Here is a 72,089-nt window from a genome sequence, read left to right on the forward strand (position 1 = left end):
GTAGAGGTTAGGTATAGTTTTATAATTATGGCCCTTTTCAGGTTAGTAATACTAAAATTTTAATATGAATATATGTTGGATTGTATCAAATGTTTTTTCTGCATCTATGGAGATGATCACGAAGTTTTTCTTCTGTTAGTTAGTGCATTAATTAGTTTTCAAACATTAAACAAACCTTACATTCTGAGATAAATACAACTGATTGCTTATTTTCATTGTAATATAGTGTGGAAATTGAATTGTGAAAACAGTGAGGTAAAAATATCTACGTCTGTATTTAGGAGGGATGTCTTCTATCATTTTTGGTGTCACTTTTGTCTTTTGTGTCCTAGTAATGCTTACCTTCTAAAATGAGTTAGAAAATATCAACTTTTGTTCTATGGTAAGATATATATATATATATATATATACATATATATATATTCATTTTTTTAACAAAGGATATATGATATTACGTAAACTTAGTTGTTAAAGCAGTGACAGGGTTTGAGAGGAGGATTGACTCCAATTTTGAAAGTAGTTTTGTGGCAAAATGATATCAAACATCTCATGCTACAGAGAAACATAGCATTTCTTCGTTGTTGTCTTAATTTAAGAACCAGTTACTCCAACCTTCAGCAAGAGTCACTCTGATCAGTTAGCAGCCATCAACACTGAGGCAAGACCCTCCACTAGAATAAATAGACTCTGATTCTAGTTTTTACCATGTCTCTAATTTCTGATGTAAGAGAGTCTTTAAGTATTTCCAGGATTAGACCTAATAATGCCTGAGAAAGAGAGAAAAAAGAGAGAGATCATTTCATGATCCTTTTCTTTTTCCATTTCTTTAAACTAAAGCTCAAAATTTAGTTTGGTGCAATTTTTATAACAGATTTTTGTCTTTCCCTTGGGCATTTGGTGATCTGCGATCTTTAGAGTTTGGAAGAAGTTAGAAAGTTTGAATCCTTTTCTGAGGGCTGGACCTGATTTTCTTCTTAGTTAAATCTGGAAACAAATTCTTTATTAAAATACTTATTTGGGAAGAACACATTATTGTTAGATAATAACATAACCTTTGGGATGCAAAGAGCTATTTGGTAAGAGATAGTTTAATACACTTTTATTATTATAATGGCTTCAGGATAGTCAATGATGTCTCCTCCTTTATAAATGTACTGGAAAATTGAGTCTCCTCTTCTTTTTCTTGGCAATTTGGCTAGATATCTATACATTTTGTTTATATTTTCAAATAATAACGTTTTGGTTCCATTGATTTTTTCTATTGTTTTTCAGTTTTCAATCTAATTTATATTTACCATTTCATCTCATTATTTTGAATTTAATTTTGATGTAATCTTCTGTTAATTTCTGTTTTCTTAAGGGGGGTCTTAAGTGATTGATGTAATATGTTTCATAATCCTTGCTATCATGCATTTCCATTTAAGCATAGGTTTAACTGCATCACATAAATTTTGATGGATTGATTTTAATTTTAATGCACTCCTAAGCATTTGTTAATTAAGGGGTTAATTTTTTATCTTTGGAATATTTGAAGCTTTTTGTTTAACTTCTAACTAGAGAGGGCTTTACAATCATCTTAAAGTTATCTAAAGTTCTGTTTCACTCTGGACAGACAATAAACTTTATATGATTTTAATTCCCTTAGAATTGAAATATTTTTTGTCCTAGATTATGGACTATTTTGATGTATATTGCATATGCATTTGAAAATCATTTGTACTCTCCTCTTGTCTGATGGACTCTACCAAAGCAATCATTTAATTTGAGGCAGTTGATTTTAGTCAGGTCTTCTAGGTAGTTAAAAGATGATCTGTTCCTCATTCTAATCTTGCTGCTATTATTACTACATTAAAATCTCCATGTAAGGTCATAGATATCTCTAATTTCCCTTTGTTTCATCAGTTTTTGCTGCATCAGTTTTGTACTTTCATTGCTAATTTCGTAAGTGGGGCACTTTTCACCTTTCTACATTCTAGATGGTAGTAGAAATTCCACGAAAAAAATTTAAGCATATATATCTTATAAAGCAATGGTAAATTCTCAACTACTCAAGTCTGGCATTGTAGCACAAAATCAGCCACAACCACTATATAAATGAATGGGGTGACTGTTTTCCAAATTAATTTGCTGACCCGTTCATGGACCATACCAAATCTCTCATTTGAGTAAGGCTAGATTTCTATAAAGTGCTTCTCTGATAGAATACAGATACTTTGTACTCTGATAAAAGAAAATGGTATCCAGAAGAATAAAAGGTAAGCAATGGTTGCGTGAATTAGTTCTGGATAATATGGAATAGTTTCTCTGGTATGATTAGATTTAAGATTTGAATGTCAATACATCCAGGGGTAAAAGGGACACTGCAGTCTATACATGCTGTTTTTTTTTTTTTTCCTTTGTTTTAAAAACAAAATTATCACCTGTAAATTCTCATGATCAAGTTCCTTTATGTGACAAGTAAGATTTTGGGAACCAAGTGTTTGTTACCATATGAGAAAAATGACAGAGCTAGATATTTCTAAGTTCACAGAAAAACGGAAAAAGACAAGCTCAGGATTGTAACTTATCCTAAGTCTGCACAATGGCTCTGAAATTCCGAGTCTTATTTAGAAACTCTTTTCTCTATACTTGCAAGACCAAGATTTCTACAATTTAACCTTAAAGTGTCATCCTGGAAGTAAGTGGATTTACAGTGTAAGTTAAGTTTGCAACATCACAGCCATATTAAGTTAAAGTTAGAACATTGATATGAAAGAGTGGGGAGCAGGAATCTGGAATAGGTAAATTTGGGCAAATTTCAATGAAGCAGAAAACTTTGAAGTTCCAAATTTCTGAAGCATCTCTGCCTGCAGAGCTTATAGCCTAGACTGACCTGTAAAAGAGTAATGTCTTCCCATCAAGTACTTGTCTTGGAGGAGATGGCTAATCCTCCTAATAACTTTTTACCAGTATACCTCTTTGCTCTAACATCCATAAAAAGACACAATTCCCAACCAGCCCCAGAGAATTAAGCATAAAAATTGACCTATGAAGATGTGCAATATACTCCAAAATTATGACATGATTTTTTCCAATTCATATTAAAATACTCCTGGAGAATATGTTGGAACTAGGATGCCAAAGGTGTTAAATCAGGGTAGAAGAAATGTAAAATTGGATAAAGTCAAAATTATTGATATGATAGAGAGGTGGTGAAATATAGCTCCAAAGATGGTTTATATTAAATACAGTTTAAAATGCTATACTAAAGAAAATAAATCCAAAGTCTTAGAAAGATTAAGATACTAAATCGGATTTAACATTTAAGACCTGATTTTGCACCACCTTTATTTATATTGTGGGACAGTCCAGAGGACCTTCCCTTGTCAACATTTTGAGAAATTTATTTGTGAGGTAGTCCTGTGACTGTTATTATCTGTAGTTCGGGAATTCATTTAGAACTTGTTCTAGTTTGCTAGCTGCCGGAATGCAGCACACCAGAGATGGATTGGCTTTTAATGAAAGGGGATTTATTTCATTAGTTCTTCGGAGGAAAGGCAGCTAACTTTCATCTGAGGTTCTTTCTTACATGGGAAGGCACAGAGCAATCTCTGCCAGCCTTCTCTCCAGGCCTCTGGGTTCCAACAACTTTCCCTGGGGTGATTTCTTTCTGCATCTCCAAAGGCCTGGACTGAGCCGCGAGTGCTGAGATGAGGTATGCTGAACTGCTTGGGCTGTGCTACATTGCGCTCTCTCATTTAAGCACCAGCCAATTAAGTCAAACATCATTCATTGCAGCAGGCACACCTCCTAGCAGACTGCAGATGTAATCAGCAACAGATGAGGTTCATGTACCATTGGCTCATGGCCACAGCAACAGAACTAGGTGCCTTCACCTGGCCAAGTTGACAACTGAATCTAACTACCACAGAACTCATGTCATTAAACTGGACTTCTTTAATTAAACGGGGTCTATGGGGTAATTGGGAGGCAAAAAATGGTAACTCTCAATTGCTGAAGATAAGTAGACTTGGTTACTTCAGTGGCCAGCAGAGAAACAGCAGTAAATATTTGAAATCGGCTGGTTGATTATGGTGTCCTGAGAAACAATAAATATAGTCAAACTTCTAAATTCCCACTTGATTATTTTCAAGCCATAAAGCTATAAGTCTTGTAAGTGGAGCCTAATTTAAATCAGTACAATACAGGCATTTGGCTCTTCAGATGATTGCTAGATTTGAGTTGGTTCATAAGTTTAGCACCATTAATAAAAGGGAGACCAGGTGTCATTAAGGAGAAACATTATTGCACTGCTAGCATTTTGGTATAAATCTTCCTCCTGGCTTGTGCTAAAGACAACTGCAGCTATTTACAAGGTTAGCTGTAAACAGAGAATGTGGAAATAAAAACTATCTGTTATGCATGCACACCTTTCATAAAACTGATCTTTTATTCTTTTTCAAATAACTTATTTTTGATAAAATATACCATTCTATTGACAGCAACTAAACGATCTTTTAGATGCTAGGTAATGTAGTGAGAGGGAATTGTCTGATTTAATGAAATTCAAGTGTAATGAAATGTAGATTTTTTTTTTTTTTTTTTTTTTTTTGCATGGACAGGCACCAGGAATCGAATCTGGGTCTCCAGCATGGCAGGCAAGAATTCTGCCTGCTGAGTCACTGTTGCACTACTGAAATGTAGGTTTTAATCTAAACTTTCACAGTGAACAATCATGAATCTGGATTCACTGCACTTCACACAAGTTTTCTAATTTAAACAAGATTAACTTAAAGGAAAAAAGATTTCCAACTTCAGAAAAAACTTAATTTTAAAATTTGTAAAATTTTTACAGTTTTGGAAAACACTTGGTTCCATATTAAGTTGGTTCATTTAAAACTTTTAAATTGGGCCACGGTGGCTCAGCAGGCAGGAATGCTTGCCTGAGATGCCAGAGGACCCGGGTTCGTTTTCCATGTGCCTGCCCATGTAAAAAAAAAAAAAAAATTAAACTTGTTTCTTCATTCTTTTACATATAAAATTATCATATAAGGGAAAAGGGATGCCTAAAGACTGTTTATAGTAAAAATTGATATTTTGCATAACCTCTTAGATTGCTTTCTTTTTCCTTGTACTTTATTAAAGTGTTACACTCAATGTCAAGTTTCCTATCTCAGGTTTCTTTGTAATATGCATTGAATTTCTCTTTTATGTATTAATTATACAAGTAATACATGTTGATGGTACATGTATAGTTTGCTTTTAACTTTATTTACACTCTCCTCTCCAAAGGTAATCTCTTTAAAATTTTAGCACTCTTCTTCTCTAAAAAGTTATATGCACTTTTCATAAAAATCTGTTATGAGATTTGTAAATGATTTTTTGTCATTCATTGTATTTTCATGCCAGAACGTAGTTTACAATTGCTCAAAAACATGTCGATGTACTAGACTTTGTCTCGTTTATTGTCTTGTAAATAGATAAAATTTTTCAAATATATAGTCAATTCCCCAAATTGTGTGCCATTCTTCAAAAACACCAAACTTCTCAAGACAAAGAATATTGCATTTTGTGCCAAACAAAGCAAACATGCATTTGATTATATGATGAAAAGCTGCATTATATTGGGTAAAAGCCTGATTTTACTAATATCTTTACTTGGAAATCCAACATGGTTAAAAGAAATTGTATGGAGGTCCAATTGACAATAATTGGAATGTGGTGAATTTATAGTGTGCCAACTTAGCAAAGCTGAAACTATTTTTTCCTGTTTTCCCTTCCCTGTATATTTCAAACTCATGTAGCTACAAGGGACATTCTTGTGAGATTTGGAAGGTAGAAGTGAAATAGCAGCCATTATCTTTTTACGCTTGGCATTTGATGCAAAGCACAAGATGCTGTTTTAGTTGACACTTGTTGCTATTTATCTGTGGGTCATCTTTTTTTGGCATGGAAGTCAGGCAGATTTGAAGGAACTCTAGCTCCTGAAGAATCTTCTCTACTTCGTTTACTGAGGGCCACATTGAGGGCCACATTGGACATCAGATCCACACTGAAAGTTGCCAGCTTCTCCTGAAGATCATGCCCACAATGGTGAATACTTTCAAGTAGGAAAAATAGACTCTGCCCCCCATCTGTCTTCATGGGTCCCCAACATGCTCATAGGGCCCAGCTGGCCCTCACTTCCTTTACTTCAATTTTGTCTTCATTTCCCAAATGCCTGTCTTCTTGGTGACTTTGCAGTCTGATTAATCCCAACTGGTACAACTTATGTACAGAAAATGTATATATTCATAATTCACAGTATTTGGTGTCCCAAAGATTTCAATGTAAAAGAAAATGCCAACATTTATGAGCTATTTAGTAAAGTTGCTTAAAATTATTACTACTTCAGATTTCTTTCTCAAAAAATGAGACTAATAGTCTCTAACTCAAAGAATTGTTTTGACAAATAAATTAGACAAAATATGCAAAATACTTAATATTATGCAAACTGTTCAGCAAACTGTCAGACAATGTCAAATACACTCTATGCTAAAAACAATTAATAAACTTCATTGGAATTCATTTTGGATTTGAAGTAAAATGAAAAGTCTAGTAATGTGTTTCATAGACAGTTTCCTATATGCACATGGTTCAAATATTTTTGTTCTCAGGACCACCTGAAAAAGAAATGGTACTGTCTTTCTTTGTAAGAAAATAAATTCCCGGGTATTATTTCAAAAACCATATTTGACTTGAGAAATAAATGAGAAATATAAGCATTATTCAACGCAAGTAAATGCTTATGCTTAAAAATGCAGAAATGGTCTATTTTAAATTCATTAAATACATTAAAATATAAATATATTCTCATTAGGAAGAAAAGTGTTGTCAGGAAGTCCTAGAAATTTCACGTGAAAACATCAGTCTTTGATAATGAAATTATATCGACACCTGTGTGGCATATTAAATAGTGTCTACACTCGGGGACAATGAGACAAATGTACTGAATGCTATATGTACTGTACATTACACATATATAAACTGATGTCACCCATTTACTTATTGTTTGTAAGTTGCCGAATACTTACGGCCTAGTGTTTTATTTTTCTAATTTTAACATTACTGTGAGAAAGATACTAATATTCCCATGGTGAAATTATAGAAATTTAGACTTGGGGAAAATTGTTCAGTAGTTTTAAACATTCTACCATGTGTTAGTGTTGAAACTAGCACTTATATCCCCAAGTTCATTACAACACAAATGTGTCTCAACACCTCTGTAGTTAGCATGGCATGCATCACTATGGAAATTAAAAATTCTTAAACAACAATTTAATTTCAAAGTTTACATGTACAATGAGTATGGAATATGCACTTTATATCTCACACCTCTGGGACAGTGTCATTTAATTTGGAATATTTTCACAGAAGTGTATACACACAGAGGAGGAAATTGAAATGAATACACACTTTAAAAAGGATATCAAAACTATGTGCTACAAAGGAAGGGGTTCTCTGATTCTCTTTTCCACTGATAAATATTTTAGAGATTAGGTAAGTTTGTGTTAATAGCTCAAAAAGATTTTGTACCAATATGTTTCTGAAATATTAGACGTCACTCAGGTGTGTGAAAAATCACTCTATCTTGCACCTACAATGTTTCTCCTAGAAATCAAATTCCACCCTTCTCAATGAGCTTAAAATCTACTACAACTTACAGTGACTCTACCTCTTCTTTTTTACCATCTCACTTTTACTAAACAGCAACAAAAAGTTAATAAGAAAGTGTCAATCACAATAGTAAGCTAAGAAGATTACATCAGGTTTAAAATTTGGGATTTAATGCCATAATATAATTTCAGAGTTTGCAGAAACTAAGGCAAAGAAGATATTGCAATATTGTAATAGAAATAATGAGTAGCGAAAGTGAGAAAGAGGGAATAAGTAATAAAAGGAAGGACTGATTAGTGGGAATGAGCCAAGAATAACATGAATGATCTAAGAATATGGTGCAGGATACATATATGATTTGAGAACTGCTTTTTGGATTTTTGAAAATAAGCAGTTTAAAAAGGGAGTTGTGTTATTGTACAATCTTTTGTTTGTAAGTGAATATCTCTATTTCACTTTAAAGATAGACACATTAATAACTGCAGTCAGATTTTACTATGCTTCCCTTTTCTCTACAAAAATCAGAAGAAATCCCTCCAATTATTCTACAGAGTATGCTAAAATAAGTCTGAGGCAGAACTTTTTATCACAGCTTTCTGAGATAATTAGGCAATCAAACAGCAACAAGAATCATATACATTTTTATCATATTTGCACTTGATCTATAAAATATCATTGCACTCTGTTCTCTGGTATAATTTGACAGCATTAGAAAATGTTATATTTTATTGTTTTACTTGATACTGCAAAAATAGAAAATTTTGACAAATGATAGAATTGCTGAAATGTAGCTCAAAATATGTAGCCATCTTATGCACATGACATCACAGCTAAAGAATGGCTTAACTCAGGTATACATTATATAAAAATATAGAATATATTGATCAACAAAAAATTAAAGCTATATCTTTTGCCTTTTTTCCTGTTGTTGAATTTACCTCTTTTCCTCCCTAGGGAGTATACAGATACCATTTAAAAGGGTGACTTGGGGAAAATGAAGCTGAACTGGGCGTGTGTTGTGTGCACGTGCACATGTACACACATCTATGTGTGTTAATGATACTTCACTATGTAACAATCTATAGCTCAATCTATAGCAACTTTCTATTCACTTTATATCTACTTCCTGGCCATCTGGTTAGAGCTATAGACAGTGTGTTATGCACCAGGAAGCTGAGGATCAGAGAAGCTTCTTCAACTTTTCCAGATTAAAGCCAAATTTTTATAACACCAAATCTACCTGAAATTTTCCTAGTAAACTACGGTCTGCGCCCTACAGGATATATGACTATTTGGGAAAGAAAAAAATTGAAATAGACCACCTGAAAATATGTTCTAAAGCAAAATACATTTTCCAAGCACCAATGTTTTTCAGTGTTGCTTGCATTATTCGAACATTTTCTTTATCTTCATTATATAGCTCCTATGTTCAATTGCAATAAATGGTGTCAATACATTATATATTTTTTAAAAGTAAATTAAATGTTTGAGGTTGGAATTAACTTAATAAGAGTTTTGACTGCTGTCCAGTAGTTTGCATGGATTTAATCAAAATTACTTTAAAAATACAATGAACATTTAATTTACACTGCTCAATCCCTAAAACAGTAGTGTTTCTGCCATTCTCCAGCTTCAAAAACCATAAAAAAATTTTCAATCCAACGCATCCTATAAATCCTTCAAGTGCCTCTGATCAGGTTATTATCTATTTTTTTTCTTTGCCTTAATGCAAAATGTTTTGAACTACAACCTCTACTAATTTTGTGCAAATATTAAGATATTTTACAAAGTCTTATCTCAGGGGAAAAATAAGCAAAATTCTGGTCCCTCTTTTATTGTTAGACAAAATGTTAGCCAAACTATTTCAGTACTTCTGTCATTTGTTATAGAGAATGGTTGAATTAAGATATTAATATATTAGTATTTATACATATCTATATACAAATGTGATTGGAATAGTCAAATGTAATGGTGCAATTATTTCAAAGAAGAAACAATGCCATGAAATAAATAAACGTTAGATAAATGACAAATCTCCAGACCTCTATAGCCTTCTTATGCTTTGAAAGAATATTAATATTCATCTATTTCTACTTCAAGGAGGGGGGAGACCCCAAATAGTGTTAAAAAGTGCTTATATTTTAAAGTGGAGCTATTGTTAAATGCTAATAAAAAGTTGAAGCATATTTATGTAGTCCCTTTGCTTTTTAGAGCATCTTAGTTTTTTTTTCTCCCCCTTAGGTAAATATAAGTGCCAAGTTTGTCATTAGAGTTGGAGATACTAATATTTCAAATAATAAAGTAGAACATTTTGATAGATTGGTGCTAGCTAGATATAGAAAGAAAAGGACCTTCAGAATAAAAAGAGGTTCTGGCAGCAAACTAGGCTGTTACCTGGAAACAAAACTAATAATAAATTTCCAGTGACAGAGAAAGACCAATTGATTCTTATAAGAGAACTGTTTATTATTTCAGTTCCTTATATCAAAGTGCACTTTAATATGCCTTAATTATACCAGCATTCTTGTAAAGATACGTTACACTCAATGGACTCATCTTTGTAATACTTTTAGTAAAAGAAGGTAATGCAATATTGTCTAGGGCATGGCAGATTGAAGACAATTGAAAAATGTCAAATTTAGAGGAACAATTATTTCACAGAAGCAATGCAATGGGAAGATTCTTAACCTAATGTAACCATAAATATGGAAATTATTTTAATTCCAATTATCACACTGACAAAAGTAATTTCTATTACTTCTAGTTTTGGAGTGAGCATAGGAAAACATTCTCAGAAATTGTTTCAGTGGGAGCAATTTGTTAAGAAATCTTTAGAAGTTCAGGAATATATATCAAAATTTAGAAATGTGAATAATTTGTCCTAATAATTTACCTTCTTATAATATATCTATCAAATATACTGGTATGTGTGGGCCAATATGCAACTACAAAATTGCTCATTGGTGCATTATTTGTGATAACAAAAGTATTGGAAATAACTAGGGTCCATTGATGCAGAAATTGTTGAATTCCGATACATTTATGCTATGATTGGAGGAAAATCACTTTTACTTAGAATGGTCGGAAAGAAAAATTAATGAAGACATTATGTGAATTTTTTTCTTTTGCCTAATGAAAGCATATATATATACTTGTGTCCTTTTAATGTAACTCTAACAAAAAAATCTAAAAATGATGTAAGTGACTCAGAGATTAAAGGCTTTATTCAGCTAATATGCGTGGAAAACACCTGACTACCAGGTAACTATCTGATTGTATCAGGGTTTTGTTTTTATAGGATAGGGAAGAGTTGAATACTCATCTTTATGGTTTTGTCTTAGCCAGTTCTTTACAATTTTGACCAATTTATAAGCGAGTGCTGTTCCTGTTTACATGTCCCTTGTTGTGATAATGATAAACAATAGGATCACATATTATAAGAACTCTTGCTGCAAGCCTAGAGGTTTACAGCTAGTAAAAGTTCACTTGAGTAGAGGAGATAGCAAAAGAGAAAGAAAATAGGGCAAAGGTAGAAAACCAAGGTGGTTGGATGGAGGCTGTTTTGACTGGAGCAGAGCTCGGATGCCAGGAACCCCAGGTAATGTCTGCAACTCTCTGAGACCTTGACCTTGGCGTCAGGTAATGGGTCCTCCATGTCAATGTAAGCCACAACCTCAAGGAGTCACACAAAATAAGTAACTGGCACTGCCCAATAGGCAAAGATGCATGAGCCAAGGCCCAAGCAGCTACAATGCTCTGATTTGTGTTTATAAAAGTACTGTGAAAGGGATGGCAGTTAAAATGGCAGAGCAATGGCTTTCTGACATTTTTTCCACAAAAACCAGTGAGAAAACTGGCAAAAAAATTAAAAATAAAATGTTAGAAACAACTTTTCCAGAATTCTAGAAAGTAACCAAAAGCTTGCAACAACCTCTTTAGCAAAACATCTGAATCTCAGTAAGAACAGTGATATTTGTGGCATTCCAACTAGAACCATCTCCCATTCTTCAACTTCATGGTAACCTTGAAAAATAACAGCCTATCTTAGTGTTCAAAACCAGTAACCTCACAGCTAGTAGAGGGAGCACAATAGGACTCTAGATCATCCCTGAAAGATCTGTAATTATGCTACCTGTATGTTGGTACCTCAGAAGATCCCAAGTACATGGCTGGTTGGCTTTGAATGATTTGGATCTTGCCCACTTCTAAACGTTTTTTCAGGGGTGGTGGTGGTAAATGGGAATGAGAGTATGAGGGAGGCTTCTGAGAAGAATTGCATGCAATCAATTAACTTTCACTAATGTGATGGAAAGAAGTCGGGACATATTAGATAAACCGAAAAAAATAAAAGGAAAAACTTGGAATGAGATGATTTCAAGGGCTTTGAAAAGCTCCTATAAATTTGTGGGAAACTAGAAAATCATAACCTGTGTAAGTGCTTGCATACCCCAGCATATGCTCATATGCTCAGGGAAGATTTGAAAAGGCCCTAACTTCTCAACTTTCACTCACCTTGAGGCTCTGGGCAAGCAGGATGCAAAGGTTAAGGTGGATTTTTCAAACTTGTGACTGAGTATTGATGGTGATTGTCAGCATGTACACAAAGGCCTCAGAAAAGACCAGGAGACTTTTTGGTACTAGTTATTTAAGAAAATCCTGTACAACTATTAACTCACCACTAAACAGACCAAGCAGTTATTTTAGGGGCCACATTCAACCAAGAATGCATCTTTGTGGAGGAATTTGTTTTCTAGAGTTGTCACATTACGTTATTTAAAATGTTAGGTTTCTTCAGTGGCAGATACTTGCTTGTCACTTGAGAGACCCCGTTCGATTCCTGGCCCACGTACTCTACGAAGTAAGAATATGTTAGGTTTCCATGAAGCAAATGAGGCATTTTATGCAAGAAAAGAATAAAATGTGGCCCATACACAGGAACAAAAAGCAATCAATAGGAACTGTCTATGAAGAGGACCAAATCTTAGATTTCCTAGACAAAGAATTAAAGTCTTTTAGTTTAAATATGTTCAGTAACCAAAAGAAACCATGTGTAAAGATCTGAAGGAAAATATGAGAATGATATATCAATAAATAAATAATATCACTAAAGAGATAGAAATTATAAAAGAAACCAAATAGAAATTCCCGAAGTGAAAAATTCAATAGCTGAAATTAAAAATTCACTAGAGGAGCACAACAGCAGATTTCAGCAGGCAGAAAAATAAGCAGCCAACTTGAAAGAAGGTCAATTCAGATTAGCTGGTCTAAGGGTCAGAAAAAAAAAAGAATGAAAAAAAAAACTGAGCAGCACTCACAAAGACTTGTGGGACATCATCAAGCATATCAGCATATACATAAAGGCATCCTCAGAAGAAAAGGCTAGAAGGAAAGAGGTGAAAAAAGAATGTTTGAAAATGATGGAAGAAATCTTCCTAAATTGAGGGAAAAACTGAAATGTGAATATCTAAGATGTTCAACAAACTCAAAGATAAACTTGAATAAGACTAACCTGCCTGGTTATGGTATATATTCTTTTTATGCATTGTTAGAGTTGATACACCAAGATCACATTGATGAATTTTTCATCTATGCTCATGATAGAGGTTGTTGTATAGCTTTCCTTTATTATTACATCTTTTAACTGGTGTCGGTGTTATGATATTCCTGGACTTGCCCAGTCAATTGATATGCTCATTAACGGCATTCTTTATTTTTGTTACAGTGTTTTTGAAGTCTACAATTTCCTCTTGATTCCTTCCTACAGTTTCCATCTCTATGCTTCCTTTACCAATCTCCTTTTGTGCACTCTCTACATTTTAAATTAGAGTCCTTTATTTATTATTCATAGATATTTTAAACTATGCCTGCTAATTCTCAAATCTGTGACATATCAGAGCCTGATTCCGATGTTTGCTTAGTCTCATCAGAAATTCCCCTCCCCCATACATTCAGCATGATTTGTAATGTTTTGAGAATGCTAAGCATGATGCATTTGGTATTAGGGACTAGGTAAATGGGTCTGCAGAGTGATGTTTGTGTTAATATGTTTAGGAGTTAGCTTTGTTTAATGTTTGATGCAAGTGTAGTTAACAGAAGTTGCAAATTCCTCTAGTGCCCTTTGTTTTCTGTTTCATTTAATATATTTGTGCTTCCCTAAGAACCCCTCCTTAGATAGAGTGTGCATCTTGCAGCTCTTTCAGCTGCAATCCACTGTTATTATATTACAGCCCTGCTGGTGTGATTTTAAGAGCTGACACAGGTTATTTGTTTGGGCTATAATTAAACATCAGAAATTTTTTGGGCCTATGTCTCTCTCTGGGTTTCAACCTTCACTGCTATCTCTTCTTGTCACCAGCCCCATCAGTTGAGACAAGAATTCTAGAGGATCTGGAGGAGGGGACTTGGCTTTTGCCAGGTGGAATACATATTACGTAATGTATTTTTCCCTGGAGGATAGATTTTGTTATGGTGAATGCTCTGAGGTTATTTCAGAATGTTTATTTTCCTTTTCTACTTGCCAGAGCCAAGGAGGGTATGTTTCTTGGTTCTTCACTACAAAAAGTCGGTGGGTTCTTGGATGTAAATCTTATAAAAATGTGGGAGACCCATTAATAATGCGACACACACTCACATGCTCATCCACAGAATTACCTTCTTTTTTTTTCGCATGGGCAGGTGCTGGGAATCGAACCCAGGTCTCCGGTATGGCAGGTGAGAATTCTGTGATTGAGCCACCATTGCACTGCCCCACATAATTACCTTTTAAGTGATCCTACAAAATTCTGGCTCCAGCGGTTTTTGCTTCCCATAAGCATAAGTTAGCTGTGGCTCTCTGGATTCATCTGTCTCTTCAGATGACTGCAGTAGAAAATAATCTTTTATGCCCAATATTGTGCATGCAATCAAAATATTCGTTAAACAAACAAACAAAAACCAAGGGGGAAAAAAAAGAAAGACTCTGTGCTAAAGATGTCCCATGATCCCCATTCACTACTGCACATTCCCCTATAATTTACTCCTCTTGAGTGGAAGCATTTTTTTGTGAATAGTGGAATTTCTAATGATTAGGTTATGTTCCGTGGCATAGATGAAGGGATTTTTCAAATGTAAATAAGTTTCCTAAACACTTACTTTTGAGTTAATCAAAAGGAAGATCTCCTGAAGGGGCTTGATGTGAGAATTTTCCTGCTGACTTTGGAGAATGCCACTGCGGTTTGAGGGGACCGAATGTCTGAGACCTGAAGGCAGCCCCCACATGCTGAGGGCCACACACAGACAGCAGTTGGCAAAAAGGATCTCAATCCTCCAACCACATGGACTGAACCATGTTAACTTGAGCCCTAGATGAGACCCTTGTCCTGACCAACATCTTTTTTGCTTTTAATATTCTTATTGACAAATCTTCACACACATGCAGTCCATGCATGGTATACTATCAATGCCTCACAATATCATCACACAGCTGTGTATTCATCACTATGATCATTTTTTAGAACATTTGCATCACTCCAGAAAAAAAAAAAAGAAAAAAATTCATATATCCTATACCCTTTACCCCTCCCTCTAATTGACCACCAGTATTTCCATCTATCCAATTTCTTTAACCCTTACTCCCCCATTAATTATTTTGTATCCATATTTTTTTTACTCATCTGTCTATTCCCTGGATAAAAGGAGCATTAGACACAAGGTTTTCACAATCACACAGTCACATTGTAAAAGCTATGTAGTTATACAATCATCTTCAAGAACAAAAGGCTACTGGAATGCAGCTCAACATTCAGTGGCTTCCCTCTAGCCACTCTTAAAACCATCAACTAAAAAGCAATATCTATATAATGCATAAGAATAACCTCCAGGATAACCTCTTGACTCTGAAATCCCTCAGCCACTGACACTTTATTTTGTCTCATTTGTTCCTTCTCCCTTTTGGTCACAAAGGCCTTCTCAACCCCATGATGCTGGGTCCCAGCTAATTCCTGGAAATCAGGTCTCACATTGCCAGGGACGTTTGCATCCCTGGGAGTCCTGACCCACATAGAAGGGGGAGCAGTGAATTCACCTCTGACTTCTGGCCAATATCTTGATTTCAGCAAAGTGAGAATCCGAACAGAGGACTCAGCTGAGCCCTGCCTGGATTTCTAACCTACAAAAACTGGAAGATAATAATATAAAATGTGATTTTTAAGCTGCTAAATTTGTGCTAATTGTTTCTTCAGCAATAGAAATAATACACAATATTAAAAGACTATAAAGTCAATCAATCCGAGAAAAGGTGGCTCAAATTTTGGAGGTGTTAGAGGGGACTTGAAAATTTCTGTGATTCAAGTGTTAATCATTCAGATGAGAAAGAAAAGTTAAAAAGGTAATCAAATACAAATGCTAGGCAATAAAAAATTTACATGGTATGAGATACAGAATTACTTTGACCAACTTAGCAACAGACTATACACTGCAAAGGAAAGAATCAGTGTTCTTGGGAAAATAGAACAATAGAAATTATCCAGACATGAACATATAGAGAAAGATAAAAATAAAGAACACTTCATTGAAGAGAAGTCAATATTGAATGATCTAAAATAGGTTAATTTATAAATTCTGAAAGAAAAGAGAAAGGGGGAGCTTGAAACAAATATTAGAAGAGATAATTGATGAGAATTTTTCCCAGATAAGGGAACAATGATAAAATACAGTTCTAAAAAGCTCACAGAACCTCAAAAAAGACAAAAAGGAACAACCACCAAAACACATTTCTGACAAATGGCTGAGATAAAAAATGAAGAAGAAATACTAAAGACAGCCATAAGAGGTAGACATGTTAAATACAGAAGAATAAAAATATATACAAATGTATCTTCAGCAAAAAAAAAAAAATTGAAAATACAAAAAAGCAATATATTAAAGTACTTTAAACTGTCAACCTACAATACTATCTCTAGTGAAAATACATTTTGAATTGTGTAGACAAAACAAATACTTAAGAAAAATAAGTTAAGACAATTTACTGCTTGCACATCTGAAGTACAAAAATTATGAAATGAAGTGGTGCTGGCAGCAGGTTGATAATAGCAGCAGGATAACTGGGTTTTAAAGGAATGAAAATTGTTGGAAATGGCAGTCATGACGGCAAGTATGAAAGTCTGTTTATTATCATGAAAAGGTAAGCAGATATCTAGAGCAAAAATAGTAACAATGTATATTTGGGTTTATAGCAGATCAAGAAGTATATAATCACAGTAGCTCAAGGAAAAGAAAAGGTAAAGTGAAACACTTTTATAAGATTATTACACTATGTATAAAGTGTTATGATATAACTGAACGTGGAATCATAGATTAGAAAGATATATTGTAAACACTAAAGCAGTCAATAAAAATGAAGGAAAAATGTATAGCTAATAAAACCATAATGGAGCTAAAAGGTAATAAAACACTCAATTGATACAAAAGAAAGCAGATGAAGAAACAAGGAAAAATAGATGATACATATACACAACTAACAAGTTTCTAGATATAAAACAAATATCCTTGTAGATGCAATAAATACAAATAATATAAACACTTTTGAATTCAGATTTTGTCAGATTGGATTAAAAGCAGATCAATTATATAATACCCTCAAGAAATAGACTTTAAATATAAATATAGACTTTAAAAGGAAAAGAATGGGGAAAAAGAGATACCATACTAACACTAAGCAAAATTAAGCTGGACTTTCATTACAATTAAACAATACACTTGCACTTCGGAGAAAGGATTATTAAACTAAATTAAAAGGGGAATTACATAACTATTGAGGGTTGAATTAATAACATCCTGTATGTATACAATAGAATAAGCTCATAACACACGAAGTAAAACCTGATAAATCTTAAAGGAGAAGTAGATAAATTCACAATTATGTTAGAGACTTCTACACTTCTCCTAGTAATTGATAAGGCAGAAAATTATTGAGGATGTAGATAACCTGAACAACAGTATCAACCAATTATGCTAAGTTAACATTTATAGACATTCCACCTGAGAAAATCATAATATATATTCTTCAAGAGTGGGTGTAATATTCATCAAGATAGACCATAGTCTGTGCCATAAAACACACCTTAACCAATTTAAATAAAATCATTCAAAGGATGTTGTCAGATAACATTGGAATTCAATTAGAGATCAACAGTAAAAAGATATCTGGAAAATTCTCAGATAATTGAGTAAGAAAAATATACTTTTAAATAACTTATGAGTAAAAGAAGAAAAGCAAATTGATTTAAAATTTGAAATAAATTAAATAGCAAAAAAAAAAATTGAAAAATGACATTTTAGCTAAAGTAGCACTTAGAAATATTTAATTGTAGAACTAAATTATTTATATTAAAAAGAAGGCAGTTCCTAAATCAATGATTTATACTTTGACTTTTAAAAGGAGGAAAAGAAGATCAAATCAAACCCAAAATAGAGAAAGAAAGGAATAGTAGAGATTCTGAGTAAATCAATAATATTGAATCTATACTAACAGAAAAGAAAATGAATGAAAGCAAAAGTTGACTCATTAAAAAAAATAGTAAAATTGTTAAAACTCTAGTCTGACTGCTCAGAAAAAAAAAAGAGAGAAGTCATAAAATTTTAATAGCAGTCATGAGAAAAGGGACAACACAAAAGTCCTTAACATAACAATGAAATTTTATGAACCAATGTGTGACAAATAACGTAACAACTTAGATAAAATAAATTAATTCCTTGTAAAGCATAAGCTTCTAAGGCTTATTGTATATATATATGCAGCATATATATAATTGAATTCACAGACTTCCTCCCACAAAGAGAAACCTACACTCAGAAGCTTCAGTGTTGAGTTCTAACAAACTTTTAAGTAGTAAATAATATTCACTTTATACAAACCTTTCCAGAAAATCAAGGAGCAGAAAATGTTCCCAACATTTTAAATAGGCTAGAATTTCCCTGATCACAAATCAGAATTTAAAAAAAAATCAAAACAGAACACTGCATAACAATATATCAAATAAATGCGGAAATAGTTAAGTAAATATCATATTAGTGTAGTTAATCTATAACCATAAATATACCATTATTCATTTGGTTTTATTCCAGGAATCCAATTTTGACTTAATCCTCTTGTCATACCCCACATAGTATACAAAATTTACACTCAATTATTCATAGATCTAACCATAAATTCTAAAGATATAAATATTCTAGAAAGGAACATAGGAAAAAATTGTGTTGACCTTATTAGGTAATGATTTCTTAGACAGGAAACACACACAGATAACATAAAAGGAAGAAAAAATGATAAATAGGACTTTGTCTCAATTAAAAACTCTTCACTTTGAAAGGAAACTTAAATATAAACAGTACTCATAGATGAAGAATATCTTAAATATATATAATCTGATAAAATATTTGTGTCTACAGGAAGTAAAATACATTTACAAATCTAAAGTGAGAGAAATGACTCGATTTAAAGATGCAAAAAACATTTGTAAAGCACTTCACTAAAAATACATGTGAAGCAAAATAACCGCCTGTAAAGATGCTTAACATCATATTAATCAACGAAAGTATTACAATTAAAATAAGAATGAAATTCTACTATGCATACATTAGAATGCCTAAATTGAAAAGTTTGACAAGTGCCCTTATGACTCAGTAATCCTTACTTCTAAATATTTATCTAAAATGAATGAAATAATAAATAACTCCCCACAAAAAAAGTACAATTCATCTAAATCAATAATAGCCAAAGTGTGGAATCAAGCCTAATATCCATTAGTTGGCAAATGATAAATTATAGAGTAGCAACACATTTTCATGCTATTGAAAAATAAAAAGGAAGGAATTACTAGACATAAACCCACATGGCTGAATCTCAAACACATCAAGCTATGGGAAGGAAGTCAGACACAAAAGACAAGACTTCACACTGTATATATGCATTTATATTACATGCAATAGAAGATCAAAAAGAAAAGAGAGAGAGAATAGTTACAAGGGCTTGGAAAGCAAGAAAAAAAAAGAGTAACCCAATAAAGAGAAGGTATTTTTGGGGTGATGAAACTGTTCAAGATATTGATTTTGGTGGTTGTTACATGAATAATTCAATGAATTGTACACTTAATATTAGTGAATTATAAATTAACTAATATTATATTTAATATTAAAAATATATTTGAGATATATTTCTATATTATATCTCAAATAGAAATTTTTCATGGTTCCCCCCTAGGAAACCAACTGTGAGGCAAACAATTTTAATCAAAATGTCATGTACTGTGTGTTTTGTGCAAATCAGTAGGTTGGTATTGGTGAGGCTGATGAATTTCCATTTCTAACAAGCTCCTAGGTGATGGCTCCGTGGAGCATACTTTGAGCCACACCATTCTAGTTTTTTGATGCTAGTTAAGGTTCATCTAAATTTGAAATCCTAACGTACATCTCAGATCTATGTTATCCACCTTTTCTTGTCCCTTTTTTTCTCTGGAGAGTATTCCAAAGCTTGGGAGCAGTTATTGCCTCACACAAAGCATCAGTCTGACTTTTTGCTGAATGCTGCTTTTGCCTTACATCCCAAGATATTTTGAGCTTCGTTAAGCTTTTCAAAGTAAATGCTACTTTCTTTTATCTGCTCCATTGGTAAGCCTACTCATAAGTGGCAAGTACGTAACTTGCCAAGCACTTGGGAAAATCTGCTTCATTCAAAGTTTAAAAAAAATGTCAAACTCCTACAATGTTCTCTCCATAATGAAAGTAGGAAAGCTTTTACTCTTTTTGCCTTTTATGTAATATACTAGTCATTTGGGCCTCTACTAACACAATTATTTCAGTTTCATAGGCAAAGCTTCTTCTATACTCATGTGGGAATGAGTTCCAATAAAACTTCACATTATACATGGACTATCTCACATGTCTGGCATACATCAACGTTAGTGAGCAGAAAAGTCCATCATTCAGATAGACGTGAGAATAGTAAGATTGACTCCAGATGCCATATTTCAGCTCTTTATATGTTGGCATTTCATGTTTCTCTCCTGAAAATAATCAACTTGATGATTCAAGTTGCCAATAGTTTGTGAAATGTTAACATTGAGAATGAGATATTTTCATATTTGAAAAAGTATTCAAAGCAATACAGTCTAAGCTACATTAATGGTAAATTTGATTATAAGACATAACAAAATGCCAGACAAGGTACTAACAACCCAATAATACCTAATTTCTAAGACATTGAAAAACTAGTGACAGAGTCTTAATTAAATAGCAAAAAAAACAAAACAGAACAAAGCAGGAAAAAAGACTACATTGAGAACTTTGTCCCAGAAAGAGATCCAGGTGTTCCTCTGTATTATATATATTTTTCTTTATTAACAACAATTTTATTGAGATATATATTTATATACCATATAATCATCTAAATTGTACAATCAGTGGTTTACAGTATCATCACATAGCTGTGCTTTCATCATCACAATCAATTTTGAACATTTTCATTACTCCAGAAAAAGGATAAAAGTAGACAGAAACATCCAAAATATCTCATTCTTCCATCTCCCAGTATTATTTATTTAATTTTTGTCTTTTTTTTCTTACTCATCTGTCCATATACTTGATAAAGGGAGTATTAGTCATAAGGTTTTCACAATCATATCTGAAAAGCCCTGTAATAATTCAATCATCTTCAAGAATCAAGGCTGTTGGATTACAGTTTAACCATTTCAGGCATCTTTCTCTAGCTACTCCAATACACCAAAAACTGAAAAGGGTTATCTATATACTACATAAGAATAATCTCCGAAAATACCTCTTGACTCTATTTGAAATCTCTCAGCCACTGGAACTTTATCTTGTTTCATTTCTCTTCCCCCTTTTGTTCAAGAAGCCTTTCCTACTCCCATGATGTCATGAGTCAGGCTCATCTCCTGGAATCAGACTTCTTTATTTTTTTAATTTTTTTTTACATGAGCAGGCATCGAGAATCAAACCCTGGTCTTCTGGCATGACAGGCGAGAACTCTGCCGGTGAACCACCGTTGCCTGCCCAGACGTATGTTTTTAAGAGTAAAATCTGGATAGTATTTTAAACATTCCATTCTAAACACATACGGAAAGTTTCAAATAAAAAGAAAAAAAAGAATTAAAATTAAATTCTCCCTTTCTGTCTTAGTTTCCTTGTGCCTAAAGAAAATACCTTACAATGGGGTGGCTTAGACAACAGGAATTAATTGGTTCAAGGTTTTGAGACTATGAGAAGTTAAAATCAAGGCAACATAAGGCAATGCTTTCTTCCTGCAGACTGACACTTTGGAACTGGCCATTGGCGAGCCTCTTTCTTGGATCCTCTGTCACATGGCAATGTACATTACAACCTCTCCTGGCCTTTCCCTTCTCTTCTGTCTTCCCTTGACTTTCAGCATCCTGCTTCCCATGGCGTTTCTCTGTGTTCTTCCTTATAACGCCTTCAGTAACAAGAGTAAGACCCCTCCTGATTGAGGTGCGGCACACCCTAACTGAAGTAACATCATCAAAATACCCTTCTTACAAGAATTCATACCCATAGGAATGGGCACGTTGTTCTGAGGTACAAACCAGAGTATAGTTCCAAACTAGATTCCATCGTTCCAAACCACTACAGCTTTCAATTCTATCCCCAGCCCACAGCGCTAAAAAAATGACTAGAGTTGTTTGTAATTCTTCTTATGTTTAACATAATAAATGCATTCAATATTATTATTCTAACTTCTCTTGATTTAGCAACTTCAGAAGATAGCTGTTGTTCACCAGCTAGGAAGAACTAATTAATCTCCTCCTAATTTCTACTCTACTCTCCACACTAACATTCCTCAATACTTTTATATTTAAATCCTTTGTTAATTTCCTCTATCAATGTACATTATATGAACTTTACATCTAGTGTCACAAAACTCAGTACATGCATTTTCCCCAGCTACAAAAAGTGAGGAATTTGCCTCAGTTAGTTCTTTCCTCTCATATCTTAATATCTCAAACTTTGTTGGTAGCTCTTCTCACATTGTTAAATTTCATATTAAATATTTAATAATAATAAAAATGTTTTTGCCTATCATATGGTTGCTTTATAAAATTGATGATCAATTAACATCATTTACCTTCTTTTTATTTACACCTAGATAATAGTCAAAAGAAAAGACATTTTCATAAAATTTCAAATTGTCCAGGCTTCAGAAAAAATTTAAATGCCCAGCCAGCTTCTCTTTTAATTTTATTCTAGTATATATTTATCCGGTTTATACTGCTCCTGCTTCTGCATTCCATGTACATGTTTTGATTAAGGCATTTCACAACTGTTGTTACATGTGTCAAAATGGAACTTTCAAACCGTGGGTTCTGTATGACTACCAGAAACAGGAGCTCCATGCTAAGCCATATTGCGGAAATACAATATGAGCAAGAAGATAACATTGTCATAAATGTCTATTTCACATTTTTGAGAAAGTATATATGTGTTAAAGTTTCTAACATATTTTAGTTCTGAAAATGTGCAATTTTGTACTTTGATTTGAGATTATTTATTAAATAGCTGGAAGAGTCAACAAGCACACCTTCAGGAAAAATAGGTGGAGAAGGTGCGGACAGATAAGCTAGGGACATTCTTATAAACTTAAATTCTTGGCTTTAGTTTTTATACCATATTTGGTGATTTCAATATCCATCCAAATGACTCTTCCAACAGACTTTCAACTAATTCCCTTGGCCTCTATTAATATTATCATCCATCTTTTCTCAACTATATACTCACAATACCCAAAAGGTCTTCATGTTCTCATTTCAAGCATTTCAATCTCAGACCACTATCCTCAAGCTCTCTGGTACACATGCCTCATTTCAACAATTCTTCCATGTCAGTCTGCGCCTAAAATCCACCATCATTATTATTGATACTATCCATCACCAATTCTGTTCTCATTTCTCTCCTTATCTAATTCCAAAGGTTAATGTTTGTAGGACTTCTCTTGCATATATTATCAATTAGTTTGAAAATCAAACCCTTGATCTTGTTGAGTTAGCAAAACCTCAATTATGGCCTAGAACCTTCTTAATTGATAGCCTACATTCCTTTTTCCTTCTTGCTATTATTATTTTACTTTAAAAACAGCCATAACAGAAATGTTACAATGTCCCAACCAACATCTGAGCCCATACAATTTGCCTTTCCTCTCATTACAATAGAGGAACTGTTCTGACTCTGATTTAAGTAAGAGCCCTTTGTTTAAGAGCTATGTAAATCTTCTTTTGCCTGCTAAAGAACACCACTCCAGCAATTTTTCTCTCTTCTGCTTTTTCAGTTTTTTTCATCTACTGAATTATTCCTGTCAATAACACACATACATGTGTGTTTCACATCAGAAATAAAGATAAAAGCATCTGCTAAAAAACAAACTCACAGGCAAACAACACCAATCCTTTCTTGACTCCCTTTTCCCTGAAGTTGCTACTATATTTTTCCACTATGTTTTATAGAAAAACTACACAAGTCACTTAAATAAACATCTGTTTATACTTCTTCTCCCCCTACTTTCTCCAATTCCATCAGACTTTTACTCCTCCAATCCACAGAAACTGCTCCTCTAAAACTCATCAATGATTCCTACCTCTCTAGACCCTTTGATGAATGCAGGTCTCTTATTTTACTTGACCCATAAAAGGCATTTGATGGGCATCCTTTTTTTTTTTTTTTTAAGAAAGGGAAACATTTTTAAACATTTTCTTGTTTTATTGTATTCTGTTTCTCCGTTTTTGTTACATGGGCTGGGGCCGGGAATCGAACCGAGGTCCTCCGGCATAGCAGGCAAGCACTTTGCCCGCTGAGCCACCGCGGCCCGCCCGATGGGCATCCTTTTTATCCTCTCTCCCAATTTTCCTCAAACCTCACTGGCCACATCTGATCAATCTCCTGGTCTTGATCCTTCTCATTTTTCTTATTGTTTAAACCTAGATCACACAAAATTTTGGTCATGAAACCTGTTCTTTTCTCCTTTTTACACTCATTCCTTTTGTAGTATCATTCAATCTCACTTATAAATAACAGCAGTAAGTCTATGAGTATCAACTTTATAACGCAAGTTGACATCATTCTCTTAACATCAGACTTATATAATCACTCCTCTAATGGAAACTACACTTGGATTCCTATATGCTTCTCAACAGAACACACCCAAATCTGACATCTAAACTTCTCTTATAAACAGTAACCATTCTTTCAACCAATCCTGTCAGCTCTAAATCTGGAATATGCCAATATCTCCAATTTCCACAGTTATGCTTTAATAAAAAATGCAAGCATACAGGGTGCAAGGGTCGTTCAGTGGTAGTATTCTTGCCTGCCATACGGGAGACCGGGTTTGATTCCTGGCCTGTGCACTTCCCCAGAATCAAACAAACAAGAAAAACAAACAAAAAATTTAACAAATGGTGCCTCAATAATGGTATACTCACGTGGAAAGAGAATGAAGTGGAACTCTTGTCACACAGCATGCAAAAAAGCCAGCATCTCTTTCCTAACTTGCCAATATGATCCACCAACTTGTTTTCTGCCTGTTCCCAATCTTGCCAACACTTGTTCCTTCTCAGTGTACCATGTTACTTTTAAAAATGAAAGTCAAATTGTGTTATTACTATATTCAAACTCCCCTACCGGCTTTAAATAATTACAGTGGCATAAAATACGTTATATTTGGTGCGTCACCATTTTGCCTAGTCATAAATTCCCCTTTGAGTGACTGTGGTGATTTGGAGCTATGTACCCCAGGAAAACATGTTCTCAATCTTAATCTATTCATGTGGGTGTGAACCTGTTGTATTTAGGACATGAAGTTACTTCAGCTAAGGTGAGGCCAAGCTTAATCAAGATGAGTTTTAATTGGAGTTTTATTGGAGTCCTTTACGAGGGGAATAAATTCCGACAGAAAGAAAGTCATTGAAAGAGCAAGAAACCAAAGGTCAATGGAACTCAGAAGAGAAAGTAGAGGCCATGAAAGGCTACATATGCTGCATTACTATATGACACAGGAGCCAAGAGCCAAGAGTTGCTGGCAGACAGCCCCAGAATGTCAGCTTTTGGGATGGAAGCATCACATTGATAACATCTTCATTTGGACTTTCCCAAGCCTCAAAACTGCGAGCCCCTAAGTTATCATTGTTTAAGCCAACTCATTGACTGGTATTTGCTGTGGCAATCAATAAACTAAAACAGTAACCATCTCAGGTAACCCAGTCTTGACATGAACCATATAATTGCAACTAAAAAGACATGAGAAGAGTCACCCTTAACTTCTCTGAATGGCCATTTGCCACTTCTGCCCTTTTTGTTCCGTACTTTACTAGTAAGGCATGAATCTCCATGTGGTTTGGATGATAAAAAGCCACTCTCACCTTTTTAAATGGCCCTTGATGCTTTTGCTTTTCATGCCATGTAGATTGAAACTGTGAATCCCTAGTATGTGCAAGAAAGCCCTTCCCCCTCCCCTCTGGGTCACAGTAAATGTAAGAGCCTGGGATCTACATGTGTTCTTCTTCCCACCCCTCTTTCATAGATCCTCACATAAGCATAGGTTAGGTAAGTCCCAAACCCTTTTACCCCCTCATTCTCCCCTGCCAGGTACTTTGATGTAACAATTTGTCCCTCCATGCATTTTTGGCTAGCTAGCTGTCTGTGCTTGTGCCTCATTACCTGAAGAACTGCCACATAGCATCCAAACAATATCTCATAAATTGAACAGTAAAGTACCCTCCATGACCTACGTTGGCTTACAAAGTAGAAATCATCCATCAATATCTCACTGATCTCATCATATTTTAATATTCTTTTATGCCCTGATCCAACGATGCTGGCCCCTATTTTTATTGAACATACTAGAGATGCCACTTCACTAAGACATTTGGAAAGCTACATATGACTTCCCCAGATTGCATTTAACTCTTGTTCAAATGTTTTCTCCTTTGTGGATCATTTCTGGATTTCCAAATTATAACCCACTGCTCTTAGAAATACTTTCTATTCTTCACTGCTTTAATCTTTTTATAATTATCACCCCTATCATGGTCAGTTTTATATGTTAATTTGACCTGGCGGTGGTGCTCGGTTGTTTGATTGGGCAACATCTGGCCTGTCTGTTGCAATGAGAACATTTCATAAGCTTAAATCATGACCATGGTTGGCTGCATCCATAGCTGAAAGCATTTGCAATCAGCTAAAGGAAGTGTCTTCTGGAATGATTGATGCTTAATCTAATCACTGGAGGTCTTTGAAGAAGGATGCAGAAGAGACAATCACTCTTCCTGCTTCAGCCAGTCAGCCTCTCCTGAGAGTTCATTGAGAACATTCATTGGAGCTGCCAGTTCACAGCCTGCCCTACAGATCTTGGACTCTTACATCCCCATGTTTGTATGAGACATTTCTATGAATTTCATATTTACAGATATCTCTTGCTGATTCTGTTTCTCTAGAGAACCCTAGCTAATATACCTCCTATACAACATGTTAAACATTATTTTTCAATTTCTTCATTGTGTAGCTCTATGCTTACAGCATTTGCAGTAATGCCTGGTTTTAGCAGTTGTACCATAAAGATTGTTTTTTATTTCATACAAACATTCTTGATATACAAACATTCTTGAAGTGGTTGCAATCAATAGTTCAAAATAGTATCATAGTTGTGTATTCATCACCATGACCATTTTTGAACATTTGCATCTCTCCAGAAAAAGAAAAAAGAAAAACTCATACATGCCATACCTCTTACCACTCCCTTTCATTGACCACTAGTATTTCAATTTACTCAATTTATTTCAACCTTTGTTATTTGTTGTATTAGTTAGGATTCTCTAGAGAAACAGAATCAACAGGGAACACTTGCAAATATAAAATTTATAAAAGTGTCTCACGTGACTGTAGGAATGCAGAGTCCAAAATCCACAGGGCAGGCTGCAAAGCCGATGACTCCGATGGATGGCCTGCATGAACTCCGCAGGAGAGGCTCACCAGCCAAAGCAGGAATGGAACCTGTCTCCTCTGAGTCCTCCTTAAAAGGCTTCCCATGATTAGATTTAGCATCACTAATTGCAGAAGAAACTCCCCTTTGACTGATTACAAATGGGATCAGCTGTGGATGTAGCTGACATGATCATGACCTAATCCTATGAAATGTCCTCATTGCAACAGACAGGCCAGCACTTGCCCAATCAGATAAACAGGTACCACAACTTGGCCAAGTTGACACCTGTCCCTAACGATGACAGTCCACACCTTGTCAACTTGGCACCTATATATATATATATATATCACCTTAGATCATACTTAATTTCCAAATGAAGACAAATAAGCACACATTTTTTTCTTTTACCTGAGAATACTCAACTGTCCTGCATATAACTGGAAACACATTAAATCTCTACAGAATAGGGTACAAATCCTTGGGCAACATTCATTCTTAAACTTGATATCTTACAACTTAAATAGTATAACATGAACAAAACAGCATTACAGTCCTCGTTTCTGTAACTGATCATGTGGTCGAAGTTCATATTTATCACTACCTTCTTCCACTACCCATTCCATGTTCCCTTTCCCCTCAGCAAGCACTTCAGCTGGCCGTGGTTCTTTGCCTGGTGGGGTGACCCAAACCTTCATTCCTGAAGTTTCAGAGCCATTAGTAGTCCTGCCTGGATTGTGTTGTTGCAGTTTTCCATTGATTTTAATCACAGGGCATGGTAGTACTAATAGAAGCCCCAAGAGATCTTCTATATTCCAAGAAAACTCTTCTTTACTTCCATTATGTAGTTGCAGTCCTACTTCCTTCTGATAGTCAGGGTCAATTACCCCAGACAATAATGTAATCCCCTTCTTGGTGTGTTGATCCAGAGGCATAAGTAGCCCAAAGTGACCAGGTGGCAATCTTAACTTCCAGTTCAGTGGTAACACTGTTGCTTCTCCTGGAGGAAGCACACCCCGTTTTGGAACTAAAACCTGTAGACCAGCAGAACTCAGGGTAACAGGGACAGGAAGCAAAAATTTTTCTAGTGGATCACTAGGGGTAATAGTGAGTGGCAACACACCCATTTCTACCCCTTGGTTCCTGGACCCATGGATCCTGGTTATGGGAGAAACAGCACCATACAGCGGACACTGATTCAGAGCATACACAGCTTCCTGGAGAACATTACCCCAGCCTTTCAAGTTTTTGCCACCTAGTTGGCACCGTAATTGAGTTTTCAAAAGACCATTCCACTGTTCTATCAATCCAGCAGCTTCTGGATGATGGGGAACATGGTAAGACCAGAGAATTCCATGAGCATCTGCCCATTCCTGCACTTCATTTGCTGTGAAGTGTGTGTGTTCCTTGATCAGAAGCAATGCTATGTGGAATACCATGATGATGGATAAGGCACTCTGTAAGCCCACGGATGGTAGTTTTGGCAGAAACATTGCATGCAGGGAAAGAAAACCCATATCCAGAGTATGTGTCTATTCCAGTTAGAACAAATTGCTGCCCCTTCCATGAAGGGAGTGGTCCAATGTAATCAATCTGCCACCATGTAGCTGACTGGTCACCTTGGGGAATGGTGCCATATTGGGGGCTGAGTGTGGGTCTCCACTGCTGGCAGATTGGGCACTCAGCAGTGGCTGTAGCCAGGTCAGCCTTGGTGAGTGGAAGTCCATGTTGCTGAGCCCATGCATAACCTCCATCGCTACCACCATGACCACTTTGTTCATGAGCCCATTAGGCAATAACAGGAATTGCTGGGGAAAGAGGCTGACTGGTATCCACAGAACAGGACATCTTATCCACTTGATTATTAAAATCTTCCTCTGCTGAAGTCACCCTCTGGTGTGCATTCACATGGGACACAAATATCTTCATGTTTTTAGCCCACTCAGAAATATCTATCCACATACTTCTTCCCCAGACCTCTTTGTCACTAATTTTCCAATTATGGTCTTTCCAAGTCCCTGACCATCCAGCCAAACCATTAGCAACAGCCCATGAGTCAGTTTACAAACACACCTCTGGCCAATTTTCTTTCCAAGCAAAATGAACAACCAGGTGCACTGCTCGAACTTCTGCCCACTGGGAGGAATTCCCCTTACCACTGTCCTTCAAGGACACCCCAGAAAGGGGTTGTAATGCTGCAGCTGTCCACTTTCAGGTGGTACCTGCATATCGTGCTGAACCATCTGTAAACCAGGCCCAAATTTTCTCTTCCTCAGTCATGTCACTGTAAGGAACTCCCCAAGAGGCCATAGCTCTGGTCTGGGAAAGAGAAGGTAATGTGGCAGCAGGAGTGGAAACCACTGGCATTTGTGCCACTTCTTATGTAACTTACTTGTGCCTTTAGGACCTGCTCTGGTTCTATCTCGTATATACCATTTCCATTTTACAATAGAGTGCTGCTGTGCACGCCCAACTTTATGGCTTGGTGGGTCAGACAACACCCATGATAGGCAACTCAGGTCTCATGGTAACTTGGTGGCCCATGGTTAAGCGTTCAGTCTCTACTAAGGCCCAGTAGCAGGCCAAAAGCTGTTTCTCAAAAGGAGAGTAGTTATCTGCAGCAGATGGTAAGGCTTTGCTCCAAAATCCTAAGGGTCTGCCTTGTGATTCTCCTATAGGGGCCTGCCAAAGGCTCCAGACAGCATCTCTATTTGCCACTGACACTTCCAGCACCATTGGATCTGCTGGATCATATGGCCCAAGTGGCAGAGCAGCTTGTACAGCAGCCTGGACCTGTTGCAGAGCCTCCTCTTGCTCAGGACCCCACTCAAAATTAGCAACTTTTCTGGTCACTCAATAAATGGGCCAGAGTAGCACACCCAAATGAGGAATATGTTGTCGCCCAAATCCAAAAAGACCAACTAGGCATTGAGCCTCTTTTCTGGTGGTGGGAGGGGCCAGATGCAGCAATTTATCCTTCACCTTAGAAGAGATATCTCGACATGCCCCACACCACTGGACACCTAGAAATTTTACTGAGTAAAATTTTTTTACTGAGTAAGATTTACCAGTAAATCTAGAGCAGTTGCTACTTCTTGCTCACTAGGTCCGATCAACATGATATCATCAATATAATGGACCAGTGTGATGTCTTGTGGGAGGCAGAAATGATCAAGGCTCTGAGAACAAGATTATGACATAGGGCTGGAGAGTTGATATACCCCTGAGGTAGGACAGTGAAAGTATATTGCTGACCTTGCCAGCTGAAAGAAAACTGTTTCTGGTGCTCCTTACTAATAGCTATTGACAAAAAAGCATTTGCCAGATCAATAGCTGCATACCAGGTACCAGGGGATGTATTGATTTGCTCAAGCAATGATGCTACATCTGGAACAGCAGCTGCAATTGCAGTTACCACCTGGTTGAGTTTACAATAATCCACTGTCATTCTCCAAGACCCATCTGTTTTCTGCACAGGCCAAATAGGAGTTGAATGGGGATGTGGTGGGAATCACCAACCCTGCATCTTTCAAGTCCTTTAGAGTGGCAGTAATCTCTGCAATCCCTCCAGGAACACGATATTGCTTCTGATTTACTATTTTGCTTGGTAGGGGCAGTTCTAGTGGCTCCCACTTGGCCTTTCCCACCATAATAGCCCTCACTGCACGAGTTAGAGAACCAACGTGGGGATTCTGCCAGTTGCTCAGTATGTCTATGCCAATTATACATTCCAGAACTGGGGAAATAACTACAGGATGGGTCCGGGGGCCCACTGGACCCACTGTGAGACAGACCTGAGCTAAAACTCCATTGATCACCTGGCCTCCATAAGCCCCCACTCTGACTGGTGGTGCAGAGTGACGTTTTGGGTTCCCTGGAATTAATGTCACTTCTGAACTAGTGTCTAATAATCCCCGAAATATCTGATCATTTCCTTTTCCCCAATGCACAGTTACCCTGGTAAAAGCCCGTCGGTCTCCTTGGGGAAGACTTGGAGGAAGATTAACAGTATAAATTTGTGGCAGTGTAACAGGTTTCTCCCCCATAGGGACCTGGCCTTCCCTTCATTCAAGGGGCTTAGGGTCTGTAAACTGTTTCAAATCTGGAAGTTGATTAAGGTGCCGTGACTCTGTGTTTTTGTAATTCAGGTTAGACTTCTGTTCCCTTGACCTAGAACTCTTTTGTTTATACAGCTCCAACAAGAATTTAGTAGACTACCCTTCTATTGTATTTCTAGGCATCCCATGATTTACTAGCCATTGCCACAAATCTCTGCGTGTCATATAATTTTGATGCCTCTTTTGAGTTTGTTGTCTATTATAATAGCCGCATCTACCCTGTCTTTGGTGATTAAGTGCTGCCACCTGGCTTCTGCCAACTCGGGATCCTGTCATCCCCATTGTGTTTAAGGATTCCAGCTCAGTGACAGCAGTTCCTACAGTAATATCTGACCTACAGAGAAGTGCAACCACAGAGCTCTTCAGGGATGATGGTGCTAGTCTCACAAACTTATTTCTCACTGTTCTGGTAAAAGATGCATCCTCTGGACATTCCTGGGGTGTAAGAGCAGGCTTTGCATGATAAATCCACTCTAACATTCCAATCTCTCTAAGCCTCTGGATCCCCTCATCTACATTATACCAGGGCAGTTCTGGCATTTCAATCTCAGGTAATGTTGGCCACTTTTTGATCCATGTTTCAACCAACCACCCAAACAAGCTGTTAACACCTTTTCTAACTGCTCGAGCTATGACATTGAATGCAGAATCTCTGCTTAGTGGGCCCATATCAATAAATTCAGCCTGATCCAGCCTTATATTCCTCCCATCATTATCCCACACCCTTAAAATCCATTGCCACACATAGTCCCATGATTTCTGTCTATATAAATTGGAAAACTCATGCAGTTCTTTTGGAGTATAATGTACCTCCACATGTGTGATACTTTGTACCTCACCTTTAGGGGCCTGTTGGGATTTTAGTCTAGTTATATGTCTAGAGGGAATGAGGGGTGGTGGGGGTGAGTCATGAAAAGAATTAGAAATATCTTCCAAGCCATTTGCTTCAGGGCTTTCATTTGCAGTTTCATCTGGTGAAACAGGATTAATAACTCTAGGGCTAATCCCTTCAGGAGGAGGTTGGGTGGCCAATTCCTCAAGGCAGGCTGGAGGTGGGGCGGCTATGTCCTCAGGGCAGACTATTACAGGGTTATCTAAAGAAGGCTCAGCATGGCCTAGGGTTTCAACCTCACCCCCAACATCATTATCAATCCATATGTCACCATCCCATTTTTCAGGGTCCCACTCCTTTCCAATCAATGCCCTCACTTTAACGGCAGACACCATGCAAGACAGATTTCAGTTTATGTTGTAAAGTTGCTACTCTAGCAATAAGATTCTGAGTCTGATTTTCAGAGATCTCAAGTCTACGGCTACAGGAAATGAGATTTTCCTTCAGGATACTCACAGAAACGCCTACATCTTTCAGATGGTCCTTAAGCTTCTCGTTTGAAGCCTTAAGCCCATCCCTTTCACCCCTTAATGTAGACAGTGTATCTAACAACCAACCAACATCCCTATAACTCTTATTTCTACAAAACTCTGCAAAGGTGTCAAAAACATTATCCCCCAGAATCTGGCTTCGTACAAGTGAAGCATTAGGAGAATCGAATGATGATATTTTGACTATCTCCTTTGCCAACTCACTGCATGGATTGGGAGTGTCATTCTGATTGCAGGAATCAGAGTCCTTAGTGTCTCTGTGTCCAGTCAGAGTAGAAAACCATTCATAAAAACCCATTTTTAAGATTCCGTTTCTTAAGAACCACTTCTGGTACCAAGATGTATTTGTTAGGGTTCTCTAGAGAAACAGAATCAACAGGGAACACTTGCAAATATAAAATTTATAAAAGTGCCTCACGTGACCATAGGAAAGCAGAGTCCAAAATCTACAGGGCAGGCTGCAAAGCCGATGACTCCGATGGATGGCCTGCATGAACTCCGCAGGAGAGGCTCACCAGCCAAAGCAGGAATGGAACCTGTCTCCTCTGAGTCCTCCTTAAAAGGCTTCCAATGATTAGATTTAGCATCACTAATTGCAGAAGAAACTCCCCTTTGGCTGATTACAAATGGGATCAGCTGTGGATGTAGCTGACGTGATCATGACATAATCCTATGAAATGTCCTCATTGCAACAGACAGGCCAGCGCTTGCCCAATCAGATAAACAGGTACCACAACTTGGCCAAGTTGACACCTGTCCCTAACCATGACATTTGTTTATTTCTTATCCATATTTTTCACTCATCTGTCCATCAGACAAAAGGTTTCACAATCACATAGTCACTGGCCAAGTTGACACCTGTCCCTAACCATGACATTTGTTTATTTCTTATCCATATTTTTCACTCATCTGTCCATCAGACAAAAGGTTTCACAATCACATAGTCACTGGCCAAGTTGACACCTGTCCCTATCCATGACATTTGTTTATTTCTTATCCATATTTTTCACTCATCTGTCCATCAGACAAAAGGTTTCACAATCACACAGTCACATTGCAAAATCTATATCATTATACAACCATCTTCAAGGAACATGGCAAATGGAACACAGCTCTACAGTTTCAGGTACTTCCCTCTAGCCACTCTAATACACCACAAACCAAAAAGGGACTACCTATATAATATCTATATAAGAACAACTTCCAGGATAACTTCTTGACTCTGTTTGAAATCTCTCAGCCACTGAAACTTTTTTTTGTCTCATTTCTCTCTTTCCTCTTTCAGTCGAGAAAGTTTTCTCAATCCCTTGATGTTGAGTCCCAACTCATCACAAGATTTCTGTCCCACATTGCCAGGGAGGTTTATTTCCATTGGAGTCATGTCCCATGTAGAGAGCGGGTGGGCAGTGAGTTCGCTTGCCATGCTGGCTGAGAGAGAGGCCACATTTGAACAACAAAAGAGTTTCTCTGGGGGTGACTCTCAGGCCTGATTTTAAGTAGGATTAACTATCCTTTGGGGGGATGAGTTTCATAGGGACAAATTCCAAAATTGAGGGCTCGGGCCTGTTGATTTGGTTACCACCACTGCTTGTGAGAATATCAGGCCTTCTACAAACAGGCAAGTTGAATTTTTCCTCCTTTCTCTCCATTCCTCCAAAGGGGTTTTGCAAATACTTTTTTACTCACTTTTCAAATCCTTTTGGGATTTATCAGGGCATCACACTAACCTGGACAAATGTACAAAATCTCATGCCCTATTCAAGGTTCCATGTACTTATGGTATTCGAGGTTCCATGTACGTATGGTATTCAATTAAACTGCCCATATAAGTTAAATTAGGAAATGCACGTCAAAATATAAATTTTGTACCAAATAAACATTTCTTGCTTTAGTCTCACACAGAAGCTGAAGTTTTAAAATATGAATGACCAACTATTTCCAACACCCTGCAATATTGCCATGCCTTTGTTCTTCCTCATGCAAAAAATATTTTTTTATTTGTACATTTAGTCACTATCATTGTACACTCTAGGAATTCCTAGATTATACCATCTCAGTTTTTATTGTCTATCTTTCCTCCTGATTTCATATGTTCTCCCAGCCCTCTTCCCTCTATCGTGTACTTACATTATTGTGTTATAAACGGATAGTATTGTGCTATCTATTTCTGAATTTTTGCAATCCGTCCTTTTGCACAATCTGTATCCCTTCAGTCCCAATTACCCAATCTCTACCCTTTTTCTAGCTCCCGATAACCTCTGTTCTTTGTTTTTTTTAATTAATTAAAGAAAAAAAAGAAATTAACACAACATTTAGAAATCATTCCATTCTACATATGCAATCAGTAATTCTTAACATCATCACATAGATGCATGATCATCATTTCTTAGTACATTTGCATCGATTTAGGAAAAGAACTAGCAAAACAACAGAAAAAGATATAGAATGTTAATATAGAAAAAAAGTAAAAATAATAATAATAGTAAAAAAAAAAGACACAAACAAACAAACAGACAAACAAAAAAAAAACCTATAGCTCAGATGCAGCTTCATTCAGTGTTTTAATATGATTACTTTACAATTAGGTATTATTGTGCTGTCCATTTTTGAGTTTTTGTATCTAGTCCTGTTGCACAGTCGGTATCCCTTCAGCTCCAATTACCCATTATCTTACCCTGTTTCTAATTCCTGCTGGTCTCTGTTACCAATGACATATTCCAAGTTTATTCTCGAATGTCGGTTCACATCAGTGGGACCATACAGTATTTGTCCTTTAGTTTTTGGCTAGACTCACTCAGCATAATGTTCTCTAGGTCCATCCATGTTATTACATGCTTCATAAGTTTATTCTGTCTTAAAGCTGCATAATATTCCATCGTATGTATATACCACAGTTTATAACCTCTGTTCTTAATTGAAATTCTCCAAATTCACTGTTTAATGTTAGTTTATATCTGTGAGACCATACAGTATTTGTCCTTTTGCTTCTGGCTAATTTCACTCAACCTAATGTCTTCAAGGTTCATCCACATTGTTACATGAATACCATAAAGATTTGATAAATGATGAATGATTGAATAGATTTACCTTTTATATCATTATTTAGCAAGGATAATTCTCTATTTCAGTGTGTATTGTTTTACTTTTTACATAAAAGTTTTATTTTAATATTTTATATAAAGATTATAGCCTTGTTGCACCCCTAAGGTCTCAAACCTTTCTCTCCATAACATCTATTATATTGGATAGTTTGACTGTTTATATGATGGTTCAAAATTCAAGATAAAGTGTTCCAAGAGACAGTAAATCAAAGCTGTCAGAAGCTAGGTTCTTCATTTGTTTTGCCATATTTTATTGGTCAAAAAAGCAATGTCTGACCAGGAACATTAGGAGGCGACATAGACTCTTTCTATAAATGAAGTATCTACTGATTTGTGGTCATCTTTAATCTGGCACATTCAGATTTAAGATGTTAAGAAACATATTTCCCCTACCCATGGGAGAGGAAATATCACTTTGCAAATCATGGACAAGGGTAACTGTGGGCAATATTATAACAAACTGCCACTGTCTATCCTCTGTCACAACTAATTCATGCCCTTCCCAGTTGCAAAATATCCACATCACTACCTCTCTAGAGAGGAGTCTCTAGCATTCTCATTAAATTACAGTGAGAGGATTGAAGTCCTCATGGCATTCATCCAAACCAGTCCCAGATGTTAATGCACCAGTCCCTCTAGAGAGGAGTCTCTACCATATGCAATAGATTTTCTCATTAACTTGAGGAGAAACAGGAGGCATATAGCATGTCCTGGTCCATGGCAATTCAGAAATTCTGTTGGGAAATATTGGTAGTTCCCCTATTTGTATGGAAGGGCATGTTCTTGATTAAAACTCAGTTCTACCTCACATTCCTAAAAGCACTTAGATCTGTTCTTTCAGTTCTTTTCATCTTTCCCTTTTCATATGAAATAGAGTATGATGGCAGGAGAATAGCTTTCTCAGACTGCTTTCTTCTCATAGAAAATTGGGGACCAGAAATTTCTTCACATTTTGAAATTTTCTACACCTATTTTAGCCTTATCTATTGGGGTTATTTTCCAATGGGACTCTCTTAAAATTATTGAGATTTCTTTTATCAATGTGATTCATATTTAAAGCCATGATTGCAAGAACACATTCAAATTATTTTGCAACAGTCCACTGTAATGTGTGCTTTGTATGAAAATGTGGTAAGTCACACATTCATTCTCAAAAGCCCTTTTGTCTCATTGGGAGACAATGCCTAAATCTTGCAAAGTTTTTAATACGGGAACTTATAACTATCTGTGATGGTTGGTGTCAACTTGGTCAGGTGATGGTGTCCAGTTGTCTGATCAGGCAAGCACTGACCTAAATTTTACTGCAAGCATATTTCATGGCTGGTTGATAAATAGAAGGCTAGTTGATTTCTAACTACAGGTTGCATTCTATTTTGAGCATATATTGCTAGCTCAGAAGATTGGGAATGAAAAAGAGTTTTATTTTCCAAACTATAAAACCCTTATCTTCTATACTCTCTCTAAATTCTGTTTAAAACTAATCCACCCCTTATCTAACTGACTTTCTCTTCCTCTACCTTATTGTATAAATATAAAAGATGCCAAAGTGTACTTACAACCAAAGATGACTAAAGATATCCTTAGCCAGATCCACTAGTTCATTAGGGACATGTTTATCTTCCAAGTTACTATAGGTAAGAGTTTGACCAAATGTGTTGTTCCATCTCTGTCTTTAAAGCTTTCAAAAGAAAATTTGGGGCATGGTGATGGTGGCTCAGTTGTCAGGGTTCTTGTCTACCATGCCACGCCAGAGACCCAGGTTCGATTCCCAGTGTCTGTTCATGCCAAAAAAAAAAAAAAAAGGAAAGAAAATTCTCCTTGATTTTCTGGCCTCACCAATAGGACCTGACAGCCCTTACAGTCTCTTTTTCTTTTCCTGTCCTGTACTTGTTTAATTCAAAACACAGTGCTGCATATTTAAAGGTTTGTTAAAGCAGCATATCCATCTCTGTTCCAGTTAGACATTTATTTCTATGTAAGATGTCGCTGCAAACTCAGCCTTAAAATAAAGCAGTGACTTTTTACTTCTCAAATTCTTGTGGGTTGACTGGATACGTCTACTCTTCTCACCTGAGGTCACTCACCCAGGTGAGTCTAGAGAATCTACAGATGAGTCTAGAGACTCCACATTGGTCTCAATTAAACAGTATGAAGCCTCGGAAGGTGGCTGTTGGCTGGATGTCCCTCTTCACAGGGCCTCTTTTGTATAACGTGTACTACTGGCATTTAAAAGGGTACATTGCTTGAAGTTTATTAGAATCAGATGAAGAGGTCAGTGTATGGTAACAATATTCTCTCATACAGATTATGAAAAAAATACCCTCCTTAGTGTTTTGTCTTCTTTTACTATTGCCATATCTGTCATAGATATACCTACTCCATCAGGAAAAGTGCATTTAACATTAAAAATCAGTTCATGCATTACTTTCCTTAAATTTAACAGGTATTTTTCACTTCATTTAGAAGAATATCCAAACTTATTACCCATTTTTATAAGGTCCTAAAACAGCTAGCCCCTGCTTATCTTTTTGCCTTCCTGTTTTTCCCTTCTTCTCTTATTTACGATGCATATGAACTGGCTCTAATCTTTACCTTTTTTTTGGGTGGGGTGCATGGTCCCAGAACTGAACCAGGTCTTTCGCGTGGAAGGTGAGTATTCTACCACTGAACCACACAACCATGCACCCTGTATTTTTAATATATATATAAGTACCATGAATGTTCATTACCTGACTATTGTGAATAATGTTGCCAGTTGCCCATGTAACTTCACTTATTCTGAAGCACATTAACCTGTATTGTTTTCTCACAGAGCTTCTCATCAGCTATAATGCCCTTAAAGCTGGACTACCAGTAATATTATTGTAGCATTGCTAAGCTAATATTTATCATTTTGTCAAGTTATTTTTTTGCATTAATGCCTTAAATGAATCTTATTATATTAATGCACTAAAAATATTTTTCTACTCATTGTGAATGCAATTGTATGTCTTCATTTCCTTAACCAAAGTAAAAATCTGGAAACGTTTTAGATATAGATAGATGATAGACTATAAATAGAGATTAATATGCAGACACACACATATAAAGAGATTTATGCATTGTGATACAATACTTTCTTGGATCCTTATATTGTTTATAGAAGTCTAAATAGCCTCTTTAGAGTATTTTTTAGCTCTTACAATAATTGTGGATCAATTATTTTGGAGAAAGTTCTAGAAATCTAATATTGATGGTTCTGAGCCATGATTAGGTTATACCCCACTTTCCAGGACAATAATCAGGCATATTAATAATACATCTATGGGGAATTGATGAATGTAAAATAATCAGGTGAAATATGCTTAAAATTTCCTGTGTAAAAATTACTACATAAAATAGAGTGGATGCTAGACCACAACTGAATAAAAAATATAGCACTGAAAAAGTGGATCCAGGAGAATGCAGGTAAAGAACTCACACTCAAAAACATTTCTAAACCCAAATCCCTTTTCATCCGTAAAGACTTTTTAAAGTTAAGCCAGCAAAATTCAAAGCAAACAAGCAAGGAGATACAGACAAATAAGCACTTGAAGGAATATCAAATGATAAAGAAAATAAAAATCTATCTAACACCAGGGACTAGGTACAAGGTGACCAAAGAAAGAAAGCTAAAAGCCTTTTATCAACATGGCCAATCCTGAAAAATCAATGAACCCCAGGGAAATATACATATGTGTTCTTCTGTTTCTCCTTTCTGATACCCATATTAGATACTACAGGGACTTGTAATCCAAATGGGAAAGCTGGAATTTAAATGTAATTGTTTTAACAAAATATTAATTGGCTATTCTGCATCAACAAAATATTTTACACGCATAATCTTTTATACAAACACAAACATGTATAGATTAGAATTCATTAAATAAGATAAACATGGAAGAAATTATGAACTTTTTTTTAACTAAACAGAAGTGTGAAGAGGATAAGATACTTTCATATAAAGCAGTGTTGTACCATTTCAAATTACACTGGAAACTATCATCAAAATTCTGAACGTATCAACATAAGTCTTCTCAACAAGTAAATAAACCAAAGCATCTACATCTTTTTCCTTTAATTTCACTGTTATCACTGAGAACTAAATGTTAAATGTACTGTATTCTAGCATGTATAACACAAAAAAGTTAACGCCCATGATGGGAATATGAAATTGACAAGGATAAATTTGTCCAAATGAGATGCATACATACTCATCTGTCTGTATTCATACATATTGTGGGGTATCTCACATAGTTGTCTCAACATATGTAGATAAATGTAACGTTTTTGTTATGAAATATGTGCAATATATACAGAAAATGGGTATTTATGATAATTTCTTTACTTTTTGTTTACATTTATTCATACATTGAAACACTATTTTAAACACTTTTTCCCTGTTTTGTTAACATGTGAATTGAATAACAATGTTTGAATTTTTCTGTTCTAAGTTCCTTAGCACAGCATGGTATGATAGATTACTTCATGTTGATGCGTATATTTCAATCATAGATTATCACACAATTCACAGTTTTCAGTACTCCGCTGTATTTGTATAAATATAATTTTTGAATTCTATTATTCATGGACATTTTCATTGTGTTATATGGAAGCATCATAGCATTATTAAAAATATGTGTGAAGGTAAAGGGAAATGTTAGGTTCTATGTATGATACTACAATACATTTTTTAAAAATCCATGGAACTGTGCAACATAAACTAGTGAATCCTAAGTTGAACCATTGAGTATAGTTAATAGTACAATTATAAAGATGTGCTTTCATCAATTGTAACAAATGTACCACACCAATATGAAGAATTAATAATAGGGGGTATATAAAATTCCCATATTTTATACATGGGTGTTTTGTAAATCCACAATTTCTCTATTAATAATAAAAAAAATAGAAAATAGATTATGTTGGAAAAAGTATTGTATTTTTTGTTATCATTTTCTGATTATAGGCTACACATATTTTATGCTAGTAAACTTTTTGCTAAACTTAAATACTACTGTGAACATCATTGTATATTTCTCATGGTGCACATGTGCATACATTTGGAGTAGTTATGTAGGAGAGGAGAATGTGGAACATTAGTTAGCATATGTTTAACTTACATAACCTGAAAATGTCTTGACATGTGTCTTCAAAAATAAGTACAGACTTCCGGAGAAGATGGCGGCTTAGTAAGACGCGTGGGTCTTAGTTCCTCCTCCAGAAAAGCAACTAAAGAAACAGAAACAATACGAAACAGCTCCCGGAGTCACGACAGAGACCAAAGAGACAGCGTACCCCATTCTGGAACAGCTGAACGGGCAGGGAGAATCTGCTGCGGTGAGATACCCGAGGGGCACGCGTTTTCCCGGCCGGGGCGGCTGGCGACTGGGGTCCCCTCCACGCACGTGGCTCCCCGGTCTGACTGGGAACGTTGGATAGTGGGGCCCTCCCGTCACGCTTGGTGTTTCGGGCCAGCTGGGCAATTAGGACCGGCCCTCTCCCAAGCCGCAGCGGCCAGCGACCCCCGCCTCCACGCGCGGTTTCCCGGGCCGACTGCCGTGCAGACAGACGAGCGCCACGAGCACCACCTACTGGGCAGGAAAAGAAAAACAGAGCCCAGAGATTTCACAGAAAAAGCTTTCAACCAGCTGGGTCCCACACCCAGGGAAATCTGATCAAATGCCCAGACACCAGCAGAAAATAATGGATGACGCTCGGAAAATTGAAGATATGGCCCAGTCAAAGGAACAAACCAATAGTTCAAATGAGATACAGGAGCTGAGACAACTAATGCTGAATATATGAACAGAAATGGAAAAACTCTTCAAAAACCAAATCAATAAATTGAGGGAGGACATGAAGAAGACATGGGCTGAACAAAAAGAAGAAATAGAAAATCTGAAAAAACAAATCACAGAACTTATGGGAGTGAAGGACAAAGAAGAAAAAATGGAAAAAACAATGGATACCTACAATGGTAGATCTAAAGAGACAGAAGCTACAATTAGTGAACTGGAGGATGGAACATCTGAATTCCAAAAAGAAACAGAAACTATAGGGAAAAGAATGGAAAAACTTGAGCAGGGGATCAGGGAACTGAATGACAATATGAAGCGCACAAATATACGTGTTGTGGGTGTCCCAGAAGGAGAAGAGAAGGGAAAAGGAGGAGAAAAACTAATGGAAGAAATTTTCACTGAAAATTTCCCAACTCTTATGAAAGACCTAAATTTGCAGATCCAAGAAGTGCAGCACACCCCAAAGAGAATAGACCCAAATAGGCGTTCTCCAAGACACTTACTAGTTAGAATGTCAGAGGTCAAAGAGAAAGAGAGGATCTTGAAAGCAGCAAGAGAAAAACAATCTGTCACATACATGGGAAACCCAATAAGACTATGTGTAGATTTCTCAGCAGAAACCATGGAAGCTAGAAGACAGTGGGATGATATATTTAAATTACTAAAAGAGAAAAACTGCCAACCAAGACTCCTATATCCAGCAAAATTGTCCTTCAAAAATGAAGGAGAAATTAAAACATTTATAGACAAAAAGTCACTGAGAGAATTTGTGACCAAGAGACCAGCTCTGCAAGAAATACTAAAGGGAGCACTAGAGTCAGATACGAATAGACAGAAGAGAGAGGTATGGAGTAAAGTGTAGAAAGAAGGAAAATCAGATATGATATATATAATACAAAAGGCAAAATGGTAGAGGAAAATATTATCCAAACAGTAATAATACTAAAAGTTAATGGACTGAATTTCCCAATCAAAAGACATAGAATGGCAGAATGGATTATGACCCAGCAATACCACTGCTAGGTATCTACTCAAAGGACTTAAGGGCAAAGACACTGTAGGACATTTGCACACCAGTGTTTATAGCAGCATTATTTACAATTGCAAAGAGATGGAAACAGCCAAAATGTTCATCAACAGACGAGTGGCTAAACAAACTGTGGCGTATACCTACGATGGAATATTATGCAGCTTTAAGACAGACTAAACTTATGAAGCATGTAATAACATGGATGGACCTAGAGAACATTATGCTGAGTGAGTCTAGCCCAAAACTAAAGGACAAATACTGTAAGGGCCCACTGATGTGAACCGACATTCGAGAATCAGCTTGGAATATATCATTGGTAACAGAGACCAGCAGGAGTTAGAAACAGGGTAAGATAATGGGTAATTGGAGCTGAAGGGATACAGACTGTGCAACAGGACTAGATACAAAAACTCAAAAATGGACAGCACAATAATACCTAAGTGTAATGTAACTAGGTTGGAACACTGAATGAAGCTGCACCTGAAATATGGTTTTTTGTTTGTTTGTTTGTTTGTGTGTTTGTATCTTTTGTTTTTGTTTTTTTCTTTTTCCTTTATATATATATATATATATATATATATATAATTAGTATTATTATTTTAATTCTCCTCTCTATATTAACATTCTATATCTTTTTCTGCTGTTTTGCTAGTTCTTTTCCTAAATCGATGCAAATGTACTAAGAAATGATGATCATACATCTATGTGATGATACTAAGAATTACTGAGTGCATTTGTAGAATGGAATGATTTCTAAATGTTGTGTTAATTTCTTTTCTTTTTTTTGATTAATAAAAAAATTAAAAAAAAATAAGTACAAACATTTTCTTATTTGAATAATGAGAAATGAATAAATATCTACTCCAACTAGGAATGCATGAGAGTTCAATTGCTGTAAATTTTGATCAACTTTTGTATTATCACTCGTTTTTCACTCCTTCTCCTAAAATTGTCTCCATTACAGTGGGAGTGGCATATTGTTATAGCCACAAATTAATTTTTCTTTGTTTACTAAGTAAGATTAATGCATTTTTATGCTTATTGGCCTTTTGGATATGCTCTGCCAAGTATCTGTCCAAGACTTTTACCCAATTTTATATTATGTTGTCTGTATTTTTTATTTGTTTGGGGTTCTTTACACATACTCGAGTCCTTGTCTGGATCCTGTGTTGCAAATATTGTCTTCTAATCAATGGTTGTTTTAAAAACTTTTTTTTTTGATGTTCAATTTTATTGAGATATATTCACACACTGTATAATCCATCAAAAATCTACAATCTATGGCTGGCAGTATCATTACAGTTGTGCATTCATCACAACAATCAATTTTAGAACATTTTTGTTACTCCACAAATAAAAATAAGAAAGAAAATCCAAAACATGTCACAACCATTATCCCCTCTATTATTGACCCCTAATATTGGTGTGGTATATTTATTACTGTTGATGAAAGAATATTAAGATATTACTGTTAACTCTAGTCCATAGTTTGCAACAGGCACATTTTTCTCATGTACCACTCTAGTTCTAACTCCCTGTAACAATGCAGTACATTTTTTCTTGTTCATGAAATAACTTTTAAATATTTGTATAAATCACAGTCATTATCTGCCATAAGATTTACTCTATTATACATTCCCATGTTTAAACCTTTTTAATGACAGAATTTCTTCATTAAATGGATTTTTTTCTTAAATTAAAAAAATGTTTTTCCAATGTCCTATGAAGAAATTTTCTCTATTCCAAAGTCAATTATATATTATCCTATTTTAAACTTTAGCATATTCATTATTTTACATTTCCCATGGACTGCATTTTTGTGCACATTGTCAATTAGAAATTATATTTCATTTCCTTCCATATGGACACAGAATAAATGCAACATAATTCATTGAGAAGAATATTCTTTCACAGATGCTCCACAGTATGGATATGTCATAAATCAAGTGACCAATTATGTATGCATCTCATTCTGGTTTTTCTCTTGTGTTATATTCCAACCACACTCTACTCTCTTAATTACTGTAAATGTGTACCAAGTCTTCTCAGTTAATAACCCTCCTGCTCTGTTCTTCTTATCTTGAAAAATTTGGGCTCTTTTTTGTTGTTGTTGTTTGGTGGGGGGTCTCTTTGCTTTTGCATTTACATTTTATAATTTATAAATTCACTTCTTCAGAAACTGATGGGATTTTACTAGGATTGCAATGAGTTATAGATCAATTTGGGGGTGAGGAAGCGTATTTATAATTTTGAATGTTCCAATATAAAAGCATGGAATATCCCTCTTTAATCTAGGTTTTCTTAAATGTATCTCAATAATAATCCCTTAGTTTTATATAACAGGAATTATACATTGTTAATTTAATTTACTCCTTAAATTTATTCTATTAAATTAATTCATGCTAATGAAGTGGCAATTTTAATTTTATTTCATATAAATATGTTGCATGTAGAAATACAATTGATTAGTTTATTAAACAGTTTATATTCCGTGACCTTGTTAAACTCATTTTTTAATTATAATGGTTTGTAAATTCTTTTGAACTCTCTACATTCATCTGTGAATGATGACTACATTATTTCAATCTCTCTCTATATATTTTTTTCTTTCCCAGGAAGACTTTCTCATGTTCAGGGTATTACTGGTTCAATCAATTGTGCTGAATATTTTGCCCTTTATATATCAATTAGGGTTGCTAATTATGACATTATATTTTGGTCATTCCTTAATAAATTATGGGGAAATCACCACATTTTGAGCTTTCTTTGTGGAATTTCAAAAATGAAAAAACCTTCCACAAAAAACTGATATGCCTCTTCTCTCTTTCCCTCTATGTGAGACAACCGCACAACTGCACATTCCAGAATGGAAAGAATGAAACACGGCTTTCCTCCATCTATGCCCATCTTTATGGAGAAAACTGTAACCTCTGACAATGTCAGAATGGACTGGAAGGGGGTCATTTCAGATCATTAATAGAGGATGATTATCATGGGCTTTTGTATAAAATTATTGCAATTTCATTAAATTCTGGAAATAAATTACACCAATCTAAACAAAACGATTGAAAAATGCATGAAGATAGTCAATGAGAGGGGATGATTATTCCTTTCAGTTCATACATTTCATGCATAGAAATTGAGATTTATATTTAGAAATACTACAGGAAAGATAATTAACATAAAACACTTCTCTCTTGTTCATAACTGGTTACACTCCTTAGTGCCCAGAAATTTTTCCTTGGAGCAATAAGTTCAGTGAGGGGGACTCTGACTGATATTTGTTTCTTCTTCATTTTAGCTAAAAAATTTCTTTCCACTAATCACATTGTAAATAACTAAATTCTCTGTATTTAATACAGTTTCTGAAAATAACTATATTACCAAACAGAAAACAAAATTCCCTGAATAGTTAAATTCTAGAATGGAAGACTTAACGGTCTTCTGAAATAGAATTTTCTGCACACGAATGGCACAGAAATCCATCTGTGCTGATTGATTAAAATGATCAAAGATCTCAAGGGAACTTAGTTAAGCCAGGAATAGCGTTTATTAAGCAGTATTATGATTTCTCTGGTTCATGTGATCAGAATGCCTATTGATTGAACAACTGGAGAATTCAATATTCACTGATTTGGCCTTTTGCTGCCACATAGAACATTCATGTGTGCTATTTATTGGTCAAAGAAGTCTAATAATGACCTCTGACTTCCCCCAAATGAGACAAGCCTAATCAGATACGCTTCACATTCTTCCTCTGGTGGGAAAAAGTCACCATTTACTAGTAAAGAGACGACTCTAACCTGAATATTCTTCCACAGTGATAGCCAGGAAAATAATTCACACAAACAAAACTCAGCTCCCTATGATAATAATTATGCTACCACAATTTTCAATTACCTGAGGCTACTTTTGAATACCATGCTGAAATAATCCATTCTGACAGTTTCCAAATTAGCCTACAAATCAACTTTTAACAAAAAAAACCTGCCATCATAATAGGATCAGATAATAGTCCACACTGGGGCTTTTATATTTTCTCTTTCATACGGAACACAAGGTTAGACTTTTTTTGTTCCAAGAAAGATGCTGGGAATTTAATTAAGGACTAGGCTATCACAGCCCAGGACCATGACTCAGGTCTAATCCAACATGATTTGCTTCCAAAACAGCTGGGCATTTGGTGCCCTGTGGTTGAGTAGATGTGGCCAAGCTTGGAACACATTTAGTTTCTCATTTTGTAAGTTTGATTACAAAAGTAAGTTAGATTTACTTTCTTCCTGGTGAAAAATGAGCAATAATGATATTGGAAACACTAGAAATGTTATTTAAATGTTTTTCACTACTATTTTTAAGATGTATGTGGTAAAAGACTGAAGATAAAATGCGCTGAGGAAAATTGTATTCCATGATACAACTAAAAAGAAGACATTATTTATTGGTTAAGAATCCTAATGATAGTAATAAAAGAGGCCTCCTTTTGAGTTAATCAAAACTTTAGGTAAAATAGAACCTTCAATAGAGTTTTACTTCTTAATTGAAACAGTGTATAAAATATGTATCAATATTAGGGGAGGGTATAATCTATAATGAAATAAAGTATAAACAAATTGTGTAAGTTTCTTTGGGAGCATTCTCTAACTAAATAACAACAATTTAATATTCTTTTATAGATATTTTCTTATTAAATATCTTTATAAGAGAAATTTAAAGTCAAGAACCAAATAATTCTCTGATGAATATTGTTGATCCTTACAAACAAATTATCATTTTGGGGAAAAAGAACAAGTGCGAACTTCAATCATGTACTTCTATCATGCATTGTATCTAAAAATCTAATAATAAGCATTTAATGCTGGGCCAGGCAGTAAGATAGGTCAAAAATGTAAACAAATATTTTTAATAAGCTATACCGTATTTTGCAGTTCAACAAAATTCACATACCTTTATAATAATGAATGAACAAATGAGAACAATAAGATCCCTGTGTCCACTTTTTTTCCTATAATTTTTGGAATTTATGATGTGAATCATAACCACATAACCACTAAGCCTCTACAGTTTGATAATTTTTTATATATTTATTTTATTCACCAATATACTATTAAGATGTAATGAGGGAGACTAATAATGACCTCTGATTTCCCCCAAATGAAACAAGTCTAATCACACATCCTTTAAATACTTCTTCCTCTGGTTGGATAAAGTCACTGGCAGCCAAATAGTACTTCTACCTTAAAATAACTAGAAAAGTCAAGCAAAATATAGAAATGAGCTGCTTTAAGGCAGCAGAAAGTTGTGACAAAGAGAGTTAGTGGGGCCAAGATGCAGAGAATGACATTTTGGAGTGCTGAGCTATTTCCTGCAGCTGCTCCTACTCTATGAGGATGTGCTTGGTATTCGTGATTGTGGCAGGAGGCAGATTATGTAGATCATAGCCAATGGGCAGCACTGCAAATAAACAAAGACATGAGAAGAGTTTCTGGTGAAAACTTGGCGTGCTTCAAAGAAATAACTTTCTTCTTGCTACAGTTGATGAATATTGGTATTGCCAGGAGTTCTTGGCTAAAATCCTGAGCAAAATATGCCCATGGAAAGCAACAAAGACATTTTTAGAAGCTTCTTAAGACAGAGTCTGATAACATGAGAGCAATGGAAGTGCAAATTCAAGATGAACAAGTTGAAAATCCCAGACTCCAAGGGCATAGGAAAGACCAACTTAGTATTATAAGGATTTCAAATCAGTCTCAATTCAAAACAGTCTATAATTAATTAGATTACAGACCACACTAACTGTATGATGGAACTATTAATTATTTTCCAGAGGAAGATAATATCATCTGAAGATTCTCACTAATATTTTCCAAAATAGTCTGGCATCATCAAATTTTATTAGGCACACATTTAATCATATAAGCACAAACTCAAAATTCACCATTAGACTAAGGCATCAAAAAAAATCAGACAATAGAAATATACACTCAGGTGACTCAGGTATTGGGGTTAAATAATAATGACTTACTTTTTTTATTAATACGTTCAACAAAATTATGGAAAAATTAAAAATACATGTAGTATAAAAGAGTGAACCTGAATCTATAAAAATAATTTAATACAATAGAAATTCTAAGGTATACAAAATTAAGAACTTTAACATGAATTTGGGAATAGATTAAACATCACAAGAAATAGGAATGGTCAACTGGAAGATATATCGATAGAAATTATATAAACAAATGCAATGACATTAAAAAGAGAAAGGAAGAATTAGAAAATAGTGATAATCAATTAAAAGTCTAAACATAGGTAACTGGAGTGAATGTTGGGAGAGAAAGAATTCAGAGAAGTAATATTTGAAATAATTCAGAATAATTCCCAAATCTCATGAAAAACACTAGTAGGAAAGGTTAACAGTAGTGTGGTCTTTCCTGTAGCATGGGAGGTGCCTGAAGATTTGATTCTTGATTAAACCACACTTGTGATATTCACTCAAGAAAATATTATTAATTTACCTTTATTGAATCAAAGATAAATGAGGATACAGCCAAGGGTTATGTACTGAACCAACACCTACATCGCATTGCCAAGATTGTTTATCAAGTAATAGATAAGTGGATTTGATCAGATGAAGCTGCACTAGGAATTCAGCACTAATTATGAATCCTTTCAGAGTCCTGTAACTAATCACATAGTCTTAATGGAATTATGTAATCAGTCAAGGGTTATTGAATGGTAAATATTCCTTCTCTAAGCTGACCTGTTCTCCAAACATTTATTATCATCTCTCATGATTACATACTTTTAATTGTAGAATATCTGGGCCATTAGAAATACTGCTTAGAGTTACGAGATTTTAGTTATCCTGTATTGGTTCTCTCATACTCAAGAAAATAAAAAAGGAACACCCTCTCCTAACTCTAAGTAAGTAAACTTGACATGGTACGAAGGCTATTTTGGCTCATGAATCTGATTGTTGCTTCACACCCCAAACCACTGTTTCTTGAAGAGCACAATGTTCTTTATAGAGTGGTGTCATAAGTGGGTTAGACTTTTAGCCCTTCAACTATTTGTGAAAGAAACTTTTCAGTAAGGAAAGGAGGATTGAAAGAGTCTGGTAATATTTTGATGTTGACATGGTTGTCTACTTAACATTGATTTGAAACAGTGAAAGCTCTGCAGCAGATTACCGGGTCTTAAACACCAAATAATTTACAAAATAGATAGTAAATAAAATGTAAAATTTTCCCTGAAATACTGTTTTATGGTTGCTGCCAATCCCAAGTGTAAATATTTCCACTGATGTGTGAAGGCACAGTGAATAAAATCAGGCAAAAAAATGTCTGGACTGGTATCTGAAACTGTGGTAGGCAGAATAATTTTCCCTCAAGGATCACTATGCCTTAATCCCTTAAATGTGTGATTAAGGATCTTGAAATGTAAAGATTATTCTGGATTACCTTGGTTGTCTCAATGGAATCCTAAGGGTTCATTTAAGAGGGCAGCAGGAGAGTAAGAGTCAGAGATGGAGAAGTCATGATAGAAGCAGAGGCCTGCCAGTGATGTGTCCATGAACTGAGGGACACAGGCCACAGCTTCTGGAAGTTGGGAAAAGCAAGTAAACAGACCCTCCCCTAAAGATTCCAGAAGGAACACAGCTTTGCTGATGCCTTGGTTTTAGGACCATAGATCCATTTTGGATTTTTGACCTCGAGAACTGTAAACCAATAAATCTATATTTTTTAAGCCACTAAGGATGTGGCAATTTCTTACAACAGCAATAGGAAACTAATACAGGAACAAAAAAGTGATTTTCATGGTTTGCCAAAGGTTCCATAGAGATATAATGTCCACTTAAGAAGCAGCTGTTCTAGAATTTTAATCAATAGATTCATCACCCAGATACTAGATAATAATAGATGGGTGATCCAACAAAACTAGAAAATATAATGCTAGATAGTTGAGTCACTTTACCAAAAAAATACTCACCACTTTCCAGTTGATTTTTACTATCTTGGAGGCTTTGGTAAAATGATCAAGTGGCTAATGAATTGATGATAGAGAGCTGAATGGAAGAATGGTTTAGTCAGAATGTTTATCCTCACAGCTGATGGCAGTTATAAACAATCAAGCAATTCCCTTGAAATTAAATGTACTAAAATCATCCTTTGGGGATGAATTATGAAAATCCAATGGTTTATATTAAAATGCATCTGCCTGAGTCACTCTCTTTCAAAAAATGAATTACACCCTCTGAGTGTCAAAATGTTGCAGTTATGTGTAAAATAAGATTAATGATACAATAATGAGTAATGAACCAAGCAAAATCATGTGCTTCTGACCTAAATAGTGTTACTATCTTTGCTACGGGAAGGCTCTTTCCATAGATGAGCCCTTTATTCAACCCTCATTTCAAAAGGACAAGAGACCATTCCGGAAGCTGGGACCAACATGCTACTGTATAAAAATAGTCTTTAACAATAAGAATAATCTTTGAGTGATTCAGAAGACAGAGAATGGTTGACATAAAAACAATAATGATAATGATGGGAATAAAACAGAGTTAAGCTGTGTGGCACTCTACAAGGATAATGGGATAATAAAAAACATAAGATGGATGTGGCTGCTACAAAAAGCTAGGGTACCATTTTTTTCTATCTGGATGGAGGGAAGCAAACCCCTGCTCAGGCAGCACATCAATCAAAAGAACATATCAAATATGTTACTTTTATTATATCTCGGATAAATTTAAATCTAATAATGCAATAGGATATTTGAAAAAATTTGGTGTTAAGCTAAGAAAGTAAGTTTGCTTCTTCTTTTAATCTGGTGATAGTGAGAGATAATTGCTATGGGGGTCAGCCTTGTCTCAACAAATTCCCAATTCTGGGTTTCAGACTAAATTATAGCTACTGTTAAATGGTTTGGGGTGAAAAAGAATTCTTTGGGAAGTGAAGTATACTGAAAGGCAAGAGAACCAGAGGGCTGAAAAAGAAATGAAGAAGATAATGTCATGATGTGTTGGCAGTAACAGTGGTTTGACAAGCCCGTGGATGCACCCGCACCATGATATGGAAGCATTTCCTGAGCCATGGTGCATAAATGGAATGTATGAGCATATACATGGGAGGATTTTCAATTCATGGCCTATTGTTGAATTTTGGAAATCTGAACTTTGGCTGATTTACCTTTATATTAAATGCTAACTGTAGAATTTTTGAGACCAGAAAATTTTATTTAATAAAGTTAGGGTTGAAGAGGAGTAATAGACACAAAATGAAAGAAGCTCCCTCAGGTCTCTGAGAAAATCAAATAGTTCCTACAAACTTAACATTCACTCTCATGGCTTGAAATAAGTAATTCTATCAATAGTCTCTGCTTCCAGGCATGATGACAAACTAAAGTTTAAAGTTGACTGATACATGCATATAAAGTTGGTTAAGCTTTCTTTCCTTCTCTATCTCAGTTTTGGAAGAATGCTAAACACAGTGATAATAATAGTAATTATTATCATTATTATTGTTCATTGGAGCATCTGAAGAGTACATTCAGTGTTCTACCCACAGAGGTGTCTGAATTTTCGTTACAGTCTGACAAAATGAGCTTTGATTACCATTAAGCTGTTCATTACATTGATCACATTATGACAGTGCCAATTTTGGGGGAGGAAGTCAAGACCTTGTGAGACCTGGAATAACATATATGATTAATTGTTACAATATGTGTGGTGTGTACAATAGCATATAATACTGATGGCTAGTTAAGCCATGTAAGTATTAGACCCAGGTCAATATGTCAAATTCTTAGAAATAACATGAGCTTGGGCGGAAGGCACACTTTACAAAACATTGTGGAATAAATACTGTCCTTTTTATTGTAATATTCTAATAGGAAAGTGGTATAATATCTTATGGAATTTTATAGGGCACATGAACTTCATATGGCTATTCTGTTAGTAGCGATACATAAAGTTTAAAGAACGAAATTGAATTTGAGTGGTGAGGTTCAGAGCAAAAATAGATTTTTCAGAAATTTGCAGAGAATTTTAGTTCAAGCAGCACCATTAGGGTCATAGGATGCTAATGCAGTAACATGCCATTTATGATGATTCTGGATCACCATATTATGTCCATGAGCACATCATAAGCCTCACTCTGGGTCCACTAACTTGTTTGTTGAATGATATAAAGTCTATAATTACCATCTCGCCAAACAAAGCAAGCTGACTTACCATTGGATGCTTCCAAATTACATTTACAAATCCAGCTTGGTAGTCTTTCACCAGTTTCATCTGCAGAAGGTAAATGTTAAGGCTGCAAAATAGATGGAATAGATGGTATGTATATATATAAACTCGGTATATATATATATATATATATATATATATATATATATATATATATATATATACTCTTGTCTCACAGATGATATATGGACATTTAAAGTCATATGACAGAGCAAAGAACCTTTTCTTATGGCAAAGGAAATGAACCCTAAATCATTGAAGACTTCCAAAGAGAACCCCAAGGTAGAATTAAAGTCACTATGTATCTGCCACACACCAAGAGGAAAAATAACTGGTTCTTCAAACTGCAACAGTTGACTGCCTTTTAATACCTTGAGGTCATTACTTGAATATGTGAAATGACAAGGCATAGAGGTGCTCAAATTATACAATATTTGGACAACAATATATTCTTTAGTCATATCTTTCAGTCACACTGAGAGTGCTAATTTTGTAAAATGATGTGCAGAAGTCCTTTAAAAATAATCTGAAAAAGACTTTGGATAAGAGTTTTTAAGGAAATAATTGCAAGTAGCCCTACATGGTTATATGGGTCCAAACTGAGAAAATACCCATTTTAATTCAAGTGCTGTGCATTGTTGTGACCAAAGCAACACTTGAGAAGAGCAGTAAGTATTTGAAATAAAGAATTGTGCCCCAATTTGTTTCCTTTGACTGTATTTCTTCACACCAATGTAAACATTTCATTACTGCCAATGTGCAAAATGGAATAAAAAGTTAAATTTTGTATAGATCTATCATATCACTTGTTACCCACAAAGTAACAATTAGATTGATAATTAGACAATTAAATGACCTGTTGACAAAAATGTAGCTGAAGGTTAGCAGATTGTGTTTTCCAAAGATGTCCCTTCCCCTACCTCTCCTCTGCACTCCAACTCCCTCTTCTCCTTTTTCCTTCCTTCTATTCCTGAAACCTCCCATCTCCCCAAATCTTTCTCACCTGTCACAGGCTCTACAGATGCACTGAGGAATGTTCTCTCTCTTTTAATCTAGGCTTGTGACTGATTGAGGCTTGTGACTTATATGGCAAAATGGATTCCTTATTAATTTTGATAGTTAAATCATATCAAAGACAGAGTCCCAGGAAGATGTGGAATAGGATAGGTCGTGTTTTGTTCACTCCTGCTCCAAGGAACAACTACCGAAGGAACAGGAAGGCAAACGCGATGATTCCAGGGCATAAGTGACTTGGGAGGGTCTTCTACATCACATAGGGAGGTCCTGGTTGCCTAAACTGAAGAACTGAGATGCAGAGAACTAAATACCATCCAAATGGTGCAAACAGCCTAATGTGTCCCTTTCCAAACAGAAGCCCAAAACCCTCAGGTGTGCACAGACAAGGAGACAGGGACAAGGAAATAAGTCAAGTCACATTCCTTGAACACACCATCTTCACCAGCATAGACCTAAAACCCACAATTCACCCCATACCCCACACAAATGAACACCATCTCCTGCCCACCTTCCCTGCACTCTATGCGACCCTACCCCATCAACCACCCCTGACCACCCCCCACCCCCACCCCAAGTTCATGCACACCTATCTCAGCCCAACCCACTTCTCTCATGTGAGTGCAGTCTCAGCCAAACCCTCCCAAGAGCCCCCTTCCCTTCCCTGCCTCCTGCAGGCAGTCGCCACAGCATAAAAGCTGTGGGCCCTCACCTTCATGCTCAGACTATACCCACCCCCAGCCCATACAGGGGCAACTCTGATCCACTTCCCTGAGCTCTGTGTCGGTGCACAAAGAGACCTGTGCCCTAGACCAAAACACACCAGGACCCCACCCCCAGACCCATGCATTCTCACAGCCACATCATCCCTGCTGCCAGCTGCCCACCCATTCATGTACTGACTTCTTGAGCTCAGTGTATTACCACACTGTTGTACCCTGCCCCACACTCTGAATTCTACTCCATATCCATCCTGTAGATACAAAACTTTAGACTAATGAAGGAAAACAACTTCCAAACTAAAACAATCAAGATATTTATATGTCCCAAAGATAGCAGAAAATAACTAAGCATATCATGATGCAAACAGACATAGCCCAGCCAAATGACCAAATTAAAATACCAGAGGAGACACAGACTTTGGAACAACTAATCAAACATATTCATATAACTCTATTAAATGAAATAAATGGGGTAATTAATGACATAATGGATATCAAGAAGACACTAGAAGAGCATAAAGAGGAATTTGAAAGAATAAATAGAAAAGTAGCAGATATCACAGAGGTTAAAGATGCAGTAGATGAAATAAAAAATTTACTATTGACACACAACAGTTGATTTGAAGAGGCAGAAGAAAGAATAAGGAAACTAGAGGACAGGAAAACTGATTTTGAACACTCAAAGCAACAAATGGCAAAATAGATGGAAAACTTTTTATTGGATCTCAGGGAAATGATAGACAAAAAATAAAGCCACAATTATAGGAACCATTGGTGTCACTGAAGAAGAAAAGAAGAGTAAAGGACTAGGAAGATTAGTTGAGGATATAATGAGGGAAAATTTCCCAACCCTTATAAAGGACATAAGCATGCAAATATCAAAGAATCCCAATGAACCTGAAACAGAATAAATCCAAATAGGCCTTCAAAAGGCACATATTAATCAGTCTGTCAAATGTTGAAGAGAAGCAGAGAACCCTTAAAATGAAAGAGAAAAATAATTTACCACATACAAGGAACAAAACATAAGACTGAATTGAGACTACTCACTTGGCACTATGGATGTGAGAAAGCAGTGGTATGGTATATTCAAGATACTGAAAGAGAAAGCTTACAGCCAAGAATTTTGGACCAGCAAAATTGTTCTTCAAAACTGAGGGAAAAATTAAAATTTTCACGGACAAACAAATCCTGAAAGAATTTACCAACAAGAGACTGGCCCCACAAGAAATACTACAAGTAGTTCTGCTGGCTGGGGCAAAAAAAAAGACAAGAGAGGGAGGTCTGGAGGAGAGTACAAACTTGAAGACTACCAGTAAGGATAACTTAAAAGATAAAAAAAAGAAAGAGGGAAAAGAATATAAAGATCTGACAAACAAAATCCAAAGGATAAGATGGTGGATTCAAGAAATGTCTGCTCAGTAATAACTTAGGTGGTCAATGTACTAAACTTACCAATTAAAAGATACATATTGGAGGAATGGATTAAGAGATATAATCCAGCTATATGCTGCTTAGATGAGATTTATCTTAGACACATGCTACAAGTAGATTGAAAGTGAAAGAATAGAAAGGTCATCTCATTGAAGCTGTAACCAAAAGAAAGCAGGAGTAGCCATACTAATATTGGGCAAAATATTAAAGGCATCATAAGAGACAAAGAAAGGCACTAGATAGTAATAAAAGGGACAATTTCCCAGGAAGAAATAATAATCATAAACGTTTATGCTCTCAATCAAGGATCTTCAAAGTATGTGAGACAGACATAGGCAAAACTGAGAGAAGTGATAAATGTTTAAACAACAATAGAAGGAAATTTCAATATACCACTCTCTTCTACAGACAGAACAACTAGACAAAAGATCAACAAGGAAATAGAGAAGTTAAAAAACATGATAAAAGACTTAAACCTATCAGACATATATAGGTTATTACACCCCAAAATACCAGGGTACACATTCTTTACATGGAATGCTCTCCAGGATAGACCATATGCTGGAGGACAAAGCAGGTTTTTATGAATTTAAAGACATTGATATTATTCAAAGCCTTTTTTAAGAATGAAGTTGGATATCAATAACCACCAAAGAATGAGGACTTTCAAGAATATATGGAGATAAAAATAATGCACTCTTAAAAAACCAAGGAGCCAAAGAAGAAATTGCTAAAGAAATCAGAAGCCATCTGGAAATGATGGAAAATGAGAACACAACATATCAGAACTTATAGGATGTGGCAAAAACTGGGCTGAGAGGGAAATTTATTGTCCTAAATGCCTATATTAAAAATCAAAAAAGAGCAAAGCTTGAGGACTTAGCTGCTTACCTGGAGGAACTTGAGAAAGAACAGCAAACTAACCCTAAAGCAAATGGAAGAATATAAATAGCAAAGATTAAAGCAGAGTTTCAAATGAACAGGAAAACAAAAGAACAATAGAAAGGATCAATAAAACCAAAAATTGATTCTTTGAGAAAATCAATAAAATCAATGAGCCACTAGCAAGGCTGACAAAGAGAGAGAGAGAGAGAGAGAGAGAGAGAGAGAGAATGCAAACAAATAAAATCAGAAATGAAAAAGGAGTCATTACCACAGATGTTGAAGAAATAAAATAAATCATAAGATGAAATAATGAACACTAAATGCCAACAAACTGGACAGCTTAGATGAAAAGAACAAATTCCTGGAAACACACAAACAAGCTACACTGATTCAGGAAAAAATAAAAGATCTCAACAAACCAATCACAAGTAAAGGGATTCAATCAGTCATCAAAAATCTGCCTACAAAAAATGTCCAGGGCCAGACAGTTTCATAGGGGAATTTTATCAAGCATTCCAAAAAGAACTAACACCAATCTTGCTCTAACTTTTCCAAAAAATTAAGGAAAAGGAACACTACCTAGCTCATTTTATGATGTTAACATCATTTTAATAGCAAAACTGGGTAAATATGCTATAAGAAAGGAAAACTAAAGGACAATCCCCCTAATGAATAGAGATGCAACAATTCTCAACAAAACACTAGCAAAATGAATCCAACAACACTTTAAAAGAATTATACACGATGTCCAAGTGTGGTTTATACCAGAAATGCAAGAGTAGTTCAACACAAGAAAATTAATGCAGTACAACATATTAACAAATTAAAAGGGGAAAATCACATGATTATTTCAAATGATGCTAAAAAGCATTAGACAAAACTCAACATCCTTTTCTGACAAAAAAAAAAACTTTAAAAGATAAGAATTGAAGGTAATTTCCACAATATGATAAAGGGTATATATGAAAACCTGATAATCAACATTGTACTTGATAGAAAAAGACTGAAAGCTTTCCCCCTAAGATGAGAAATGAGACAAGGATGTCCTCTATCACCACTATTATTCAACATTGGACTAGAAGTTCTAGCTAGAGCAATCAGGCAGGAAAAAAAAATAAAAGGCATCCAAATTGCAAAGGAAGAAGTTAAAGTTTCATTATTTGCAGATGACATGATACTATATTTGGAAAATCCCGAGAAATCTCCAACAAAGTTAATTCAGCTAATAAATAAATCACAAGATGGTGGAATATAAAATTAATATGCAAAAATAGTAATGGTTCTATAATTAAGGTATAACTTAACTGGGGAGACAGTTAAGGAAAAAGTTCCATTCAAAATACCAACTAAAAGAATCAAGTAACTAGAAATGAACTTAACTAGTGATGTAAAAGACTTGTCCACAGATAATTACTCAACATAGCTAAAAGAAATTTTTTAAAAATCTTAATATATGGAAAGACATTCCCTGCATATGGGTAGGAAGGTTAGATACAGTTAAGATGTCAATTATACTCAAATATATCTATAGATTCAATGCAGTACCAATAAAAATTCCAACAACTTCCTTTGAGGTTTTGGAAAAACTAGTTACCAAATTCATTGGGGAGGGAAAGAAATGCCAAATAGCTAAAGGCATCCTGAAAAAGGAGAGTGCAAAATTCCTGATTTAAAAACTTATTATAGGTACAGTTAGAGTCCCCAGGAAGATGATAGACTGGAATGGAGTGAGTTCATTCTTGCTTCATGAAACAAGGTAGATGATGGGGAGAAAATTTCCAAGACAGTAGGTGCCAGGTTCTAGGAGTTCACCTTGGGTCTCCTGCATGGTAGTCAGCCATTCTGCCCCTGGAGTGCCCATGCACTCCAGCCTACCTTATAATAGACCCTTGAGTTGAATTATATCCCCTATATGAGATCTAGACCTCATATAGGCAGAAATTTGGCAGAGAATAACTAGAAAACAAAGTGCAAAAGGAAACATTCAGCAAAAACTAAGTAAATATAAAACTTTAGAAGTGTGAATGCAACCAAGTTGCATAATAACCATATCAAGATAGCCAAATGCGGGACTTCCGGAGAAGATTGCGGCTTAGTAAGGTGCGCGGGTCTTAGTCCCTCCTCCAGAACAACTACTAAAGAACTAGAAACAGTACAGAACAGCTCCAGAGCCACGACAGAGACCAGACACACAGCATAACCCATTCTGGACCGGCTGGACTGGCTAAGAGACTCCACTGCGGTGAGGTCCCCGGGAGGCTCACGCTTCCCCGGGCCATGGCGGCCGGTGGCCAGAGCCACTTCCTCCCTGTTTCCCGGGCCGGCTGGGAGCTTTGTATCGGCGGTTCCCCAAGCCCCGGCGGCCGGCGGCCGGCGCCCCTCCCCCACACACGGCCTCCCAGGCCAGCTGGGAGCCTCGGAGCAGAAGTTCCCCAAGCCATGGGGGCCGGCGACCAGAGCCCCTTCCACACATGTGGCTTCCCGGGCTGGCTGGGAACCTTGGATCGGCAGTTCCCCAAGCCACAGTGGCCATCCCACGCATGGCTTCCCGGGCCAGCTGGGAGCCTCAGAACAGCAGTTCCCCAAGCCATGGGGGCCGGCGACCGCAGCCCCTTCCACACACGCAGCTTCCCGGGCTGGCTGGGAGCCTCGGAACAGCGGTTCCCCAAGCCGTGGCAGCTGGTGATCCTCTCCCATAGGCGACTTCCCAGAAGGAAAGGAAAGAGTCTCAAACAGTAGTAGAGACTGAGCCCAACCTAACACCAATAGTGGCATTAATGAACAACTTCTGACTACTAAAAATAGGCTCTCAGCTCAGGTGAAACTGATCAAGGCAGAAGTCGCCAATTGGGCTAACTGAAAAAGAGGAAAGGGGGTGAAACAGAGCCTTCTGTGGCTGTTTGTACAGAGGCTTCGTTGCCTCTAGGCTCAGTGCTGGGATTACACAGGTTGCAACTGCCCCGAACACAGAAACAACTGCTTTCAGGACTCTCTACCACCTGAACCTTCCCCGCGGGAGGGGTGAAACGCAACTCAGGTGGAATCCCTCTCTCAAGGAATTCAGATCCCAGGACATCACAATTTGAAGCCATTAAAACCAACCTACAACCTTTCCTCTGTCTCCACCACACACCCAGCAGTGAGAGTCTTCCAAAGTTAAAGGAGTCAAAACATCTTTTGCTGGTGGAACCCGCAGACAGACAAGCACCACATACTGAGCAGGATAAGAAAAACAGAGCCCAGAGACTTTGCAGGAAAGTCTTTCAACCTGCTGGGTCCCACACTCAGGGAAATCTGATTAAATGCCCAGACACCAGCAAAAAATAACAAATCACAGCAGGAAAATTGAAGATATGGCCCAGTCAAAGGAACAAACCAATAGCTCAAATGAAATACAAGAGCTGAGACAACTAATTCTGAATATACGAACAGAAATGGAAAACCTCTTCAAAAACTGAATCAATAAATTGAGGGAGGATATGAAGAAGAAACGGGATGAACAAAAAGAAGAAATGGAAAGTCTGAAAAAAAAATCACAGAACATATGGGACTGAAAGGCACAGTACAAGAGAGGAAAAAAAGCAATGGAAACCTACAATGGTAGATTTAAAGAGACAGAGGATAGAATTAGTGAACTGGAGGATGGAACATCTGAAATCCAAAAAGAAACAGAAGCTATAGGGAAAAGAATGGAAAAATTTGAGCAGGGGCTCAGGGAATTGAATGGTAATATGAAGCACACAAATATACATTTTGTGGGTGTCCCAGAAGGAGAAGAGAAGGGAAAAGGAGGAGAAAAACTAATGGAAGAAATTATCACTGAAAATTTCCCAACTCTTATGAAAGACCTAAAATTACAGATCCAAGAAGTGCAGCACACCCCAAAGAGAATAGATCCAAATAGACATTCTCCAAGACACTTACTAGTTAGAATGTCAGAGGTCAAAGAGAAAGAGAGGATCTTGAAAGCAGCAAGAGAAAAACAATCCATCACATACAAGGGAAACCCAGTAAGACTATGTGTAGATTTCTCAGCAGAAACCATGGAAGCTAGAAGAAAGAGGAATGACATATTTAAACTACTAAAAGAGAAAAACTGCCAACCAAGACTTCTATATCCAGCAAAATTGTCCTTCAAAAATGAGGGAGAAGTTAAAACAATTTCAGACAAAAAGTCACTTGGAGAATTTGTGACCAGGAGACAAGATCTGCAAGAAATACTAAAGGGAGCACTAGAGTCAGATATGAAAAGACAGAAGAGAGAGGTATGGAGAAGAGTGTAGAAAGAAGGAAAATCAGATATGATATATATAATACAAAAGGCAAAATGATAGAGGAAAGTATTACCCAAACAGTAATAACACTAAATGTTAATGGACTGAATTCCCCAATCAAAAGACATAGACTGGCAGAATGGATTAAAAAACAGGATCCTTCTATATGCTGTCTACGGGAAACACATCTTAGACCCAAAGATAAACATAGGTTGAAAGTGAAAAGTTGGGAAAAGATATTTCATGCAAATAACAACCAGGAAAGAGCAGGAGTTGCTATACTAATATCCAACAAATTAGACTTCAAATGTAAAACAGTTAAAAGAGACCAAGAAGGATACTATATACTAATAAATGGAACAATTAAACAAGAAGACATAACAATCATAAATATTTATGCACTGAATCAGAATGCCCCAAAATACGTGAGGAATACACTGCAATCACTGAAAAGGGAAATAGACACATCTACCATAATAGGTGGATGCTTCAATTTGCCACTCTCATCAATGGACAGAATATCTAGACAGAGGATCAATAAAGAAACAGAGAATTTGAATATTACAATAAATGAGCTAGATTTAACAGACATTTATAGGACATTACACCCCACAACAGCAGGATACAACTTTTTCTCAACTGCTCATGGATCATTCTCAAAGATAGACCATATGCTGGGTCACAAAGCAAGTCTAAACAAATTTAAAAAGACTGAAATCATACACAACACTTTCTCAGATCATAAAGGAATGAAGTTGGAAATCAATAATAGGCAGAGTACCAGAAAATTCACAAGTACGTGGAGGCTCAACAACACACTCTTAAACAATGAGTGGGTCAAGGAAGAAATTACAAGAGAAATTGGTAAATATCTCGAGGCAAATGAAAATGAAAACATAACATATCAAAACCTATGGGATGCAGCAAAGGCAGTGCTAAGAGGGTAATTTATTGCCCTAAATGCTTATATCAGAAAAGAAGAAAAGACAAAAATTCAGGAATTAACTGTCCACTTGGAAGAACAGGAGAAAGAACAGTAAACTAACCCCAAAGCAAGCAAAAGGAAAGAAATAACAAAGATTAGAGCAGAAATAAATGAAATTGAGAACATGAAAACAATAGAGAAAATCAATAAGACCAGAAGTTGGATCTAAGAGAAAATCAACAAGATTGATGGGCACTTAGCAAGATTGACAAAAAGAAGAAGAGAGAGGACACAAATAAATAAGATCAGAAATGGAAGAAGAGACAAAACCACTGACCTCACAGAAATAAAGGAGGTAATAACAGGATACTTTGACCAACTTTACACTAATAAACACAAAAATGTAGATGAAATGGACAACTTCCTAGAAAGGCATGAACAACCAACTTTGACTCAAGAAGAAATAGATGACCTCAAAAAACCAATCACAAGTAAAGAAATTGAATCAGTCATTCAAAAGCTTCCGAAAAAGAAAAGTCCAGGACCCAACGGCTTCACATGGGAATTCTACCAAACATTCCAGAAAGAATTAGTACCAACCCTGCTCAAACTCTTCAAAAAAATTGAAGTGGAGGGAAAGCTACCTAATTCATTCTATGAAGCCAACATCACCCTCATACCAAAACCAGGCAAAGATATTACAAAAAAGAAAACTACAGACCAATCTCTCTAATGAATATAGATGCAAAAATCCTCAACAAAATTCTAGCAAATCGAATCCAGCAACACATTAAAAGAATTATACATCATGACCAAGTAGGATTCATCCCAGTTATGCAAGGATGGTTCATCATAAGAAAATCAATTAATGTAATATACCATATCAACAAATCAAAGCAGAAAAATCACATGATCATCTCAATTGATGCAGAGAAGGCACTTGACAAGATTCAACATCCTTTCCTGTTGAAAACACTTCAAAGGATAGGAATACAAGGGAACCTCCTTAAAATGATAGAGGGAATATATGAAAAGCCCACAGCTAATATCATCCTCAATGGGGAAAAATTGAAAACTTTCCCCTTAAGATCAGGAACAAGACAAGGATGTCCATTATCACCACTGTTATTCAACATCATGTTGGAGCTTCTAGCCAGAGCAATTAGACAAGAAAAAGATATACAAGACATCAAAATTGGAAAGGAAGAAGTAAAACTATCACTGTTTGCAGACAATATGATACTATATGTCGAAAACCCAGAAAAATCCACAACAAAACTACTAGAGCTAATAAATGAGTACAACAAAGTAGCAGGTTACAAGATCAACATTCAAAAATCTGTAGTGTTTCTATACACTAGCAATGAACAAGCTGAGGGGGAAATTAAGAAATGAATTCCATTTACAATTGCAACTAAAAGAATAAAATACCTAGGAATAAATTTAACTAAAGAGGCAAAAGACCTATACAAAGAAAACTACAAAAAACTGTTAAAAGAAATCACAGAAGACCTAAATAGATGGAAGGGCATACCGTGTTCATGGATTGAAAGACTAAATATAGTTAAGATGTCAATCCTACCTAAATTGATTTACAGATTCAATTCATTAGCAATCAAAATCCTAATTACTTATTTTTCAGAAATAGAAAAACCAATCAGCAAATTTATCTGGAAGGGCAGGGTGCCCTGAATTGCTAAAAGTATCTTGAGGGGAAAAAAAAACGAAGCTGGAGGTCTCACGGTGCCAGACTTTAAGGCATATTATGAAGCCACAGTGGTCAAAACAGCATGGTATTGGCATAAAGATAGATATATTGACCAATGGAATCGAATAGAGTGATCAGATATAGACCCTTTCATCTATGGACATTTGATCTTTGATAAGGCAGTCAAGCCAACTCACCTGGGACAGAACAGTCTCTTCAATAAATGGTGCCTAGAGAACTGGATGTCCATATGCAAAAGAATGAAAGAGGACCCGTATCTCACACCCTATACAAAAGTTAACTCAAAATGGATCAAAGATCTAAACATTAGGTCAAAGACCATAAAACACTTAGAGGAAAATGTAGGGAAATATCTTATGAATCTTACAATTGGAGGCAGTTTTATGGACCTTAAACCTAAAGCAAGAGCACTGAAGAAGGAAATAAATAAATGGGAACTCCTCAAAATTAAACACTTTTGTGCATCAAAGAACTTCATCAAGAAAGTAGAAAGACAGCCTACACAGTGGGAGACAATATTTGGAAATGACATATCAGATAAAGGTCTCGTATCCAGAATTTATAAAGAGATTGTTCAACTCAACAACAAAAAGACAGCCAACCCAATTAGAAAATGGGAAAAAGACTTGAACAGACACCTCTCAGAAGAGGAAATATAAATGGCCAAAAGGCACATGAAGAGATGCTCAATGTCCCTGGCCATTAGAGAAATGCAAATCAAAACCACAATGGGATATCATCTCACACCCACCAGAATGGCCACTATCAACAAAACAGAAAATGACAAGTGCTGGAGAGGATATGGAGAAAGAGGCACACTTATCCACTGTTGGTGGGAATGTCAAATGTTGCTACCACTGTGGAAGGCAGTTTGGTGGTTCCTCAAAAAACTGAATATAGAATTGCCATACGACCCAGCAATACCATTGCTAGATATCTACTCAGAGGACTTAAGGGCAAAGACACAAACAGACATTTGCACACCAATGTTTATAGCAGCATTATTTACAAGTGCAAAGAGATGGAAACAGCCAAAATGTCCATCAACAGACGAGTGGCTAAACAAACTGTGGTATATACATACGATGGAATATTATGCAGCTTTAAGACAGAATAAACTTATGAAACATGTAATAACATGGATGGACCTAGAGAACATTATGCTGAGTGAGACTAGTCAAAAACTATAGGACAAATACTCTATGGTCCCACTGATGTGAACCGACATTAGAGAATAAACTTGAAATATGTCATTGGTAACAGAGACCATCAGGAGTTAGAAACAGGGTAAGATAATGGGTAATTGGAGCTGAAGGATACAGACTGTGCCACAGGACTAGATACAAAAACTCAAAAATGGACAGCACAATACTACCTAATTGTAATGTAATTATGTTAAAACACTGAATGAAGCTACATCTGAGCTATAGTTTTTTGTTTGTTTGTTTATTTGTCATTTTTTATATATATATTTTATTTTTATTTTTTCTCTATATTATCATTTTATTTCTTTTTCTGTTATCTTGCTATTTCTTTTTCTGAATCAATGCAAATGTACTAAGAAATGATGATCATACATCTATGTGATGATATTAAGAATTACTGATTGCATATGTAGAATGGAATGATTTCTAAATGTTGTGTTAGTTAATTTTTTTTAATTAAAAAAAAAGATAGCCAAATGCCCCCAAACACAACAGAAAATCCCAAAATACACAGAGAACCAAGCTAAAGAAATGGCCCAGCCAAATGACCAAATCAAAATTCCAGAGGGGTCACAGAATGTAGAACAACTACTCAAAAATATTTATAAAGCAATAAATGGATATCAGGAAGACAGCAGAAGGAGTATAAAGAAGAATTTGAAAGATTAAATAGAAAAATGGCAGATCTCACAGAAATGAAAGATACAGTAGAACAAAAAAGAGTATACTGGAGACACATGATAGTGGATTTGAAGAAGCACAAGGAAGAATAAGTGAACTGGAAGATAGAACAATAGAAATAGAGCACACACACACAAATAAATGGCAAGAAAGCTGGAAAAAATGTAACTGGATCTTAAGGAAATGATGGACAAGAAGTGCAAAAATATAAAAAATATTGATGTCATAGAATGAGAAGAGAAGAGTAAAAGTTTGGGGAACTTAGTTGAAGATATAATCAGAGAAAACTTCCCAACCTTTATAAAAGACATGAATATGCACATCAAAGAGGCCCAGTGAACTCCAAATTGAATAAAGTCAAACAAGCCCACTTCATGACATATACCAATCAGACTGTCAGATGTTGAAGAGAAACAAAAAGTCCTGAAAGCAGCACAAGAAAAGCAATCTACTACATACAAGGGAAAACACATAAAGACTGACTTCAAACTACTCAATAAACCCCATGGCAGCAAGGAGGCAATGGTATGATATTTTTAAGAGCCTGAATGAGAAAGGCTTTCAAGTAAGAATTCTTTATATGCCAGGTTGTCCTTCAAAATTGAAGGAGAGTTAAAATAAAAAAACAAAGATTGTGAGAATTAGTCAACTGGAGCCTAGCCCTACAAGAAAAACTAAAAGGAACTCTGTCAGCTAATAAGAAAAGACAGGAGAGAGAGGTCTGGAAGAATGCACAGAATCAAAGTGTATGAGTAAAGGTAATTTGAAGGAAAAGAGAGGGGGAATGAAAATAATATACAGGTCTAACAAGTAAAACTAAAGGCACATGGTAGAGTTGAGAACTGCTTTTACAGTAATTACTTTGAATGTTAATGGACTAAACTCACCAATTAGGAGATACAGACTGACAGAATGGATCAAAAACATAATTCATCTATATTCTATTCATAAGAGACACATCTTAGAATCAATGGCACAGTTAAATTGAAAGTGAAAGGATGGAAAACGATCTTCTATGCAAGCTGTAACCAAAAGAAAGCAGAAGTAGCTTTCCTAATATCAGACAAAATAGATTTTAAACGCAAAGACATCATAAAAGAAAAAGAGAGACACTGCATATCAATGAAATGGACAATTCACCAGGAAGAAATAGCAATTATAAATACATGTGCTCCCAATCAAGGAGCTCCAAAGTACATGAGGCACATATTGGGAAAACTGAAGGGCTATAGGCATACCAACAGTAATAGTGGGACACTCCAACACACCACTTTCCACTATAGATAGAACAATCACACAGAGGATCAACAAGGAAATGGAGAATCTAAACAAAATGATAAATGAATTAGATGTAATAGACATATATAGATCATTCCATCCCCAAACACCAGGATATACATTCTTCTCTAGTGCACATGGAACGTTCTCCAGGATAGATCATATACTGGGACATAAACTGAATCTCTATAAACTTTAAGATTGCAATTATTTAAAGCACTTTCTCTGACCACAATGAAATAAAGTCAGAAATTAAGGATCACCAAAGAACCAGAGCTTTCACAAATATATGGAGATTAAATAACATACTCTTAAATAATCAGTGGGTTAAGGAAGAAATTGTAAGAGAAATCAGTAAATATCTGAAGACCAATGATAATGAGAATACAACATATCAAAACTTATGGGATGTGAGAAAGGCTGTGCTGAGAGGGAAATTTATTGCCCAAAATGCTTATATTAAAAAACAAGAATGGCCAAAACTTGAGTATTTAACTGCTCACCTGAAGAATTTAGAGAAAGAACAGCAAACTAACTCCAAAGCAAATAAAAGAAGAGAAATAATGAAGACTAAAGAAGAAATAAATAAATTGGAGAACAATAAAGCAATAGAAAGAATTAACAAAACTAAAAGTTGGTTCTTTGATAAAATTAATAAAATTGATGATCCCCAAGCTAGACTAACAAAGAAGAAAAGAGAGAAGATACTAATAAAATCACAAAGGAAGGGGGTTGTTACCACAGATCATGATGAAGTTTTAAAAATCATGAGAATATTCTGAACAACTATATGCCAACAAACTAGATAACTTAGATGAAATGGAGAAATTCCTAGAAACACACAAATTACCTATAGTGACTCAAGAAGAAATAGAAGGTCTCAACAAACCAATTACAAGTAAAGAAAGCCAATCAGTCATCAAAAATTTTCCCACAAAAAAGCCCAAGACCTGATGGCTTTACAGGATAATTTTACCAAACACCTCAAGAATAACTGACACCAATCCTACCCAAACTCTTCAAAAAAAAAAAAAATTAAGAAAAAGAATGCTACCTAACTCATTTTATGATGCTAACATCACTCTAATACCAAAATTGGATGATGATATAAGACAAGAAAATTACAGACCAATCTCCATAATGGACATACATGAGAAAATTCTTAAAAAAAAAATAGTAACAAAATGTATCCAATGCCAAATTAAAATAATTATACATCATGATCAAATAGGATTCATACCAGGAATGAAAAGGTGGTTCAACATAAAAAAATCAATCAACAGAATACAGCACATTAACAAATTGAAAGGGAAAAAAACACATGATCATATCGATTGATGTTGAAAAAATCCAGTATCATTTCTTGATAAAAACAGTTCAAAAGTTAAGCATTAAAGGAAAACTTCTCAATATCATAAAAGGCATATATGAACAACCCATAACCAGCATCATACTTAATGATGAGAAATCGAAAGCATTCCCCTTGAGATCGGGGATGGGACAAGGATGCCCATTGCCACCACTATTATTCAACATTGTATTAGAAGTACTAGCTGAAACAATGAGACAGGAGAAAGAAATAAAAGAGTATCCACATAGGAAGGGAAGAAGTAAAACATTCATTATTAGCAGATGACATGCTCTTATACTTAGAAAATTGTAAGAAATCTACAATAAAACTACTTCAGCTAATAAACAAATTCAGCAAAGTGGCAGGATACAAGATTAATGTACAAAAATCAGCAATGTTTCTATTTACAAGCAATGACCTATCCGAGGTGACAAATAAGGAAAAAAAAATCCATTCAGAATAGCAACAAGAATAATTAGGTACCTAGGAATAAGCCTAACTAGAGATGTCAAGGATTTATACACTGAAAATTTCTAAAAAAATTTTTGAAAGAAATAAAATGTGACCTAAATAGATGGAAAAATATTCCATGATCATGGATAGGAAAGTTGAATACCATCAAGATGTCAGTCCTACCCAAACTGATCTATAGATTCAATGTAATATCAGTAACAATCCAACACCCTACTTTGAAGACTTGGAAAAACTGATTATCAAATTTGTATGGAAAGGAAAGAGACCTCAAAGAGCTGAAGATATCATAAAAATGAAGAGTGAAGTGGGAGGTCTATCACTTCCTGACCTTAAAGCTTACTATAAAGTCACAGTGGTCAAAACAGCATGGTACTGGCACAAAGACAGAAGGACTGACCAATGGGATAGAACTGAAAGTGCAGAGATTGATCACCAAATTTATGGACATTTGATTTTTGATAAGTCCCCCAAATCCACTGAATTGCAACAGAATAGTCTTTTCAATAAATGGGCATGAGGAAATTGGATTTCAATATCCAAAATAATGAAAAAGGACTCTGCCTTACATGCTATACAAAAATTAATTCAAAATGGATCAAACACCTGTATGTAAGAATCAATACCATAAAACTTCTAGAAAAAAAACATAGGGAAACATCTTCAAGATCTAGTAAAAGGAGGTAGCTTCATAAACTTTGAACCTAATGCACAAGCTGTGAAAGAAAAAATAGACAGATGGGAACTCCTTAAGTACAAGAACTTTTGCAGTTCAAAGGAGATTGTTTGAAAGATGAAGAGGCAGCCAACTCAATGGGAAGAAATATTTGGAAACCACATATTGGACAAAGGCTTACTATCCTGTATAGATAAAGAAATTATACAACTCACCAGCAAAAGAACAGACAATCTAATTATAAAATGGGCAGCAGAAATGAATAAGCACTTTTCTGAAGAGCAGATGGCTAAAAAGCACATGAAGAACTGCTCATCTTCATTGGTTATAAGGGAAATGCAAATTAAGACTACAATGAAATATCACCTCACATCTATAAGAATGGCTGCTGTTAAACAAACAGGAAACTATAAATGTTGGAGAAGACGTGGAGAAATTGGAACACTTATTCGCCATTGGTGGGAATGTAAATGGTTCAACCACTGTGCAAATCAGCTTGTTGATTCCTCAGAAAACTAAATACTGAGTTGCCCTGTGACCCAGCAATACTCAGTATACACCCAGGAGAGTTGAAGGCAGTGATAAGAACAAAAATTTGCATGCCAATCTTCATAGTAGCACTATTCACAATTGTCAAGAGATGGAAATAATGCTGAGCCCATCAACAGACAAGCAGATAAATAAAATGTGGTATATACATACAATGGAATATTATGCAGCATTTAGACAAACTGATATCCCAAACATATGACAATGTAGAAGAACCTTGAAGACATAATGCTGAGTGAAATATGTCAGACACAAAAGGTCAGATACTATATGATTCCATTATTATTACTCTGATAAAGCCACCAGTGTTTTGGAGCAGCTAGAAGGAAAAATCTGAGTTGAGGGAATGGTAACTCATGACCAACTCTGGGAATTGTTCTGTAGCTGCTGGTTGAACTGTGCTTTGAAAATTATTTTTTTTTCTTTCCTTTCTTTGCATGCATATATGCTATGTTTTACAATTTAAAAAATGTAAAAATAAAGCTTATTATAAAGCCACAGTGTCAAACAGCATTGTATTGGCACACAGATAGAAGTATTAACCAATGTAATTGAATTGAGAGTTCAGAAATAGACCACCAAATCTATGGTCAACTGATTTTTGACAAGGCCCCCAAATCTACTCAACTGGGACAAAAATGTCTTTTCAATAAGTGGGTATAGAAGACCTGGATATCAATAGACAAAAGAATGAAAGAGGACCCATACCTTACACCCTATACAAAAATTAACTCAAAATGAATCAAAGACCTAAATATAAGAACTAGTATTAAAAAGCTTTTCGAAGAAAATGCAAGGAATCATCTTCATGATCTAGTAATAGGAGATAGCTTCTTAAATTTTACACCCAAAACACAAGCAACAAAAGAAAATATAGATTAATGGGAGCTCCCCAAATCAGATGCTTCTGCACTTCAAAACTCTTTGTTTAAAAGGTAAAGAGGCAGACAACTCAATTGGAGAAAATATTTGGAAATCACACATCAAGAAAGGTTTGATATGCAGTATACATAAAGAAATCATACAACACAACAACAAAAGAATAAACAAGCCAATTATAAAATTAACTAAAGATATGAATAGTTGTTTTTCTGAAGAGAAAATGCAGATGGCTCAGAAACACATGAAGAGATGCTCATTTTCGTTAGCTTTAAGGGAAATGCAGATCAAGACTACAATGTGATACCACCTCACACCTGTAAGAATGGCTGCTATTAAACAAACAGGAAACTACAATGTTGGAAAGGATGTGGAGAAATTAGGACTCTTGTGCCCTGCTGGTGGGAATTTATAATAGTACAGCTGCTATGGAAGACAGTTTTATGGTTCCTTAGGAAACTAAATATCAAGTTGCCCTACAACCCGGCAATAATAATACTCTGTATATATCAGGAAGAAAAGCAGTGTTTCTGCTTTTCACTGAAAGCAGTGAAACAGACTTTTGCACACAGATGTTCATAACAGCATTATTCACTATGGCCAAAAGATGGAAACAATCCAAGTGCCTATCAACATATGAGTGGCTTAACCAATGTGATATATACATTCAATGAAATATTATGTAGCAATAAGATGAAATGACATCCTAAAG

The sequence above is a fragment of the Tamandua tetradactyla genome, chromosome 4 (genome assembly GCF_023851605.1).
Source record: "Tamandua tetradactyla isolate mTamTet1 chromosome 4, mTamTet1.pri, whole genome shotgun sequence".
Taxonomy (NCBI): domain Eukaryota; kingdom Metazoa; phylum Chordata; class Mammalia; order Pilosa; family Myrmecophagidae; genus Tamandua; species Tamandua tetradactyla.